The sequence below is a fragment of the Pinus tabuliformis genome, chromosome 2_1 (assembly GCF_031772625.1).
Source record: "Pinus tabuliformis cultivar Carrire ecotype Pingquan chromosome 2_1, CPIR1, whole genome shotgun sequence".
NCBI classification, from domain to species: domain Eukaryota; kingdom Viridiplantae; phylum Streptophyta; class Pinopsida; order Pinales; family Pinaceae; genus Pinus; species Pinus tabuliformis.
In genome coordinates, this window is record NC_142299.1 from 244,769,572 (window position 1) to 244,841,660 (window position 72,089).

The window sequence follows — 72,089 nt, forward strand, 5'->3', positions numbered from 1 at the left end:
TATTTCGATGGTATGGTCTGTTCCCGTTTGTTCATCCGGAATAATATCTAGAATCTCTTATGTTGAGTCTCAGCAAATTGATCCTTCGCAATGCCAATTTGGGCAGTCTGGTCCTCAAAGGAAAATAATTCCCTTAAGCACCAGATTACCACCGTATGGAGGGAAATATGCCCTTTCATTGTCTCCTTCGGGAGGTCAAACATAGGAGAGTTCCCAACAGAATTCAGGTTATTCTGGAATTACACCCAGTGGTTGGATACCAATACTGTCTCAACAACCAAGAGTTGTATACTCAATGCAACAAAGTATGCCTATGTCAAATATTCCCACTACACCAGCTATTGTGATGGTGTCACAAGTACAAGCGTTACCTGTTGTATGCCAACCTCAAGTCTCTCAGGTCGCAATCCAACAGCCCCTTGTCCCTGTGACTCCACCACAATCATCGGTTAGTGGCTCCTTAATTGGAGTGACCCAGGCTCAAACGGGTACCATTACCCCTCATCTCAGTCAAACAGCTAGTATTGGGCAACAGCACATGGTCTCACAACCATGGATGGTGCACTATCAACAACCACAATTCCAACAAGTTTACCAAGGATCTGAGCACCAAGTATTTCCAAGTAATGGGCAGCCGTATATTCAAAACGGACAACATCAACCATTTCATAATGGTTATGCCCATCAACCCTATCAGAGTTATCAGCATCAAATGCACTATGCTGGTATGCAAAGACCCACTGCTCAAGCAATCCCATCTTATCCTGGGCATGCTTCACCAAACTTGATCAACAGTTGCCCTTCGTGGCAACTTTAGAGTTACCAGATCTAAATCGGCTAACAAACGAACCAATCGCTTATGCCCCTTGGTGGCCAGCGATTCCTCATAAAATTCTATTTGATATTCCTAAATTTAATGGAAATCTGGGTGAAGACCCGTCGAATCATGTGATGACCTTTCATCTGTGGTGTTCATCTAACACTCTAAATGATGATTTGACCAGGCTTCACCTTTTTCAGTGATCGTTAATTGGTCTGGCAGAAAAATGGTATATCAAATTTCCTAGAGTTTCGTTTGATAACTTCAGTACCCTAGCCACAACCTTTTTAACCCATTTTCAGTTACCAATAAGGTACGAAACGGGAACAAAGCTTCTTACCAATTTCAAACAAACGACAACCACTCACATATCCGATCATATTCATGAGTGGCAACATCGTCATAGAATGGTAAAAACATATGTTCCTGATCAGCTATTGGCTAAATGGTTTATTAAATTGTTGTTACCTTCTATTACAGAAGATGTGGCCAAGGGAGGAGTCATAATTGAAGAGCAAGTAATTTCTCATGTGCAATATTTAGACTTAATCTATACTCATTCTGGCATGCTCTACGATAAAATCCCTCATGCTCTTAGACTGGAAATTTTCGTTCCTCCATCTCCTAAATCAAACAAAGACTCTCATGTCGGGGACAGTGTGATAGGAATGACTAGCACGAAAACCGTAAAGGCTAAGTCGAAGAAAGTCCATACAGTTTCAGGTCAAAATGAAAATGAAGAACTTCTTGCCTCAGAAGTAAATGCCGTATCGCCTGAAAAAGGCAAAAAAACCAAGAAACCAGGAGGCAAGAAAAAAAAGAAAGGGAAAAAGAAGAAACAGGAAGAGTCATCCTCTGAAAAATCTTCTGCAAACCCTGCTGGAGATAGGAAACCAAATTGTACATGTCTAATATGTGATGAGGATCACTGGACAAGAGACTGTCCATATAAAGATGAGCTTAGAAAATTCTTTAAGAGTTCAAAAACCTTGGCAGTATTGACTGATTTGTTTCCAAATCCAGGAACAAATCTGGTTTCTAGTGACAATGCTTCCCCATCCCAAGTGCTAATTTTGTCGGTTTCAAAGCAGCAAAATGATGCTTTGATATCGACAAAGGATAAAGATTACAGGAATCCATAGCTATCGGACAACAAGGCTAATGATCAACCTAGTAGTTCGACAATGACTTCGACCGAGGTTGTGCCACCCATCATTCCTAAACTAATGATAAAGCCACCAAAGGGAGTAGTACACAAATCAAAATTTAATTCTTGTGCTCGAGCAGCACAACATTATAATATAATGGAGGATCTGGCCCAATCGCCATCCACTATGTCTACACTTGAGGTACTGCAAAATTTCCCCTCTCTAAAGTAGGCTTTATTATCAGCATTAGGTGGGAGTGACCCAACGGATTCCAATCTTGTGTCCTTTAATCACAAAGGATATGACCCTCAGTTACCAGCTCAAGTAGCTTTCCTTATTCAAGTGAAAGCCCTCAACAAAAATGTTCATCGAACAATTATTGATGAGGGGGCATCTACATGTATTATGTCAATGAGTTGGTAGAAAAATTTAGGATCTCCACCCTTGTCGTGATCTTTGATGACATTAAAAGCATTTGATGGATGAACATACACCCCGTACGGGATTTTAAGTAACTTGCAAGTCAAATTGGGGGCATCAAAGTAGAAATTGATGTTGAAGTTATCGATGGAAACCTCGATTATAACATCCTACTGGGAAGGCCCTGGATTTATGCTATGGCCATTGTTGTGTCGACATACTTCAGAAAGATTGCATTTCCTTTTCAGGGAGGAATTACAATCGTCGACCAACAAACCTTTCTCCTCAACATTTCACAAGTTACGGGAAGCATTCCGATGATCCATTGAAGCTCTCAATCGCTTCAAAATGTCGGAGTAGGCCTACTAAAATACCCTACATTGATGGTGTTACAGACATTTTTGGGAACTGCAACCCCAAGCATAAATGTCCATAGACTAAGGGCTCCTAAGTCCCGAAAAGTGTTGTTCCAACCCCTAAAATAACAAGGTCAATTAATTACAGCTTCTCCCATAATTTTTCCATGAAAAACTGCTCAGAACTGGTCAAAACTGGACCATTTCACCTGCTCCATAGGTAAAGTGTATTGCATCTCACCTAAATACACACAGTAGGTGCATTGCATTTCAAAAATCCCTTCTATGGGGTGCGATGGGCGAGAAGGGACAAATGGCAGTGTCAATCCGTGAGGTGGAGAAGCATGGAATCTTCCAGAAACTTCTCCTGTGACACTTGCCTCTCTGAATTCGACCAGGGATGAGTAAGAGATCGTCAATCTCCAAGTGGAAGAAAGAACTATGGGAGGGAAGACACTAATCAAATCTCAAAAGCTGACTCACCTCCCTTGCAGACATCTATATATGGATCCCTCATCCCAGAGATCCAGAGGCTGGAATTTTGCATCTTGTAAGGAATTGTTGTTGGTTTCTTGAGGCAACATCATAGTGTTGGGTGATCTAAGCTTTTCATGAGGTGAAGAAGGGCTCACTTGCTGAGAGGATGATGCTGGGTCAGAATGATTTCTTGTAACTCTCTTGGATCTTTCTTGATTATTAATAAATCTATTCAAGTTTTCCTCCATACTCTTGTGTGATTTATGTTTTATGCATTTGTATGGTCAATTTACATCTGATCCTAGATTGTTTATGATAATAGATCCATGTTCTCGTATAATGTTATGCTGCTTTGATTCTACAGGTACTCTATGAAGCTGGGTATACAAGAAAGCAAGTAGCAAAGGACTATCAGAAGAGAGAGGAATCGAGAAAGGAACCAAGCGCAAGATAGAGGTTGGTCTCCTTTATTATTCTCTCATCTATCTTTCATAAAGGAAAATGAAAGTAGTTTTACTTTGTTTGTTTCTAAGGTAGCTACCAGCCTTAGTGGTCTCCTTTATTATTCTCTCATCTATCTTTCATAAAGGAAAATGAAAGTAGTTTTACTTTGTTTGTTTCTAAGGTAGCTACCAGCCTTAGTGGGATTAGCAGTTGTCAGGCCAGGGTAACTCCAGAATGAGCAGAAGAAAAACTGATATCTAATTTCATTAGAGAACTATTGATTATATACAAGAAGGAGACATAACAGTTCATCTTCTTGATGACTGTTCACGTTCCAGTTCACCCATCCGTTGAGGATTAGGTGTCAACATTCCCCCCTTAATCTGAAGGGATGTTGGTGAGTCCAAGCATCGTTCTGAATCTTTCAAGCTTTTTTCTTCGAAGCGCTTTGGTGAAGATGTCTGCAATTTGCTCGTTTGTGGAACAATGACGGAGATGGATTGTTTTGGCCTCAACATGATGTCGGATCAGATGATATTTAGTATTGATGTGCTTAGTATGATCATGGAACTTTGGGTTCTTGGCCAACTTTATTACAGAGGTGTTATCAATCATGAGTGGAGTTGATTGTATTTGTTTTACCTGTAAATCTTCAAGAATTTTCCTGAGCCACACAATTTCTTTCGTTGCTTCAGCTGCTCCCACGTATTCTGCTTCTGTTGTGGAATCTGCTGGTACTGATTGTTTGCGTGATCTCCAGGAGATAGCTCCTGATCCAAGACTCATAGCATATCCTGAAGTAGATACCCCAGTTTCTTTGTCTCCGTCGAAGTCTGAATCAGAGTATCCAATCAAGTTGAAGTCGTCCACCTGTGTATACTTGATTCCAAGGTCTTGAGTTCCATTCAAGTACCTTAGAACTCTTTTTGCAGTAGACCAATGTCCCTCACAGGGCTTTTGCAACCTGGAGAGGATTCCAACAGCAGATGAAATGTCTGGTCTGGTAGTAGTGAGGTAGATGAGACTTTCTACAAGCTGTCTATACTTTGTTGCATCCTCAAATTCCTTTCCTTCAATAGATGTGAGCTTCAAGTTTTGTTCCATTGGAGTAGAAAGAGGATTGCACTCTGTCATGCCAAATCTATTTAACAAATCTCCAATGTATTTCTTTTGAGAAAGAAATATGGATTTTGGATGTTGGGTTACTTCAATGCCAAGATAGTAATGAACATAGCCCAAATCAGTCATTTCAAAACTTTTTCCTAATTCTTTCTTTATGGATGCAATATAGCTTTCATTGTTCCCTGTCATTAAAAGATCATCTACATATACCGCAAGATATACAACTATTTTTCCAACTTTCTTGACAAATAAAGTTGCATCATCAAGATCAAAATGTTTGAAGTTGAGTTTCAAAAGATGCTCAGTTAGTTTTTCATACCAGGCTCGTGGTGCTTGTTTGAGGCCATACAAGGACTTCACAAGTTTGAATACTTTGTGTTCATGTCCTTTCACAGAAAATCCTTCAGGTTGGGACATAAAAAAATTCTCTTTTAGATCTCCATTCAAGAATGCAGTTTTTACATCCATTTGATGGACTTTCCAACCGTTCTGAGCAGCTAGTGCAAAGAGTGTCCGGATGGTGGCCCATTTTGCTGTGGGGGAAAAAATTTCCTCATAATCGACCCCTTCCTTCTGTGCAAAACCTTTTTCCACAAGCCTAGCTTTGTGCTTGTCAAGTGAGCCATCAGCTTTGTACTTGTTCTTGTAGACCCACTTGCAGCCAATTGGTTTGGTTCCAAATGGAGGATCAAGCAGCTTCCAAGTGCCATTCTTTATGAGGGCATCATACTCCTTCTACATCGATTCTTTCCATTCATCATGAGAAGTAGCTTCTTTGAAGGAAGTTGGTTCAAAATCTATAGACAAGTTCAATTCACAATCATAAGTAACATCCATATCAACAGGTGAATTAGAGTTATCTACATCACCTCCATCTTGTCGGTTTGTATTTCTAGTTCCTCTTTCTCCAATTTCATCAGGATGAACACTTTCAAGTGTCTTTGTCAGCCACTTTGGGGGACCTTTCTGAGATGGTCCATGCTGCTCTGTTGATTGAGTTGGGACTGAATCAAGATTAAGTCTCCCAATTCTATCAATTACATCACTTAAAGCATCATCTGTTGTTGGAGTGTCATGCAGGGGAGATTGTTCTTCAGAAGAAGAAGATTCCACATGTTGATCTAGTATAGGAATCCCCCCTTCAAGATGTGGAATCTGATTATCAAACTCTTGAAATGATTTCAGTTTTGTGAATCTATCCAAGCGATCAAGTTGTCGCTCAACAACACTGTCAGATTTGGATGATTCAAGAAAAGTGACATCTCTAGATATAACAAACTTTTTATTTACTTCATCATAGAGACGGTATGCTTTAGAGGTGTTTGAATACCCTAGGAAGATACACTTACGACTTCTAGCATCAAGTTTGTTTCTATGTACCTTTGGTATTAAAGCATAACAGGTGGAACCAAAAATCCTGAGATGTTTTACCGAAGGAACATGTCCATACCACAATTCATAAGTAGTCTTGTTTCTTATAGCACTAGATGGACATCTATTCTTTATATATGCATCACATAGAACAACATCACCCCAAAACATTGTCTTTACATTTTTGAAGAAAAGCATGGATCGTACCATATTCAAGATTGTTCTATTCATTCTTTCTGCTACACCATTCTGTTGGGGATTATAAGGTACAGTTGTTTGATGTTTGATCCCATGTTGGCGAAGATAGTTTTCAAATTCATTTGATGTATATTCCTTTCCATTATCAGTGTGAATAGACCCAATATGATATTGTGCATCATTTTCAATCCACTTATGAAAATTCTTGAATGTTTGAAAAGCATCATATTTGTTCTTCAATAAATAAACCCAACACATTCTGGTGTAATCATCAATAAATGTCATGATATATTTATTTCCATTTGCAGAAGGAACAGGCATTGGACCACAAAAATCTGAATGAATGAGTTCAAGCTTCCTATGTGCTCTTGAATGTGAATCATGAAAAGACTGTTTCCTATGCTTTCCTAGAATGCAAGCATCACATTGCTTATGTTTTCTAGGAATTGTAGGCAAACCAGCAACACCATTTTTCTTCAATAAGCGGAGACTGTCATAGTTTAAATGTCCAAATCTAGCATGCCATAATAAACTTGATGAAAGTGTACCTTCTTCATGATGAGAAATATATGAGAAATGTTGTGCATGAGCAGAGGTTCCTTGCAGTTTAAGAAGTCTTTCTTCTTCTATTCCCCTCATGACAAGTGAGTGGTCAGATGCCTATCTTACCTCAAGCTTTCCATCAAACATATGAATGGAGTGACCTTGCTGGCGGATGTGGACCAAGGACAACAAGTTTCTCTTGAGCTGTGGGAGATATAGAACATGATCCAGAAGAAAGTCTGGAAGACCAGGCAGTTTAAGCCTGATTGTGCCAAGCCCTCATGGCTTGATTTTTGACTGATCTGCAAAGTATACTGCTCCATCAACATTTTCAGTGAAATATTCAAAAAAATCTTTCCTATGAGTCATATGACAGGCTGCTCCTGAATCAAGCAACCAATCATTTTTCGAAGAAGCAAGTGAAGCATTAAACAAGTCTTCATTTACTCCAATGTTACATTGTGCCTCAATATAGTGAGCGGATTCATGTGCTTTACCTTTGTCTGTGTCATCAGTTTTACCTTTCTGCTGATTTCTTCTCTGCTCAATTTTGTCCCATGGTAGCTTGCATGTAGAAGCATCATGTGATCCATTTCGTTTGTAGTGAATGCAATGGAGATCTGCCTTTTCTACTTGAGAATGTCTGCCCCCCATGCCTCTTAAGTATCTTCCTCTTCCTCTTCGTCCACCTCTTCCTCTTGTAGAATCTTGAGCAGGATTCTTTTCTTTATGAGCAAGGCAAACAGTCTCTTCAGAAGATTCAAGGACTGTTTTCTTTCCAAAGGCTTTCTCTCTTTCAGCAAACTTTTTCACAAGAGACTCAAAGGTTATGTCTTTAAGATTTCCATTTGCTTGTAAAGACTCAAGATAATTGGAGTACGTAGGATAGAGTGCTTTGAGAAAGGTAATAAGAGAGATATCCAGCTCAACCTTAGTGGATTTAATATCATGCATTATAGACTTTATTTCAGATGCAAGAGCAAGGGGATCATTATTTTTCAGTTCAAGAGTGAAGAGTTTAATCATGAGCTGAACAACTTCAAGTGCAGAATGTGAATCATAGAGTTCTTTCAGCTTTTGTAAAGCTTCAAAGGCAGTGGAATAGGATGAAATATGACGACTTACTTCTTCATTTACAGATGCTGCGATCAATGCATAGGCTTTGCTGTTCTTGTTTTCCCAAATGACAAGTTCTTTATCTGATGTAGGTTGCACAGGGTCTTTGTCTTCTTCTCTGACACACACTCCTTTCCACAACTCATTGTAGATGAGGGTGTGTTTTACCATCCGAGACCATTCAGAATAGTTCTCCTTGCCAGTGAGAACTATTCCGACCATAGAGATGATTGAATGCATTCTGTAAAAATTACTTCTGCTGATAAAAAATCCTTACGTTACAGCCTTCAAATCCTTCTAATATTTGCTAAAAGCATCAGCATTTCATCACTGTAATACTACTATGTTTTGAAAAAAATGTGCAAGGGATCACTTCAATATATCAATTTATCATGCAACACTACAAATGCTTTGATATATAAAATACTTTGACTGATATAACTTTGAATGCTTTGAAAACTGCTTATATAAACGCTGTGGATGATATATATAAATTGCGCAATACTATTTGAACTACCAAACACAGTTTTGTTACCATACACAGCAATGTTCACTCTCAAAGACTTCCCACAGACGGTGCGAGATGTTATTTGTCAGTTACCATACCTTATCCTCCTTAAAATATTCAAACAGATTCCAAAACTTATTGAAACAGCGTCCAAAACACATTCAATAACTTATTCAAGCAGTGCATTCAAAAAAACTTATTGAAACAGCGCATTCAAAAACTTATTGAAACAACGTATTCAAAAAACTTATTCAAGCAGCTTCGTGTTCAAGAATGCATGGAAAATGACCCTATGGATCCTTTTCGCTCCAAGTATAAGCATCTATGTGGCATAGATGATCTTGCATATTATAATATTCAATGTCTATACAGCTGACAGCTTGAGAAATCATTAAAACTGCAAATAAACGCTTGAGAAGTCATTAAAACTATAAAATATCCAAACAATAGTATTCTTGGTCCTGTCTTGAAGAAATCTGGGGTTTTAAAGATAACACTCTGAGAAGTTATTAAAACTATAAAATAGTCGCAATATCTAATCACCGAATATTACCCACAACCTTCTTCTCACTACCCAACACAGTCTTCTTAAAATGCACCAAAGCTTACTTGCGCTACTCAAAACAATAAGTAAAATCCTTTATGTTGTAGTTGAAAACAACGCTATGTCTCTCTTGAGCGCTCGGACAAGCCCCGAAACAAGCTAAAAGTTGCTCAAAATCTGGCATGAAATTACCTAAGAGACATGTCGATGCCAGTAGTCGTATCATACCGTTGATATGAATGGCGGTGTTTCCAAACCATTTCGTCCTGAGAACAACGAGCTGCAAGTCGGCGTCGGAGCGTAGAGCCAACGGCAGAGGCGGTCTGAGGTGGAGCCAGACAAACGTTCAGAGGTAATCAATGCGCAGAGAGACAGACGTTTAGGCAGGCAGAGGCGTTATGGCCAGGCAAACGTTTCAGGGAGAGGAGTTACAAGGAATCTGGGACCTGCACTCTGATACCATGTCAGGCCAGGATAACTCCAGAATGAGCGGAAGAAAAACTGATATCTAATTTCATTAGAGAACTATTGATTATATACAAGAAGGAGATGGAAAGTTCATCTTCTTGATGACTGTTCACGTTCCAGTTCACCCATCCGTTGAGGATTAGGTGTCAACAGCAGTTCTGCATAGACACTTTTCCCTATAACAAAATGGTGACTCCGCTGGGGAGCGAATAGATTGATTGTTTATCTACATTTGTTTACTTTATAAACTTACAAATGGAGCTTGAAGTCAAGCCAGCTAGCCTTCGAACTGCATTTGCTATGCAAGTGCAAAGTAGATCAACTCTTCTTTAGTCAATCTATGGGTTTTGTTTATGAATTAAACAATTGATTTACAATCTTTCTAATTGCCCTCGTGGTGGCTCTAGTAACCTCCTTAGATCTACCCCTGTGATTGATTTACTGATTACCACTTGCTCAGCCAAAATCCCTGAACTAAACTGCAAATTGTGACCTGGAACCCAATTAAAGTCTCTTCCCTGGTCCAGCGCACTGTCTGTTATGTGAATATCAAATTCAGTGCACTTCTCGAGTGTAGTAGGTGCGTTGCATTTCAGTTTCACTGTGTTACAGGTGCGCTGATCAGACTAGGCATTGTTCCTAAATTTTGGTTTCTGTGTTCACTCTTTTCAGATCTATTCAAGAGTTTTGCTGCCTGTAGTCAGTACACCTCTGTTTGAAACCCCTTTTCTTGTTGTTATTCTACCTCCGTTGTGCAAAGAACTGTAAATGTTTTTATGTATTTTTTTAGTCATTTTTAGTTCTCCTTTACAAAGAAGTAACGTAATTGTACTGTAGTTTCTTGATTTGAAAGTGTCACAAGTGTCATTTCCAGTCATAGAAGAGAATCTGATTGTTCTTGATAGTCGATTGCCCTGTTACTATTGTATTCGATCTAAATTAGTAGTTTTTCTAGTGTCAAAAGCAAGTTTTCATTTCCAAATCGCAAAGTGTTGTCATTTTCTTCATTTTGATTTTGAAAAGAAACTTGTTAGTAATTGTCGCTTTGAAAAATAATTCAGATTAGCGCATTAGCTTTATTTTTATCATTCACATATTAAGAAGGCTAAAAACAAATACATGCATGTGCATTTGCATTTAGACTGTTTGATTGGTTTGATTTAGGACAGTGCATATAGTGTGTGCTCTATGCTCTTTGTGAAAGAATAATGTCTCTCTTTCCTTAGTAGCTAGGGTTTTCATTGCACAAAGAAGATAAAACGACTGTTTATCATCTTAGATTACATTTTAGGAATTGTACATCTACATCACGCGGTGAACCTGAAAGGAAAATTTCTTAAGAAATATCAACTATAAAATAAATTTAATGAATCTAAAAACGATTTGGAACCTAATGCACAACATCTAGAAGTCTAGGCTAGAGACGTATTCTGGCATCGTAAAGCCTGGTAACTGTTGTTTTCACTGTTGGTTGGATGATTCCTCCACTTTGAGATGATAAGTGCCAATACGAACTTGTGCTCCCATGTACCATCGAGTATATTTTGGGAGACCACAATAGGCTTAATCCTTTATCCATAGGAAGTTGTGTCTGCCGCCCTATCGATCGCAATGCACTGAACACAACATTCGGGAAGATTGATTGTCGTACTGTAAAAAGTATTCTGCAGTTTTGCGATTGGTTTGGTAATCCCTCTGCCTAGATTTCTAGAGCAGTCCCTTTTGTTCCTTTTCAAACTCCTTAACATAAAAGGTCCATCTGAGCACTTGTCACTTCAGGCTCATTAAAAATCAAAGGTGACTAGAGTCATCTTTTGTTTTTTCTCGACTCTTTAAAATTGAAAAAATAAGTTGCGTCAAAGCGTCTAAAATTTATTTTAAACAGAATAATCATTACCTTTCCTACGTTGGTCTTAGTTTGAGGAAAATGGACTCCACCAACCAAGGAGTTCCCCTTGGAGGAAATCCTATTCCCTTCTCCTCTTCGAGAGATGTTGGTGCACCCCATATGGCCCCATTGTCACTTCTAGGATTGACAATCGATTTGCCCGTATGGCTTTTCTCAACCTTAGTCGTTCAGAACACTGCGGTTCCTGAACAATCGAGTCAACAACTAGACAATTCCAGAGTTACCCCCCAACCCTCTACTTCATCCAATTCTTCCCCTCCTCCTTCCTCTTTGATTGATGCGGCTGGTAAAGCCAAAAATCAAGTACCTGAGAAGAAGAAGGAAAAGAAGAAGAAAGAGAAGAAGAAGAAGGAGCCAAAGGTGAAAAGGGGTAACTAAGTGTCATCTAGCGAAAATCCACACACTGCACCGACCAGGCCTAAATCGCCATGTGTCATTTGCAAGGGAGACTACTTTCATAGAGATTTTCCTTGCATCCATCAGATCTTAAGGGACTGGTCTCCTCGTTTTCACAACCCGGTGTCGTCAACCTCTGATGATCATGTTGAAAATACACTGTCGACTAGTGAAAGTGAAGCCCCTGGACAAAAAGGAAAAAGCAAATTTCCTTGTAAACTGTGTGAAGACGATCACGCCGTACACCATTGTCCCTTCTTAGATGAGGCTAAAAGAGTTTTGGACGATCGTCCGGTTTCATCGTTACGACTTCCTCCTGGATATAAGAAACTCTTGCAGAGTCCGTCACTAGTTGACAATCCGGCTGACACGCCTAGGTTCTTGGCCGAAGTATCTATCACTGAATAAAAACCATCTGAATCCATACCAGACGAAATTCAAAAGGTCGAGGCGTCAGTTGACCCGATCTTGCCTTCAGAGGTTCCATCTTCATATGATACAGTCACCAGAGAGAACAAGGATGACACCGTACAAATTATTTTTGTAAGCACAGACTCCTATGAACATGGGGGCAATTTACCCATTCCTTTACCGTAGGAAGGAAGTTCGTCAGAGTCGTACCTAATCGTCTATTCGGTCCCACCTCCAAGCAACCTAGTTGTTTCCTTTGACTGGAATCTACTAAGTAGACCCCGTTTACCGGCTAGTATACCATTCTGAATCATTGCTCAAATACATAGAATGGTTATGGTCGGTACCAACATAGATGAAGGGGCTTCTATGAGTATCCTTTCCTTGACTGCTTGGAAAGCGCTTGGTTCGCCATCGCTTTTGCCTGAGATGAGAAATCCAACAGGCTTTGACAAAGGAACTAGTCGACCGTTAGGGATCCTTCCCAATGTGCCCATAAAATTAAGAGGGAAAACCATTCAAATGAACGTAATGGTAGTCCAAGGACCCCTGGATTATAATCTACTCCTTGGGCAAGACTATATTTATTGCATGGGAGCCATTGTCTCATCACTCTTTAGAGTAATGTGTTTTCCGCACGAAGGAAGAGTGGTCAAGCTCGTAGACCAGCTTTCATTCCCCGTTTCACGCATAGTAAATAGTCACATACCATCCCTGAATGGTCTTTTCATGCAAGGAATGTCTCATCAATCCCCAGTGCATCCACCTGATGAGTGCGAGTAATTCGGGGGACATGACTGAAACCCAGGGGGCATGCACCCCAGTCTGCTTCGGCAGGAAAACTCCAGGTATAAGGTAGGTTTCCATGAGAGATATATGACTAGTCAGACACTCCCGTCCGAAATTGGAAAAGGGGGTTGGACTGGAACAAGATTCCCTCATCAGAGTTATGTGAGTGGAGGCGTCTATGCCATTCACCTTTGTCTATTTCGGTAGACATCGCCAAAGAAGTGTTTTGTTTGTGCTACAAATAGAACAATCTTTGGTAACCTGAAAGAGGTAGACCTTTTTGGCAAAACAAATGTTTTGTCTGCGAAATTGCGGGGTAACCTTGAAACTCTATGTCTCTATACTTGGGGGCATGCAAACCTTTTGTCATGCAAGCGAAGAGCGACCATTTATTTTTTAAATTTGTAGGTCCTCTAACCCTTTAAACTCGTACGATTGTTCGTTTCCTAACTTGCATAAAGAAAGGATGTGGGGCAAAGCTTTGAAATAATGTCTTTTTTATATATGAGACATTCTTATTATACGACTGGATTAATTGAGCAGTTTTAATGCGGACTTCATGCTCGCTAAAAAATAAACATAAGAAATGAGCAAATGTTTCCCCCAACGTTTAAGCTCATTAAAAAATGAACCAATTTCTGGTAAATAACCATCGTGAATGTAGTACATCAGCCTTTGAAGCCTTGGTCATGTTCTCATCATCACCTCCACTTTGTATTGGTCGGTCATTCACCTCCACTTGATTGTTTACCCGTTTTGAGGAACAGCTACGAAGAGTGATTCTATTAGCCATCCTTGTAACACTACCATGATTGGGAAATTCCAAACCTTACCTGGAATCAACTGCTACCCGAATTTATCACTCGTTCCTCAAAAAACGAGTCTCCTTTAAGCTCTTTTCAGCTGACTCGTAAAATATGAAAAGATTGCTGAGCCATTGGCCTCTCCAGCTCGTTAAAGTGACCGGAAGTGCTATCCATCCTTTATATTTTAATCTTTTTGGACCCGAGGGATTATTACACAAAAAGATCGAGCGCTTGTTTTGTTCGGCTCGTTAAAAGTACTGAAAATTCATCCCTTTTGTATTGTTTTATACTTTTTCATAACTAAGGGATTAGATGACGAAAAAGGATTTTTGGAGTTTCCTTTACGTCCCTTTTCAGACTCTCTAAAATTGAAAACTACCGAGTTATCTTTGTCATTAAACTCGTTAAAACCTAATAGCGACAAACTTGTCCATAACAAACAAGAATGAGTTTCACTATCGCTAGGCTCGTTAAAACATAGCGATGGGTTTTCCCGAAGGGAAAATTATAGAACAATAATATGTTATCCTCCTCAAGCTTGAAAAAAATAAAGAGGTACTAGTCAACAATGACTGGGGAAAATTTGGGAAGAAAACTTGAAGAAACTTTGTTGGTAGCAAGTCGCTCTTGAACATGACACTTTCACTCCGCATCCAAGTCGTGTTGGGTTGTTTCATTCACCAGTCACGTCACCATGGTCACATCACACCATCCACATTTGGGGTTAATGCTACCAATCCATCATGTCAGTGTCACTGATATGTTCAAGAGAAGTCACTCAGAGAATTCACCTATGTCTCACCTGTTGCAATACATTTACGCTCCATTCTTTCATGACCGCCACCCTGAACCTTATATCACCAGATCATTTTCACCTCCATTAAAATAATTTGATCTGTTCCGTGTCATTGATGTGGGATTCATTAAGGACCTCCTGTGATGGATCGCTTCTTGTCGACATCAGCTCATTATCTAAGAAGTCGATTTAGGAACACCCATTTCAGTACTTTGAAGCTTGCATGCCTCAATGGCAAGTTTCTCACTTCTAGCAACAGGTTTACATCAATGGCCTTCGACCGGAATATTTTGCGTGGTGTTCAACACCAAGTCCCTTATTCACACCACATGAATTGTACTACAGTACCTTGAGGATCATTATCATTATCGGTGATTCCTCTCGCACCTGTTAACAGCTTACATCATTGGCTGGTAATCAGGCGATGTCTTTCCATGTTCAACTCCAGAACATCTCTCACATAGATCGACTTGTACTTTGAGTGAAGAACAAACGAGATTGAAGACCCCGGATCTAGTTTCATCCATCCGAGCTGCGATATATATTCAGGAAAATAAAGACATCCAATGTACATCATTTATGCACAGATAATCATCCAATCTAAGGGATGATGGCTCTACTAGAATCGTCAGTCTACACTCAGACGATTGTCTGTCCTATGTACATGAAAATGAATTTATAAAGCTGAGCATGGGAATGCCCGCGTCAGCCAGATCATGAAAATATTATGAAGATAATGTATTGTATTGTATCTTATTACAGGTCTCCTTCCAGCTTGAAAGAACTTCGGATCCTCATGATAAAGCATTTCACCCGACATCAAAAAAGATTAACGACCTCATGCTTTAAGGGGCAACTGTTTTAGACATTTTTGGGCACTACAACCACAAGCATAAATGTCCATAAAATAAGGGCTCCTGAGTCCCTAAAAGTGTTGTTCGAACCCCTAAAAGAACAAGGTCAACTGATTATAGCCTCTCCCAGAAGTTCTCCATGAAAAACTGCTCAGAATTGGTCAAAACTGGACCATTTCACCTACTCCATAGGCAAAGTGCATTGCATCTCACCTAAATACACACAGTAGGTGTGTTGCATTTCAAAAAGCACTTTTATGGGGTGCGATGGGTGAGAAGAGAAAAATGGCAGTGTCAATCCACGAGGTGGAGAAGCATGGAATCTTCCAGAAACTTCTCCTGTGACACTTGCCTCTCTGAATTCGACCAGGGATGAGTAAGAGATCATCAATCTCCAAGTGGAAGAAAGAACTATTAGAGGGAAGACACTAATCAAATCTCAAAAGCTGACTCACCTCCCTTGCAGACAGCTATATATGGATCCCTCATCTCAGAGATCCAGAGGCTGGAATTTTGCATCTTGTAAGAAATTGTTGTTGGTTTCTTGAGGCAACATCATAGTGTTGGGTGATCTAAGCTTTTCATGAGGTGAAGAAGGGCTCACTTGCTGAGAGGATGATGCTAGGTCAGAATGATTGGTTGTAACTCTCTTGGCTCTTTCTTCATTATCAATAAAGTTATTCAAGTTTTCCTCCATACTCTTGTGTGATTTATGTTTTATGCATTTCTATGGTCTATTTACATCTGATCCTAGATTGTTTATGATAATAGATCCATGTTCTCATATAGTTTTATGCTTCTATTATTCTACAGGTACTCTGTGAAGCTGGGTATACAAGAAAGCAAGTTGAAAAGGACTATCAGAAGAGAGAGGAATCGAGCAAGGAACCAAGCACAAAACAGAGGTTGGTCTCCTTTATTCTTCTCTCATCTATCTTTCATAAAGGAAAACGAAATTAGTTTTACTTTGTTTGTTTCTAAGTTAGCTACCAACCTTAGTGGGATTAGTCGTTCTGCATAGACACTTTTCCCTGTAACAGTTGGGTACTTTTTCCCTACCACCTCCAAACAATCTAGCAGAAGTGGCCATGGTGGTAACCTGCAATATGATATCTTCTAAATTTATAAGATTCCTGAACATTATGACAGCATGGATCATCGCCATTTTAGAAATTTTGTAGCAATCAATTTTCTTGGCCTGGGGGGCAAACCAAAATCAATGATCATCGAGTGTTTGGATAGATAGGTCTAAGGAATATGGCACCTCTTCAGATCCTTGGTTGCATGTACATTCTACAGACGAAGGAATCATTCAGTAAAAGATGATAGGAGAGGCACCATGGGAAGATTACCACCATTGTTCCCATCTTCCAGATTACCACGAAGATTATTCTGACAACCTTAATCATCCTTCAGTTTTTTATTTTCTATCAAATACTGTAAATATGGTGAATTCTGAGGATAGTTACTATCTTGTGTCAACCTCATTAAAAAATGAAACAACTCCCTTTCCAAATCGAGTCTTTGACTACGATCTCGTAAAATCCAAGTCGAGTCTTTCAAAGATCTCAAAGGTAAACCTTCATTCCAACCACTGTGTTGAATGCAATGATGCTTGGGGGCCATGCACCTCGATTTGCGTGATTATTGTGGGGGCGTGAAAACTTATTATGAGCAGTGTTACCACAGGGTTCAAGCTCATTAAAAGATAAACCTAGCTACGAGCAGTTTTTATGTGGAGTTCAAGCTCGTTAAAAATTAAACCTAAGCAATGAGAAAATGTTTCCCCCAGAGTTTAAGCTCATTAAAAAATGAACCAATTTCCGGTAAATAACCATTGTGAATGCATTATCATCAGCTTTTGAGCCCTAGTCTTGTTCTCATCATCACCTCCACTCTGTTTTAGTCGATCGTTCACCTCCATTTGATTGTTTTCCCCTTTTTGACGAACACATGTGAAGAGTGATCTTGTTAGCCATCCTTGTGACACTGCCATGACTGGAAAATTCCAAACCTTACTTGGAATTAGCTGCTACTCGAAATTATCACTCGTTCCTCAAAATCGAGTCTCCTTTAAGCTCTTTTCACCTGACTCATAAAATATGAAAAGATTGCCAAGAGATTGGCCTCTCCAGCTCGTTAAAGCAACCAGAAGTGCTATCTCTCCTCTAAATTTTAATCTTTTTGGACCTGAGGGATTATTACACAAAAAGATCGAGAGCTTGTCTTGTTCGGCTCATTAAAATTACCAAAAATTCATCCCTTTCGTATTACTTTACACTTTTTCGGACTTAAGGGATTATATGACGAAAAAGGATTATTAGAGTTTCCTTTATGTCCCTTTTTAGACTCTCTAAAATTGAAAAAGTACCGAGTTATCATTGTCGTTAAACTCGTTAAAATCAATAGTGACAAACTTGTCCAAATAGACAAGAACGAGTTTCACTGTCGCTAGGCTCATGAAAACATAGCGACGGGTTTGCCCAAAGGGAAAATTATAGAACAAGCATATGTTATCCTCCTCAAGCTTGATAAAAATATAGAGGTACTGGTTAGCAATGACTGGGGAAAAATTGGGAAGAAAACTTGAAGAAACTTTATTGGTAGCAAGTCGCTCTTGAACATGACACTTTCACTCCGCATCCGAGTCGGGTTGGGTTGTTACGTTCACTGTTCATATCACCACTGGTCCATCACACCATCCATATTTGGGGTTAATGGTACCAATCCATGTCAGTGTTGCTGGTATGTTCAAGAGAAGTCGCTCAGAGAATTCACCTGTGTCTTATCCGCTGCAATACATTCACACTCCATTCTTTCATGACAGCCACCCTGAACCCTGTATCATCAAATCGTTTTCACCTCCAAAATCATTTGCTCCGTTCCATGTCGTAGATGTGGGATTCATTAAGGCCCTCCTACGATGAGTCACTTCTTTTCAACATCAGCTCATTATCCAAGAAGTTGACCTAGGTACAACCCTTTAGTACTTTGAAGCTTCCATGCATCAATGGAAAGTTTCTCACTTCCGGCGACAGGTTTACATCAATGGTCTTCGACTGAAAGATTTTGCATGGTGTTTGACACCAAGTTGTTACACTAAAAAATGTCACCTTGACTACTTACAGTTAGTATGGCTCAAATCAACAGTCATGCTACCCTCTTAGGCAAGTCTTATGCCTCTGTTATCCATCTCAAACTCAAAGAAGAGAGAAAGTCTTGTAAAAAATATGTTTATCTCTGGGGTCGCAGGTTCTCTCTAGCCTTACCTGCGGGGACGCTGACCATGTTCACAAAAGGTGCGTCCTTGGACGCTCTGTATGTTAAGGGACAGGTGCGTCCTTCTGTAAAAGGCAAAATGCGCGAGTTTCATCTTAAAAAAGTTACTTGTGGTTACTTCTAGAACTTTCTAGAGGTCGGTTTGATGAATTGGATGCGCCTCCAGTTGGTTCATGTATCTCTATTAAGGGGGAACTTATCCCATCAATAAGGGAGCTATCCCACCCAAAGAGGGGGATTATCCCATTGATGGTGGACCTGAATAACCTCTTTACAACACTATAAATAAAGACATTGAGCCAGAAGGAGGGGAGGTTGGAGCTATACATTTTCTTTGGGTAAATGCTGCAGGAATTAGGACTCCCATTTAGAACCTTGTGAGGAGAGATTGTCTTTGCTTGATTCTACTTGGAAGTGGGTGAGCTTTGTCAAAGTAGAGGAAAACCCTTGATGGACCCTGGGAGGAACTTGCACAACACCAAGGCCAGGTTGTAAGATTTTCTTTGTTTCGTTATTAATACAAACTGGTTTATTTTTCTCAATAGCTTGTGTTAATGAGTTATTTCATGTGTTCCTTGGTCTGCATGTTAAATATATGTTTTATTATATGAAATGCAAGTGCTTGGTAATTGTTTGATTGTTTGTGGTTGCAGGAATTGATGTGAAGGAGGAGCTCATCCGGATCGGCAAGGACAGACTACAACAACAGCGTTTTGGAATAAGGTAAGCCTAAACACTTGTAGTTTTCATGTTTTAAAAGGTATATTTAGAGAAAGATCACTCCATTTTGTCTTGTTTGTCGCTAGAGAGTTTAGACTCCTAGGGAGGTCAGTTGTGTCCGCACAAACGACTTTTTCCGCCACGACAAATTGGCGACTCCACTGGGGAATCCATTAATGAGAGAGTCTTTTCCTTTGTGTGAACTTTGCTCTGTGAAAATCACTTTTATTTTCTGGTTTTTGACTGTGAGAATTAGTATTTGGGTGGCTTAGCTTTAGATTTAGTTAGATTTGGTTTTTCTCAACTTTTCCAGAAGGACGCACCCTCTGAGTACTGCACAGTGCGTCTTTGGACGCGCTGTTGCCGTTTGCACAGAGCGGGCCCGCACCTGTTGTAACGGGTTGCCTGCGTCTTCCTGTAAAATTTAGGAAAATTCCATTTTTTGCTTTAATTGCTTTTAGATTTTGATTTTTCTTAGTGTTTTCTACCCAGATCCTTTAGTACCCTGTCAAGAATTTTCACCTGAACTTGTTTTGTGAGCTTTGAGTGTTTTAGTGGATTTCAACGAAGTTTAGGCCTAGGGTTTGATTTTTCAATAGGTCCTGTAGTGACTTTGACGGTAGAAAGTTGTCCAGCCTTAGATCTCTCTGGTTAGTCAGCCTTCTTAGAAGTCGGGCCTGTCGTAAAGTCTCCTTGTGTGAGCAGCTTGCCATTTAAGTTGTTTTGGGTCAAATTTCGAATTACTTGTTTATAAAGTGTTGATTTCCATTTTACAAAAGAACAAAAAGATTAGAGTTTTGTTTTGACTAGTTTTTGGTTCTGCAATAAGCTAGTCCTTGATTTGATTGTGATCAAGTAAAACACCTTAGAATAATCATTGTTGGTTTTGGCCTCGTTAAGATTGCTTAGAGTAAATTTACCTTTTAGTTTGCTTATGAGTGCATTTTCATAGATTTTAATAGTTGTTAAGATTGATTTTTGGTTATATTAGATTTATTTGCTTTATTAAAAGAAAAATACAAAAACATCTTCTTTAAAAGTCTTGTTTCAAGTAGCTTTTTGTTTTTGAAAAAGAAAAAGAGTTTTTTCGTGCATGTAAAGAGCGGTCATGTTTTTTATGCTTGGAAAAGACAAACGAATTGTTTCTTTGATTGTCTTCAATTAAGAAGTTGCTTTTATAAAGATTGCATTCTCTCAACTTTTTAGTTAAGCAATTCATCGAAAAAGTAAAGTAGTGGGTAAATCATTCTAGGTGCATTTTGTAGTGGTTTCGAGTCGAGTCAACACACCACTGGTTTCACTTCCATCACCTTTTGACTTAAGAAACAACCTTAAAAGTAACGCTTAAATTAAAATCAATCTAGTAATTTTTATTTTTCTAGGGCTCTGAAACACCAACATAGCTTAGGCTAGGGTCTTGGAGTAGGTGAGTACTTAACTCTCCAAGACTACAAAACCAAACAGATAGTTTATCTTGAGTAGATTAAATCCAATTGTTTCAGTTATACTCTGGGAAAGCTCCTCTTAAAGGAGAAGCACGAGCTCGTGTCCGAACCAGTGAGGGGATCATTCCTCCCTCGTTGGGAACGACGCCAGACAGTACGTATTACAAACGGTAAACCTCGGATTAACCATTGTCGAGGAGCCAGGGGTCACTTATCGGTAAACCTTGGATTGTTGTCAAGGAGCCGGTAAGGGGATTGAGCTTGTTACTCTGCCCTTGCGTGCTGTCGGAGTTTAGACTGTTCCCCCAGGTGTAATTGTTGTGATTGGTAACTTTAGTGACCATAATCTTTAGGGTTCTACCGAGGTGACGGTGGAGGGAAGGTCCCACTGTACCTGGAGCAGACGTCGGTTATACTCACTTGGATTTTCCGGGGGGTTCACTTCACTTCGAGACGGTTAAAGTGGAGGAACTTGTGCCGGTCTATTCATTAAGCAGGTTGCCGGGGTAACTGTTCCACCCGCCATTTCTGTACTGAATCCTGCGAGGTTGGGCCTAATCACCAACTAGCGCTTTTGGTCAGAAGACTACTGTTTGTGTTTGGTTTGACGCTCTAGATTATTTAGGCGTGTGCTTCAAATTTGTTTGCTTCTTTAGAAGACTTTAGGTGGTTTGATTTGAAATTTTTTACTTTGTTTTCGTGTGTTGTAGTTAAAAATCTTTAATTGTGGCGGAATTACCGAGACAGTCCCGTAGACTTCGGGGCCAGTCTCCTGAAGTTGTTTCTGTGGCCGAATTGTTGAGAAGATCCCGTAGACTTAGGGGATCCCCTCCTCGAGACGACCCGGGTAATTTAGAAGGGTTAAAGGTCCTTGTAACTCCTCCTAGTGACAGTAGAGTAGGTTCACCTGAAGAAGGAGAATCTTCCTTGGTAGTCCATCCAGATTACCAAAGTTTAGAAACAGGTTACAATCCCGAAACTGTTACAGTTTCCGAGCTTGCTGGTAGTTTTTCATCTGCCAGTGAAACAGGCGAAGAACCTGAAATTTCCGAACCTGTTACTCCAACTTCTAGTGTCCCTGATTCACCGAGAATAGAAAGAATTATCACCGAAAATCTACCTTCTGGTTTGATTGCTATAGAAGAACTTGCTCCAGAAGAAGATATAGGTGTCTCTCACCTTGAAGGTCAACTTACTATTGATCTAAGGGAGCGTGAATCCATCTTTTACAGTCCTCCTAGAAGTACTTCTTGGTACCTTGCGTTAACCAATTTTTTAGACAACTCAGTCGGTTTTTCCACACCTCGTACTCCTTTTCCACCTGGAGGTATTCATACTCCTGTAAATATGTCTGGTCAGTCGTCCGTGTTTACACAAAGTCCTGAATCTTTTTTACACGGCGGTCCTTCTGTTCCCACTGGGTATCAGTCACTTTCTGGTACCTTTGCGGGGGCATCTCCTCAACCCATTGATCATGGGTTATTTGCTGGAAACAGTGGTAATATACCATTGGGTGTAGGAGACATTTACATGATGTCAGGTTCAGTTCCCGTTTCCCAACCTCAAGGTGGCCAATTACCGCCTGGGGGGCAACCGCAGTTAACGCCTGGGGGGCAACCTCAAGGTACACAAATCGTGTCTGGGGGGCAACCTCAAAGTCAGTATGTACCTATGGTGCAATACTTACCTCAAGGTCAACCTCAGCCTCAATATGTACCCCAAGGTCAACCTCAGTATCAATATCAACCTCAAGGATGGCAACCTCAAGGGTATCAACCCCAAAGTTATCAACCTCAAGGGTACCAACCTCAAGGTCAAGGTCAACCCCAGTATCAGTATTTACCTCAAGGTTATCAACCTCAAGGTCAATACTCAGGTCAAGGTTATCAACCGCCTCAAGGTCAGTCATATGTTCCAAGTATGGGAACTGCACCTTACAATTATCAATCCTACCCTCAATCTGGTTATGGATCTCAGTACCCTCAACCTGTTACGGGTCAGTACCCTGGAATGTTAGTGTGGGATCCCTCACAGGGTCAACAGGTGTTGCAGCCAAGTGTACAGATGCTTCCTCAAGCTGGACAACCCGTAGTTTCTGGTCCAACCCAGCAACCGCAACCTGTCCAGCCAATGTTCAAACTTCTGTAGCTTCGGTAGTTACTCAGCCGGCAATTGCACCTAGTACTCCATCTCAAACGGCTGCTGCAACTACCGCTACATCTACCATACTTACTTCTGGAGTATCGACGGCTCCAGTTTCTACTGTCCCTGTTACCACACCTCAGACATCTTTACCGTTGTCTGGATCTACGATTCAAACCACGGTCCAGATGCCTGTAGGTCAGCCTGGTATAAGTACGGTTGTGACTACTCAACCTCAATTTGTTCAACCTCCGTACCAGGGACAGTACCAACCTGGGCAAGCTGTCCAACAACCGGTTTACCAGTATCAACCGTATCCTGGGTACACTTATCAACAACCTCAACAACCCCAGTACGGTCCGGTTAATCCTGGTTTTCCAGGAGGATATAATATCCCAAATGCGACTCCTGTTCCTAGTTATCCTGGATATCCTCCTCCTGGGGCTGGTATTGTGACCCAGAGTTTTAGAGATCCTAACCGGCAGTTACCGTTTATTGCAACTTTGGATTTACCCGACTTGACGCGCCTAACGAACGATCCAATTCAATATCTTCAGTTCTGGCCGCCAATGCCAAATAAGTTGCCCAGTGATATACCCAAGTTCGAAGGTAAGTCTGGAGAGGATCCGTCCAATCATGTGATGACTTACCACCTCTGGTGTGCTTCGAATTCTATCTCAGATGATTCCATCCGCTTACGTCTTTTCCAGCGTACACTCATTGGTCTCGCGGCCAAGTGGTACATTGAGTTACCACGGGCCTCTTTTTACAACTTTAGCCAGTTAGCTACCTCGTTCTTAACTCACTTTCAGTTGCCGGTCAGATACGATAACGGCACGGAGTTATTAACTTCACTAAAACAATCGACGTCCACGTATATTTCTGATCACATTCATGAGTGGAGACGTCGAAGGAGATTAGTGAAAGTTTTTATCCCGGACCAAATCTTAGCTGAATGGTTTGTCAAATCATTATTACCGAAGATTACTGAAGATGTCGCTAAGGCCGGAGTAGTTACTGAGGAGCAAGTCATTGCTCAGGCACAATACCTTGACTTAGTTTACACTCAGTCGGGTACGTTACACGAGAAGATTCCGGATCTTCCAAAGTCGAATCAAATCGCTGCTGCTCCTTCGGGATCTCATGCCGCTGATGGTATGATTGGTATCGTGACTACGAAGAGTAAGAAGAAGTCTTCCAAGGCCTCCAATACTCCAATTATCACTTTGCCTGATTCTCCGACAGGAGAGTCTTCTCCTCCTGAACTTACCGCCGACATTCACGCTGTAGAGTCATCTACGGCCAAATCAAAAAACGGTGGAAAGAAGAAAGGAAAGAAGAAGGCTAAAGCAGACAAGGCTCCAAAGGAGAAAACTGAAAAGTCGGAAACCAATGACGAAAAACGCAAACCTCGATATCCTTGTCTTATTTGTGAAGAGGATCATTTTACGAGAGATTGCCCTCATCGGGCCGAGGTTGTAAAAATAGTCAAAGGTTCTCCCACTCCTGCTGTGTTAAAAAATCCATTTCCAGAGCAGGAGAATAAGATGATAGGTTCTTCTTCGAATGCCAGTGAAGAACCCATTTTGATGATGTCTCATGTGAGGATTGCGACTCGATCGCAAGATTATGGTAGTAAGGCTCCTGTTGATGGCAAGGAAGCAGAATCTTCTCACTCTAACCCATCAACCTCAGCTCCTGGTTCCGATCCACTACAGATCGAAAAACCTAACCCAGACTTAGTGATTAAGCCGCCCGCCAAGGGTGTACTTCGAAGGTCTGCTTTCAATCCACATGCGAGAGCAGCCCAGAATTACAACATTGTTGAAGACTTAGCTGTTTCACCTTCAGCAATGTCGGCACTCGAAGTGCTGCAATCATGCCCAGCACAACGAAATTGCTTTTGTCGGCTATCGGAGCTGTCGATGTTCAGGACCCGAACCTAATGATCTTTGATCTAGAAAATAGTACACCACGTCTCCCCCATCAAATGGCTTTCCAAATTCCAGTGATAGTCAAAAACAGGCCTATTCATCGGACTGTGATTGATGAGGGAGCTTCTACGTGTATTATGTCGATTCAATGTTGGAGATCGCTTGGTTCTCCTTCGTTGAACCAATCCCCCACCATCCTTAAGGCCTTTGATGGCCGTGGGTTCCGTCCGTTTGGTATTCTACAAGAATTGCCTATAGGGGTTGAAGGTAAAACCGTTAGTCTGGATGTGGAAGTGGTTGATGCCCCTCTAGACTACAACCTTCTTTTGGGTCGAAGTTGGTCATATGCTATGACAGCGGTCGTTTCATCGGTCTTCAGAGTAATTAAGTTTCCACATAACGGTAAGATCGTGACTATTGATCAGCTGACATACTTTTCATCCGACCCAACCTCTTCAGAAAGTATCCAGCATGTTGGTAAAACGACAATCCCTTATAGGGACGTTGGTGTAGGTTTAGTTAAGGATTCCTTGGTTTGCAACCATTCATATGATCACATCAGAAAACATTATTTATGACGATCCTTGGTTCGTCCCATCTGACTCTGAGATAGACTCACTCGGTGATGTTATGCCTTTGAGTCCATATGAAATTGCTTATGAAGCTCTCATGTCTTTTACTGACTTTCATTCAACCGAAGTCGACCAAATGAATGTGGTCAGTGAAGAGTCACTTTTCACCTCACCCTTAGAACGGATAACGTTTCCCGAAGTCGTGTCATCTGACGAACAACTTCGCGAAATCCTAAGTGTAGACGATCTACCATGGGAAGATCTCCATCACAGATCTTCGTTTTTACCTAAGGATGATGCATTTGAAAATGATTTTTCATCTATCTTTACCGCTGAATATGTCAAAGACGCTCAGGATCCAACGAAACATTCTGATTCAGAGTTGAATTTAGGGAATATTTCTCGTACTATTCCCATTGATATTTCAGTGAAGCCCGGAATCGAGGAAAACATTCATATAGGTGCCGCATGTACTGAAGAAGAAATCCAAACTTACAAGGCCCTATTCCAAGAATTCCGCGACGTGTTTGCCTGGTCTTACGAGGAAATGCCGGGAATTGATCCTGCCATTGTTATTCATGAAATAAAGACCTACCCGGATGCTAAACCCGTCCGGCAACGGTTGCGTCAAATTCACCCTCGAAAAGCGGCTGCGATTAAAGCAGAAGTCGAAAAGCTGTTGAAAGCAGGTTTCATTTATCCGATCCCGTTAACGGATTGGGTATCGAATATTGTTCCGGTCAACAAGAAACAAGGAACAATAAGAATCTGTATCGACTATAGGGATATAAATCGAGCTTGTCCAAAAGACAACTATCCTACGCCTTATATCGATCAAATTATTGATGATTGTGCCGGAAGTGAAATGTTTTCCTTCATGGATGGTTTTTCGGGCTATAATCAAATCAATATTCTACCTGCCGACCAACCAAAAACGGCATTCATTTGTCCATGGGGGACATTTGCTTATTGCAAGTTACCTTTTGGGCTTAAGAATGCCGGGGCCACTTTTCAACGGGCGATGTCTTATGCATTTCATGACATCAAGCACATTGTGCAACCCTATCTCGATGATTTGCCTGCTCATTCTTTACATCGAGCTGATCACCTTGTCCACCTACGAGCAATCTTTATGAGGTGTAGGCATTATCGAATTCGGTTGAATCCCCACAAGTGTGTTTTCTGTATAGAAACAGGTCGATTGCTGGGATTTGTTGTTTCAAAAGCCGGCATTCGCGTCGATCCCTCGAAAGTCGAGGCTATCATCAAATTGCCTCCTCCTTCGAGTTTGCGCCAACTCCAAAGTTTGCAAGGGAAAGCGAACTTTTTACGCCGATTCATCCCAAACTACGCCGAGGTCACTAAAGGTTTTACACGGTTGTTGAAACAGAATGCACAATTCTTTTGGGACGAGATTGCCCAACAATCTTTTGATGCACTTAAACACGCGTTGACCCATGCACCGTTATTGCATCCTCCCAACTACAACCAAGACTACTTCTTATACCTCGCAGCTTCGCATTCCACCATTGGAATGGTGTTAGTTCAAGAAGATGAATTCGGAGCGGAGCATGTGATATATTATCTTAGTAGGACCTTGAATCCAACTGAGCTAAAATATTCGCATGTGGAGAAATTGGCCCTGGCAGCCGTTCAAGCTGTCCAGCGTTTCCGTCACTACATTCTTCTCCGCAAAACTACAGTTATTTCGGATTGCAACCCTATGATTTATATTTTGACAAAACAACTGCTAGGGGGCAAGTACTCTAAATGGATTGTTATCCTGCAAGAGTTCGACTTGGAGTTCGAGAAGTCCAAGTCTAAGAAATCCTTAGTTTTTGCGGAATTGATGTGTGATTTCCCGAGTGCTGACACAGAGACTGTGGCAGAGGAGTCCATTGCGGACGAATCTTTGTTTCTTATCAGTACTGTAGATCCGTGGTACGGGGATATAATCATTTATCTCCAAACCCAAACCTTTCGGCCTGAAGCTTCCAAAGCGGAACGTCGAAAAATTCGGTTTCAATCCCAGCCATACAAAATTATTGGAGATACACTTTATCGCCGGGGGCAGACTTAGTTTTTCGACGTTGTTTAACTCACGAAGAGGCTGAGAGGGTTTTGAATGATTGTCACTCTGGAGCATGTGGCGGTCATATGTCTGGGTATGCCACAGCTCAGAAGGTGTTGCGCGCTGGTTATTTCTGGCCGTCTATGTTTAAAGATTGTATCATTGCAGTCAGAAAGTGCCACAACTGTCAAGTGTTTGATCGCAAGATGCGCGCTCCACCTGCTCCTCTCCACCCTATAATTGCCGTTGGTCCATTCGCCAAATGGGGTATCGACTTTATTACTTGTAACCCTCACTCGGCCGGGGGCATGCGTATATCATCCTTGCGGTTGATTATTTTACTAAGTGGGCCGAGGCGATGCCTACATTCGACGCAAGCGGCAAAACAGCTGCAGTTTTCGTATTCAATCATATCATAACTAGGTTTGGTGTCCCACAAGCAATCATTACTGACCATGGGAGCCATTTTCGAAATGTCATGATGACTGAGCTTACAAGCCAGCTTGGTTTGCGCCACGATAGCTCTACTCCTTATTATCCGCAAGCCAACGGTTTGGTTGAGTCTATCAACAAAGTTCTAGTTACCATGATCCGACGAACCATTGGTGTTCATCGGTCGAATTGGCACAACATGTTATTTTCAGCGCTATGGGCATACCGAACCTCAGTGAAAAATTCAACAGGGTTCACTCCTTTCCAGCTAGTTTATGGCTTAGAAGCTGTGTTACCCATTGAATGCGAAATCCCATCACTTCAAATGGCTGTCGAATTACTTCCAGCTACTTCCGAAGAGGAAACACGTTTATTGTACTTGGCTAAATTAGATGAGACTCGACGTGACGCTACATTGGCAATCGAGACTCACGCGAAACGAATGAAAGCTCAGTATGATAGAAATGTAACCCCTCGAAGTTTTTCGGAAGGAGACCTAGTACTATTATATGATCAAGCTAACGATAAGCTAGGTGCCGGAAAATTCGTTCCCATGTGGCATGGGCCCTACATTGTAAAGCGAAAGCTAGCAAAAGGGGCTTATGAGCTAGTTGACTTTGATGGGGACTCTTTGGGTAAACCCAGAAATGGACTTTACCTAAAGAGGTATTATGCTTAAATGATGGGAATGGAGAAATTTTTAGATAGGTTAGATTTTCTTTCTAGCTAGCAAGTGTGTTAGTTTAGTCAGTGTGCTTAGCTTAGAGAGTGTGGTTTTTCGTCGTTATTCTGGCTTATCTTGGTTTTACTCTTGATATTGCAGATGTCGACGCCTCTCCAAACATATATTGGATTTGCTGATGGTGCTTGTCGTAGTACACGGAACATCTCTTCCGCAGCTTGGGTTATCTATTCGCCCTCTGACGAGTTAGTTTCTATGCATGGGGTAAGCCTCGGTCAAACAACGAACAACATTGCAGAATACAGTGCAGTGATTGAATTATTATCCGAATCTATTTCATTTGGAATTCGACGTTTGATAGTGAGGTTAGATTCTGAACTTGTTGTATTACAGCTTAATAGAGTTTATGCCATTAGGAATCCTGTGTTATTAAGGTTGTTTTTGAGAGTGCGTCTCTTGGAACGTGAATTTGATTACATTGAATATCAACATATTCCAAGGTCTTTGAATACATTAGCAGATGCAATTGCTTCTCGAATGTTGGACAGACATTTACGATAATCATGCAAGTAAATTTAAAAACATTTCATCACATATGTTAAACAAGATAAGCCGGTAATAGTGATATATATAGATAGAAGTGTGTCAAAAAATATATACATCGTCTTCGATCATAGGTTGAAAACACCTTATGATCGGCAAAATGATAGTACAAAAAGTCAAAATGTCACATGTGACTACAAAAGTGACTAGTCAATCACTGGTGGTGCTCTCTGTATGACACCACTGCGCGGGCTACCTTACGCAAAAATCTCCTAAACGGTCCAGGGACCGCGACTACGAAGCGCTGAAGCCTGATAGGAATGTCGTCCATAGTAGTCTCAGGTATATCTGCCGTGAGACGCTCTAGATCATGCTCCAACTCAGCTAGTACTTCTGCTGCCGCGTCCTGTGGGGCCGGTACCGGTGCAGCTGGATGTAGTCTATCAAAAGGCCGGAGGTTGGCTGGACGCTGTGGACCAACATCTGCATTTTGAAAATTTTACTGTTAGTTTTGAGACGATATATATGAAAAATAAAAAAATACATAATTAGAAAACTTGTGAAAATAAAAGTACCTCTGTCGTCCCATTGTTCTCCCTGTGGAAGAACCATGTCCGGATCACCTCTGAAATCCATTCCGGCATATGAAAAGTCCTGTATCGAAAAAACCTGGTCCTCTAACCAGTGAAAGTAACTATCTGAGAATCGAACCACTGTCGCACCCTCGTCAGGATGCCGGGCCATCACCGCAACCCATCGTATCAGCTTTGGCTCCCGAGGACCCAAGATATCAACAGTGAGTTGCTGAGGGATCAACATTGGAACTCTCTCCAAGGCAAAGCTCACGACTATAGGCCCATATCCAAAAGTCTTTAGTCGTCCGTTCTTTGCCTTGGTCAGTTGGCTCTTCATATGAGCCGACACAGCTTCACACCAGTTGAAAATGGTGCCTTGGTAACAGTCAATTGCCATCCGCATTTGGGATCCGGAAGCAATGTGTAAGGCGGCCGCGCCGCAAATTCTGGTAACCGTGAACGCTATGACTTTGAGTTCCGGTAAAGTGATGTGTTTTATCTCTATGCCTTTTGAATGGTGAGCCCCAGGTGTGCACCACTCGTCGCGGAGACTATCAAGGGATTGGCCACCCGGCCTAGTCCCCGCAAGATTGAGTTGCTCGCCTCTGTTTGGCAAGCCAGTGAGAAAGTATACATCCGAGGGCTCTATCTCGAGCTGGTGCCCTCCTATGTAAAAGCATTGTTCTTGAACGTTCCATCGCTCAACCAGCCATTCCAAGAATCTTACCTGGCCCCTCATGCCCGGTATGGTCCAATATTTGTATAATCCGCATGCTCTTAGGGCATCCAGAGAAGGTTGGTGATTTATTGCAGCTTCATCTTCCTCTACATGCTCTCTTTCTCTCCAGTCTAACATGATTAATGCCCTGCATATCAAAAATAGCAATTAGAAATTGATTTGGGAATTTTTGGTGGTTTTTTGAGGGAGTTGGGGTTTTGAAATGCGCACTTCTCGAAAGACGCACCCCGGCTTTGTAGCACAGGGCGCCCGGACGCAGCTGGCCTAAAGGCGGGCTGCATCTTCCGACCTTTTTCCCGTATGAGAAAAAGTCGGGGGACGCAGGTCACCCGAAGGGCACCTGCGTCCGCCGAGAGGCGCATTCCAAAACCAAAACCCCCCCAAAAAATGAAACTAAGACCTAAAAATTAATTCTAAACGGATAGAAATGCAGAGTAGGATGTGTAAAATACCTGGATGAAACGGCGTTCGATTCCGACGGTCAGATTTTCCGCAGCAACCACGGGAAGTTTCTTGTCAAAAGCTCCTTTTTCAACCTCCAAAGTCAAACGGTAAAAATGACATGATAAAAGGTCTTTTTATAGGTTTTTTGGATGAATTAGTTCATTTTTTACCATGAAAAGATGTTTTTCGATGTATTTTTGCCTATTTTAAACATGTATGAGTAATGTGTCGCTTTTGTGCAGGACAAAGGGATTTCGAGGGAAATTGTAATTTTTCACAAATAAAAATATCAGAGTCATCTTTTAAGCCCTTTTCTGACTCCTAAAACATGAAAAGATCGCCGAGCGTTTCTTTTACACTCGTTAAAACGGAATTAAAAGACGGTCCCCTTTTAGCTCTTTTCTGACCGTAAAATCAGGAAAAGATTGTCGGGTTTTTGTCGTTTCGAACTCGATAAGGAAATAAAACGACGTGTCCTTGATCGCTTTTTACTTTTCAGGTCGACGACACTATTATGAAAGTACTCCTTGGTCGCAAGATCAAGCGGTTCCCCCAGGTATTATTTTATACTTTTTCGGGCTTGAGGGACACAAATATACGAAAAAGTTCAACGTGGAGTCTCCTTTTGTTTTTTCAGACTCTCTAAAAATGAAAAACGCCGAGTTTCTCCTATACTGGACTCGTTAAACTTTTACAGTAAAGGACCTGTTCAATTACAAACAGGAACGAACCACTCCTTCCTAGGGTTCGAATTTAAACTAGGTTGGACTCGTCTGAAGGATGAGCTTATAATCAAGCATATGTTATCCTCCTCAAGCTTGTTAAAAATAAAGAGGTACTTGCCAGAAATGGTGGGGGAAAAGAGAGAAGAATGAGCCTATTTGTTACCTTTTATCTCAAAAGAAACTTTATTACCACTCTTGAACACGACACTTTTCATTCACCTGGGTTGGGAAATCTTTTACCTCACAGTTGACCAAACCACTTTGAAAGTCTTTAACCGGGTTCCGGGGATTAACTTTGAGTTATTCGTCACCAAGCCATCTGTCGTGTCGTTATGTGTTCAAGAGGTCTGCAAGCAAAAACTTTCATATGCAAAATACTTGTCATCCATTTGACCATCCCTGAGTCAGTCCTTACAGCAATTTCTTCAACTTGAACAATGATTTCGTGTTGTGGGCTTGCCTGCAACGGGTCGCTTTCTATCGACATCGACACATTATCTAGAAAGATGACTTAGGAATCGAAAGCACCTTGAAGTCTGCATGCATCAATGGCAGGTTTCTCGCCTTTGACGTCAGTTTACATCATTGACTTTCGATCAAAGGATTCCGTGAAGTGTTCGACATCAAAACATCTATTCACATTTCATGGGTTGTGCTTGGTACTTTGAGAACCATTGACATTACTGGTGGTTTCTCTCACGCTTGTTAACAGTTTACATCATCGACTGGTAATCAAGTGGTTTCTAACATGTTCGACATCGAATCATTTAATCACATGGCTAGAATCGTACCAATTCGGGAAGTAGAAGTGAAGACCCTGGATCTAGTTTCTACCATCCAGGCTGCGAGGAGTTTTGTATTCATTATCTATGTAGACTAATCATAAACAGATGGCTGCGTCCATACTGTGTCTACAAAAGTCTATAAAAATGATGTACTGCAAGATCATTCCTGTATCAGAATAGTTAGTCCATTAGTTAAAGTTTTGAATCTGAGTATGGGAATGCCTACCTCAGTGATGATATAATCTTATACATGTATTTTGTGTTGAAAATTGCAGGTTCCAACCAGGCCATCCACAAGACAATCCTTGAAATGATAAAGCGCTTCACCCTTCCTAGAATTACAAAACCCTAAATCTATTCCAGGCAATCTGTTACACTAAAAAATGTCACCTTGACTACTTACAGTTAGTATGGCTCAAATCAACAGTCATGCTACCCTCTTAGGCAAGTCTTATGCCTCTGTTATCCATCTCAAACTCAAAGAAGAGAGAAAGTCTTGTAAAAAATATGTTTATCTCTGGGGTCGCAGGTTCTCTCTAGCCTTACCTGCGGGGACGCTGACCATGTTCACAAAAGGTGCGTCCTTGGACGCTCTGTATGTTAAGGGACAGGTGCGTCCTTCTGTAAAAGGAAAAATGCGCGAGTTTCATCTTAAAAAAGTTACTTGTGGTTACTTCTAGAACTTTCTAGAGGTCGGTTTGATGAATTGGATGCGCCTCCAGTTGGTTCATGTATCTCTATTAAGGGGAACTTATCCCATCAATAAGGGAGCTATCCCACCCAAAGAGGGGGATTATCCCATTGATGGTGGACCTGAATAACCTCTTTACAGCACTATAAATAAAGACATTGAGCCAGAAGGAGGGGAGGTTGGAGCTATACATTTTCTTTGGGTAAATGCTGCAGGAATTAGGACTCCCATTTAGAACCTTGTGAGGAGAGATTGTCTTTGCTTGATTCTACTTGGAAGTGGGTGAGCTTTGTCAAAGTAGAGGAAAACCCTTGATGGACCCTGGGAGGAACTTGCACAACACCAAGGCTAGGTTGTAAGAGTTTCTTTGTTTCGTTATTAATACAAACTGGTTTATTTTTCTCAATAGCTTGTGTTAATGAGTTATTTCATGTGTTCCTTGGTCTGCATGTTAAATATATGTTTTATTATATGAAATGAAAGTGCTTGGTAATTGTTTGATTTTTTGTGGTTGCAGGAATTGATGTGAAGGAGGAGCTCATCCGGATCGGCAAGGACGGACTACAACAACAGCGTTTTGGAATAAGGTAAGCCTAAACACTTGTAGTTTTCATGTTTTAAAAGGTATATTTAGAGAAAGATCACTCCATTTTGTCTTGTTTGTCGCTAGAGAGTTTAGACTCCTAGGGAGGTCAGTTGTGTCCGCACAAACGACTTTTTCCGCCACGACAAAAGTCCATTTTTCACACCATGCGAATTGTATTGTAGTACCTTGAGGGTCATCATCATTATCGGTGATTCCTCTCATACCTTTTAACAACTTACATCATTGGCTGGTAATCAGGCAATGTCTTTCCATGTTCGACTCCAAAACATCCTTCACGTGGATCGATTTGTACTCCAAGTGAAGATTGAACGAGTTTGAATACCCCAGATCTAGTTTCATCCATCTAGGCTGCGATATATTTAGGAATATAAAGACATCAAATGTACACCATTGCCAAATAGATGATCATCCGAATCAAAGGATGATGACTTCGTTCAAATCATCAGTTTGCTACACAGACGGTTGTCTGTCCTATGTACATGAAAATGAATTTATAAATCTGAGCATGGGAATGCCCGCCTCAGCTAGATCATGAATATATTATGAAGATAATGTATTGTATTGTATCTTATTATATGTCGCCTTCCAACTCGAAAAACTTCAGATCCTCATGATAAAGCATTTCACCCGACATCAAAAGATTAATGACCTCATGCTTTAGGGGGCAAATGTTATAGACATTTTTGGGCACTGCAACCCCAATCATATATGTCCATAAACCAAGGGCTTCTAAGTCCCTAAAAGTATTGTTTGACACCCTAAAGGAACAAGGTCAGCTGATTACATCATCTCCCAGAAGTTCTCCATGAAAAGCTACTCAGAACTGGTCAAAACTGGATCATATCACTTGCTCCATGACCAGGGTGCGATGCAGCTCACCTTGTACACACGGGAGGTGCAATGCATACTGAAAATTCCTTCTATATGGTGCGATGGATGAGAATATACAAGTGGTGGAGACAGTTTGCTAAGTGGATGATGAAGGAATCTTCTAGAAACTTCTCATATGACACTTGCCTCTCAAAATGCGCCCAAGGATGAGTAAGAGATAAATGAAATATCCAAGTGGAGCCAAGAACTATCACTGGAATGACACTAATTAAAAACCCAAAGCTGACTCACACCTATGAAAATATCTATATATAGATCTCTCATCCAAGAGATCCAGAGGTTAGGAGGCTGGAATTTTGTATCTTGTAAGGAAGTGTTGTTGGTTTCTTGTTGGAATATCATAGTGTTGGGTGATCTAAGATTTTCATGAGGTGAAATAAGGGCTTTCATGCTGGAGGATGACGCTGGGTCAGAACAATTGGTTTTAATCCTCTATGATTATTCTTGATATTAATAAATCTATTCAAGTTTTCCTCCACATTCTTGTATGTTTGATGATATATGCATTGTGTGGTCAATATACATCTAGTCCTATATTGTTTATGATTGTATATCTCTATTCTTCGATAATATTATGCTGCTTTGATTCTATAAGTGTTCTTTGAAGCTGGGTAGACGAAGGTGAAGTGGCAGGGACCTATCTGAAGGGAGAGGAATCGAGCAAGGAACCAATTGCAAGACTGAGGTTGGTGTCCTTTGTTCCACTCTTATCTACTTCTCATAAAGGGAAACAAAAATAGTTTTAGTTTATTTGTTTCTAAGATAGCTACCAGTCTTAGTGGGACTAGCAGCTCCAAGTGGACACTAGATTTCCCGATAATAGGGAGACCTATGCTACAATGGTCTTTGATTCAGCTAAGGATGGCAAATCAGCAGAAGATCATCCCCATGGGGCGGTTGCAGGGGGACCATGGATATTGAGGGAGTGAGCGCACCAGTTGACTATGAAGTAATAGAGATAGTCGATGACAAGAATTTCTATCATGCACTCCTGTGAATTGACTGGGCTACTGATATGAATGAGGTAAACAATCTGAAGAAGCGAAAGATGATCTTTGAGAAGAAATCACTATGCGTAATAGTACCTGTTGTGGGGAAAAATTCCTATGCAGGATGATCCTATCCACCTATGGTGTGACAGTGCCTTAGCAACAAACAGATACAACTATTCTGGTTTCTTCCTTTATGAAATGTGAAAGAGGGGAGATCAATGGACTTACCGGTGTCTTCTGTTTGTCCCTCGATCTAGATCCTCTTCTCTTTGAGTGTTCACAACTAATTGCCTCCTCGCTCGCCCAAGAGAACAACTACCTGCGACAAGAGAACAACTACTTGCGACAAGAGAAGAACACAACAAAAAGGCAGATATTCATATTCATAAATGATTCAGGATTAGAAGTAAATCAAATACACTAATGCAATCATACAAATACACCATTATATAGGAGAAAACCAAGATATCTTTATTGATAAATGACAAGGTTCAGGAAGAGATACAACCCAGAGGGCTCCAATCCAGCATCTCCTTCCCAGCAGAATGGAATTCCTACCTTCACCTCCCTTCAAAGCATTAAACACCCAATGGCTCCAGTCTCAAACCAACAACAATTCTTTGCAACAACAAAATTCCAGCCTCTAGATCTCATGGAGGAGAGATCTATATATAGTTATTTTGGAGAGAGGATGAGTCAGCTTGAGATCTGACTAGTGTCCTCTCCCTCTCTCAGTTCTTGAATCCACTTGGAGGTTCTTGCTTCCACTTGGAGATTTGGAACCTTTTACTCATCACCAGTCAAATTCCCTGAGGCAAGTGTCATTTTGGAAGCTTCCTGGGTTCTGACACCTTGAGGAATGAGTCTGCCACATGTCCAATCTCGCTCAGCACAGGTAGCCAGTGTTAGAGTTGACATTCAGCGCAGGTAGCCAGTGGAGCCATTGACATTCAGCGCAGATGGTCAGTGGAGCAGTTGACATGATCCTGAATTGACTTGTTTTTTAGCAGTTTCAGGTGGAGAACTTCTGTGAATTGTTGTGGTTTGTTAGCCTTGTTCCTCTAGGGGTAGGAACAACATGTTTAGGGACTTTGGATCCCTTAGATTATGGACATTTCATGCTCCATGTTGTAAGGCACAAAAATGTCTATAACAGTTGCCCCCTAAAGTATGAGGCCATTTATCGGGTGAAATGCTTTATCCAGGAGGGTCCGAAGTTCATCCATTTGTTGGGAGGAGACCTGTAATAAGATACAATACAATACATTATGATTCATACTGCTTTCATGATCTAGCTGAGGCGGGCATTCCCATGCTCAGCTTTATAAATTCATTTTTGTACATAGAACAGACGATCGTCTGATGGTAGACTGATAATTTTGGTGAAATTATCATCCTTTGGGTAGGATGATCATTTGCTGCAATGATGTACATGTCAAATTTCTTTATCTTTCCTGAATATATATCGCAGCCCGGATGGATGAAACTAGATCCGGGGTCTTCAAAATCATTCGATCTTCACTCTAAGTACAAGTCGATCCATGTGAGAATTGTGCTGAAGTCGAACATGGAAAGACATCTCTTGATTACCAGTCAATGAGGTAAACCGTTAACAAGCGATAGAGGAATCACCGATAATGATAATGACCCTCAAGGTACTGCAGTACAATTCACGTGGTGTGAATAAAGGACTTGGCGTCGAACACCACGCGAAATCTTCTGGTCGAAGGTCATTGATGTATACCTGTCGCCGGAAGTGAGAAACTTGCCATTGAGGCATGCAAGCTTCAAAGTACTCAAGGGGTTGTTCCTAGATCAACTTCTTGGATAATGAGCTGATGTCGACAAGAAGCGATCCGTCAAAGGAGGGCCTTAATGAATCCCACATCAGTGACATGGAATGGAGCTAATGATTTTAATGGAGGTGAAAACAATCGGTGACATATGATTCAGGGTGGCGGTCATGAATGGATGAAGGATAATGTATGGAAGTGGATGGGACCTGGTTGACTCTTTCTGAATGACTTCTCTTGAACATATGGCGACACTGATGCGATGGATCGGTAGCATTACCCCAAATATGGATGGTATGGCGAGACCATGGTGATGTGACCGGTGAATGAAACAACCCAACCCGATTGTGGTACGGAGGAAAAGTGTCATGTTCAAGAGCGACCTGCTACCATCAAAGTTTTCTTGATTTTCTCCCAATTTTTCCCCAGTCATTGCTAACCAGTACCTCTTTATTTTTTTCGAGCTTGAGGAGGATAACATATGATTTTTCTATAACCTGCCCTTCGGGCAAGCCCATCGCTATGTTTTAACAAGCCTAGCGATAGTGAAACTCGTTCTCGTCTAAAGACAAGTTTGTCGCTATTTAGTGATTTTAACGAGTCTAACGACAAGGATAACTCGGTCCTTTTCATTTTTAGAGAGTCTGAAAAGGTACATAAATTTAACTCCAAAAGTCCTTTTTCGTCATCTAATCCCTTAAGTCCGAAAAAGTATAAAAAAATACAGAAGGGATGAGTTTTCGATAGTTTTAACGAGTCGAAAAAAACAAGCGCTCGATGTTTTTGTGCAATAATCCCTCAGGTCCAAAAAGATTAAAATCTAGAGGAGGGATAGCACTTTCGGTCGCTTTAACGAGCTAGAAGGCCAAAACTCGACAATCTTTTCATATTTTACGAGTCAGTTGAAAAGAGCTTAAAGAAGACTCGTCTTTCGAGGAACGAGTGATAAACAGGGTTAGTAGCTGATTCCAAGTATAGGTTGGAATTTTCCAATCACGGCAGTGTCACAAGGATGGCTAGGTGAAATCACTCTTCGCAGCTGTTCCTCAAAATGGGTAAACAATCATATGGAGGTGAACGATCGGCCAAATGAAAAGTGGAGGTGACGGTGCAAACACGACCAAGGCTTTAATGGCTGATAAAGTTATGTACACAATGGTTATTTACTGAAATAGGTTCATTTTTTAAAGAGCTTGAATGCGCAAAAACACTGCTCAAACTTATGTTTATTTTTTAACGAGCATGAACTATGTGCTAAAACTGCTCGGATCTTGCGTTTATTTTTTAACGAGCATGAACTGTGTGCTAAAACTACTCGTTATACCAGTCATATGATAAGAGTGTCTCATTAGAGATGCTATTTTTTATGGAGCTTCATCTCACGTAAACTTTGCCCCGGATCCTTTCGTTATGCAAGTTCGGAAACGACTAATCCTACGAGTTTAAAGGGTTAGACCTACAGGTTTAAAGGGAGGACCTAAAAATTTAAAAAATAAATAGCCTCCCCTTGCTAGCACTCCAAAAGGTTTGCATGCCCCCAGGCATAAAGTACGATCTCAAGGTTACCTCTACTTCACCTCCGCCAAAACATTTGTTTTAACGAGAGAGGCTTACCTCTTTCAAGTTACCCAAAGATTGTCTCATTCACGGAGCAAACAAAACATTTCTTCAGCGATGTCTACCGAAATAGACAAAGGTGAGCGACATAGCCCGCCAACTCACATAACTTTGACAAAAGAATCTTATTCTAGAACAACCCTCTTCCTAGATGGACGGGGTACGGACTAGTCATATTCTCCCGCGGAAACCTACCCTATACCCAAAGTTTCCCTGCCGAAGTAGGCCAGGACGCATGCCCCCTGGGTTCAGTCATATCCTCCCAGATTACTCGTGCTCATCAAGAGGATGGACCGTGGGTTGAGACACTTCTTGCGTGAATAGACCATTTAGGGATGGTATATGACTATTTGCGACGTGCGATCCGGGAAATGAAAGTTGGTCCACGAGCTTGACCATTCTTCCTTCATGCGGAAAACACATTACTCTAAAGAGTGAGGAGACGACGACTCCCATGCAATATATATAGTCCCATCCAAGGAGTAGGTTATAATCCAAGGGTCCTTGAACGACCATCACGTTCATTTGAATGGTCTTCCCTTTCAATGTTACGGGCACATTGGGGAGGATCCCTAAAGGGCGACTGGTTCCTTTATCAAAGCCTGATAGATTTCTCATTTCAGGAAAAAGCGCTGGCGAACCAAGCGCTTTCCAAGCAATAGAGGAAAGGATACTCACAGATGCCCCTTCATCAATAACTGTGCCAGCCATTACCATTCTGTATATTTGGACAATAATTCTGAATGGTATGCTAGCTGGCAAGCGGGGTCTGCCTAGTTGGTTCTAGTCGAACGAGACAACTAGGTTGCTTGGTGGTGGGATCGAATAGACGGCCGGGTATCTCTCTGACGAACTTCCTTCCTGCGATAAAGGAATGGTGGCATTGCCCCCTTGTTCATCAAAGTCAGTGTTGATGAAGAGAATTTGGACGGTGTCGTCTTTATTCTCCTCTGTGACGGTATCATTCGAAGATAGAGCCTCTGAAGGCAAAATCGGGTCGACTGCCGTTTCAACCTTTAGACTTTCGTCAGGTATGGATTCAGACGGTTCATCTTCAATGATAGGTGCTTCGGCTGACCACCTAGGCGGGTCAGCCGGGTTCTCAACTAGCGAGGGACTTGGCAAGAGTTTTTGATATCCAGGAGGAAGTTGCGCTCGTAAAATCGGGCGATCTTATGGAACTATTTTTGCCTCGTCTAAGAAGGGACAACGGTGGATGGCATGATCGCCTTCACACAGTCTGCAGCGAAATTTAGCTTTCCCGCTCTGTCCTGGGGCTTTACTCCCACTAGTTGACGGTGAGCAGTCGACATGGCTATCAGAGGTCGATGCTACCGAATTGTGCAAACGGGGGGACCAGTCCCTTAGTATCCGGGGGATACAAGGACAATCTCTATGGAAGTGGTCTCCCTTGCATATGACGCATGGTGATTTAGGCCTTGCGAGTGCTGTGTGTGGATTTTTGTCAGATGACACTTGTTTGCCCCCAGTCGCCTTAGGCTCCTTCTTCTTCTTCTCTTTCTTCTTCTTCTCCTTCTTCTCCTTAGGAACTCGGTTTTTTGTTCTACCAGTTCCATCAAGCGAAGAGGAAGGAGGAGAGGAAGATGAAGTGGAAGGCTGGTGGGAAACTCTTGTCTGACCTAACTGTTGACTCGACTATTCAGGAATTCCGGTGTTCTGAACGGCATTGGTCGAAAAGAGCCAAACTGGTAGGCCAATTTTCAGTCCTGGAAGCGACAATGTGGCCATGTGGGGCGCACCAACATCTCCCCAAGAGGAGAAGGGACTAGGATTTCCACCAAGGGGAATTCCTTGGTTGGTGTGCTCCATCTTTTCAACCTAAAGATCAACGCGCGAATAAAGGGTGATTGTTCCGTTTAAAATAAATTGTTAACGACTCTAGTCGAGAAAAAGCTAAAGATGACTCTAGTCTCCTTCGATGTTTTAACGAGCTCGAAGTGACAAATGCTCGGATGGACTTTTTCTGTTATAGAGTCTGAAAAAAAGGCCAAAAGAAACTGCTCTGGAGTTCTAGGCAGAGGGTGTGCCAAACTTTTCGCAAAACCGCAGAATATTTTTTAAGGTACGGGCGGTCGATCTTCCTGAATGCTGTGTTCAGTGCATTGTGATCAGTAGGGCGACCGACACGGTTTCCTAAGGATAAAAGATATATGCCTATAGGGGTCTCCCAATATATACACGACGGTACGTGGGAGCACAATCCGTACTAGCGCTGTCGTCCCTCAGGAGGAATCACCCACCTTCCACGAGATTGACAGTCACTAGGCTTAACGACGCCGGAACACGTCTCTAGCCTAGACCTCTATGTTGTGCGTTATGTTGCAAAGCGTTGTTAGGTTCATTCAGTTTATTTTAAGTTGATCTTTTTAGAAGTTTTCCTTTCAGGATCACCACGAGATGTATGGTACAATTCCTAAATGCAGTCTAAGATGATAAGCAAGCTTTATTATCTTTTCAACTTTGAAAATCCTAGCTACTAAGGGAAAAGAAAGACACCATCTTTTCTCAAAGAGCAATCAGCACACTCTAATGCACTCTTCCTAAATCAAGCATGCAAATTTATCAAAATGCAAAATGCACAATGCAGGTGTTTGTTTTCCGCTTTCTTAGTATTGATGCCTACAAAGAAAGCTTTTTGTACAACTTTGAATTTGCTTTTAAATGACAGATACAAACAAGTTTTACTTTTTTCGAAATCAACAAGGGTAGAAGAGATTACAACACTTTGCGACTTTCGAAATGAATACTTGTTTCGACACTTAAAAGAGACAAACTCAAACCAATAAGCAAAAGAAAATGTATAATCAACTGTAAACAGCCAATGAACTCTCTCCTAAGATCACAATCAACAGATCTGAATCAAGGGCTACAGGATGATTATTTCACTCATGCAAAGGAAAACTGTAAATGACGCCACAAACACATAAAAACACTTACAGTATTTTTGTACAAAAGGAGGCGGAATTCAAGCAAAGAAAAGGAGTTATCAGACTGGTACCTATGCTGGTTAAAGGCTGCAAAAACAGAGATCAAAACAGGGCAACAGACAGCAGAGAACCCCAGCTGCACAAGGCCAAATTGGTTCAGCGTAACCTCAACACTGAGGATTTGACATTCAGCGCAGGTAGCCTTCACGGGACCTGCGTTGAAATGTAGACTGCCTTCACAGCAGTTGCGCTAAAGGAGAAACTCTCATTTCTCCTGGGTTCTGGGTCACAAAATGCTTAAAAATCAATAGTTTCGGGCCAAATCAGAAACACAAGCAAGGTACAATCAAAGGGATGCTTTGAGAGGGTACTAAGATCTATCACAAAGGATTATCAAATCATTTGTGAGTCCATTGTTCAGATCATAGACAAAATCCAGTGAAGGATCAAGGCAGCAATTGTCTACTTTGCAGAAGCAGTTCGATTGTTGCTGTTGAGTCTATGAAGCAAACAATGATAGAAACACAAATAAAATGACTAAACAAATGTCCCCAGCTGAGTCGCCAATTTTTTGTGGGGAAAAATTCCTATGCAGGACGATCCTGTCCACCTAAGGTGTGACAGTGCCTTAGCAACAAACAGATACAGCTATTCTGGTTTCTTCCTTTATGAAATGTGAAAGAGGGGAGATCAATGGACTTACCAGTGTCTTTCGTTTGTCCCTCGATCTAGATCCTCTTCTCTTTGAGTGTTCACAACTACTTGCCTCCTCGCTCGCCCAAGAGAACAGCTACTTGATTCCTGTGAGATCACAAGAGGACAGCTACCTGCAACAAGAGAACAGCTACTTGCGACAAGAGAAGAACACAACACAAAGGCAGATATTCATATTCATAAATGATTCACGATTAGAAGTAAATCAAATACACTAATGCAATCATACAGATACACCAATATATAGGAGAAAACCAAGATAGCTTTATTGATAAATAACAAGGTTCAGGAAGAGATACAACCCAGAGGGCTCCAATCTAGCATCTCCTTCCAGCAAAATGGAATTCCTTTCTTCACCTCCCTTCAAAGCATTAAACACCCAATGATTCCAGTCTTAAACCAACATCAATTCTTTGCAATAACAAAATTCCAGCCTCTAGATCTCATGGAGGAGAGATCTATATATAGTTATTTTGGAGAGAGGATGAGTCAGCTTGAGATCTGACTAGTGTCCTCTCCCTCTCTCAGTTCTTGAATCCACTTGGAGGTTCTTGCTTCCACTTGGAGATTTGGAACCTCTTACTCATCACCAGTCGAATTCCCTGAGGCAAGTGTCATTTTGGAAGCTTCCTGGGTTCTGACACCTTGAGGAATGAGTCTGCCACATGTCCAATCTCGCTCAGCGCGGGTAGCCAGTGTTAGAGTTGACATTCAGCGCAGGTAGCCAGTGGAGCCATTGACATTCAGCGCAGATGGTCAGTGGAGCAGTTGACATGATCCTGAATTGACTTGTTTTTTAGCAGTTTCAGGTGGAGAACTTTTGTGAATTGTTGTGGTTTGTTAGCCTTGTTCCTCTAGGGGTAGGAATAACATGTTTAGGGACTTTGGATCCCTTAGATTATGGACATTTCATGCTCCATGCTGTAAGGCACAAAAATGTCTATAACAGTACCCCTCGATCTTGCCATAGGATCACACTATACCGAACCTATTTGTGATTATTGGTGGGCCCCAGTATTGTAGCAATAATGCTGCAACTCCTGGGGCTCCCTTCTTTAATTTTATCAACCCAGTAGTTCGTAACAAACTTGGAAGCGATGGTGCCATATGCACAAGTACTAACTCTTGCCGCAGCTGTCACTTGATCGGCCGACACAAGTTCGCTAGGAGCTCAATCCAGCTTCTATGAGTTCTCAGAAGAAGATTTTAATCATGATGGAAGAAAGCTAATCTCAAAGGAGGCTAATCTACTTGCAGAAAGAAACTAAAAAGCTGAATGGAAATGCAAACCCTAGCAAACCCTAATTTTACCAGCTAGCCCTACTGATGCAAGAAAGAGGATGCAAGCTACTGGAAGAGATTCCATTGACTTCTAAGAAGGTAAAATGCATGTGTCTAAGCTACTTCTACAGTAACATCTGAAAAAAAACATCTTTTTGTATTTTTGAATAAGTTGACGGAATTATCATGCATGCGATTTAACTGTTTTTGACTGTGCAGAGGTGGATTGGCGAGAGGAAATGCTTGGATGAGGTCGGGAAGGTTCAAATAGGGCCTAAGGGGTCCCTAACACCCTTCCAGGGAGTTTCACAGAGTTTGGCTATCAAGAAACCTCATTCGTGAGCTTCTACAGGAAGTCTGCATGGGTTCTACAAGATGTTATGTCTTTTCTACAATATGTTCAGAAATGGAATTTTGGAGGGTGGATGGAGAGAGAAAGGTGAAGGATTGAGTATGGAGGTAGGATAAGGGTGTGAGGAGGTCTAGGACTTGGTGGATGGAGCTGGGGAGAGATGAATATGGTTGGATTTGTTCAAGGAGGAGTGGAGTAATGTTGAACAAAAAGGAGGGTTATGTGAGCAAATGGCAAATGTGAAGCAAGAATCTGCATTAGGGCATGGAGTAGATGGGATTGATGGAGTATGGGTAGATAGAGAAGTGGTACGGGTGCTCTGCAAGTTGTTTCTTCAACTGAACCAATGAAGACTTGGAAAATAAAAGACCTTGTTACGTTAACCTAATCTGATCTAGCTAACAGCAAAGAGAATGAACAAAAGTTTAATTGAAATGAAACCATGTATACTAACTATGCAATGAAGCAATCAAGAATCTGAACATGTAACCAACTTCTGCAAATAAAAATTGAACACTAATGATTGCATGGCAAAGCAAAGACAGTGTTTTTTTGGCAGCAATGTCTCCCTTGTCCCAGCTCTTGATCCCACTGAGGGAGAGGTGAGATCAGAGGTCCTTGATGTCCTTTCTATAGATATCTTCCCTGTTAATAACCTATCAACTCAATATGAACATAAAAATCCTTTTTAATCATCAAAAGCAACCTAAATAATCAAAACAAGATTTAAATCTAAATAGCAGATTTTATTCTAAGAATGCAGCAAAAAAACATAAAAGTAAACAAAGGAAGTACTGGGCACTTGGGTTGGGCCCAACCCCAAGAGCTACAGCCTCCTAAGAGAGATTAGAGCTGGTGCAAAGATGGCTTCATCTTCATTGAGCAAGAAATAATAGTTACATCAAAAGCTGTCCACAAGGGAAATCTTGAAAGTGTGCTGAAATGCAGAGCTAATCTACTGCCTAAAAAATGACTAAAATCGAACTAAAAACTAGCTAAATTCTACCTACAAAAGGAATATTGAAATGAGGCCCTAAGCCTTCTTATTTATACAAATTGAGGACCCCAACAACCCTCCTAAACTTTAGGAACTTGGCTGCCAAAACTTGTAGTTAACAACACTTTTACTAGCACTTACTCGACTACCCTTATGATAATCAATTTGGTGGCCCTTGAACTCCAAGATAATGGTGGAGAATTCAAGGTAAGGGCCCATAAATGAAGGGGACATCTTCCTAAAAATTCTCTCCACGAATTTGGCTGCCAAGTTCTCATTTAAACCTTTGATTTTGTCTCCAAATTGACCAAAAAGACTGCATAAAGCACACATTAGACTTGTTGGCATAATGACTAACCCAATTCACTCTATTAGCATAAATATAATAAAGAACATGCAATAAACTAATGAGAATGGTGGATTACGTCGAATTAGGAGGTTGAATGAGCCCATATAGTTATCCATTTTTGGTGTTCATCAATTATGAGAGTGATGACGACCTGGACTATATCTATAAGATAACATCGCGAGACCAAGATTTGGTGAATCCCACCACGGATGCACAGATTACATGGGATCGCAAGATTTCTGGCACTTCGGACTCTGAAGAAGAAATAGAACACTAGCAAAATCGGTTACATGAAGTAACTACAGTGAATTGCTACATGATGACCCGGTCGTTGCACTATGTGTCGTCAGAGGTAAGAAATCTACCTATTTATGATGGTCTAAAAGAGGTGGATATCTTTTTGGATGCATTTGAAAGGGAGGTACTAGAAAATCAATGCTTCTAGGCCTTGTACTGGGCACTGTGTGCTACGCCTGCAAGATGGTGGGGTACACATAAGGGAAGCTTTGATGATTGGCACGAGTGTAGGAGGATGATGAGAACATGATTTGCGAAACCTAAGATGCAACTGATAGACAAGTATAATGGGAAAAATGGTTTGCATGTGCATTTGGCCAAATGGACGTAGGCTTATAGAGAAAAGCCCTAAACTGAGTGGTTGCACTTGTTCTGTCATACCCTGGATGTTATCCCAATGAATTGGTATATAGAAACAGAGCTAAGCCATGGGCCAGGTGAATGGGTGTTATAGACATATTTGGGCACTGCAACCCCAAAATCATATGTCCATAAACTAAGGGATCCTTAAGTCCCTAAAAGTGTTGTTTCATACCCTAAAGGATCAATGTCAACTGATTACATCATTTCCCAGAAGTTTGACCTGAGAAACTACTCAGAACTGGCCAAAACTAGACCATACAGACTGCTCCATGGGCAAGGTGCGATGCATACTAACTGCCAAACTGGAAAGTGTGATGCATACTAAAATGGCCTTCTAGGGTGCGATGAGTGAGAATAGACAAATGGACGAGATAGTTTGCAAGGTGGATGATCATGGAATCTTCCAGAAACTTCTCCTGTGACACTTTCCTCTCTAAATATTCCTAGGGATGAGTAAGAGATCATTGAAATCTCCAAGTGGAACCAGGAACTATCAGTGAAATGACACTAATCAAAAACCCAGAGCTGACTCACACCCTTGCAAGACATCTATAAATGGACCCCTCATCTGAGAGATCTGGAGGTTGGAATTATGTATTTTGTAAGGAAGTGTTTTTGGTTTAGTGAGAAGAGACATTGCATTGTTGGGTGATTTTCTTGTTCATGAGGTGAAGAGTGATTCTACAACTTGGAGGGTGATCCTGGATCAAATAGCTGGGTTGTAATCCTCTCTTACCTTACTATTAATAAAGTTCTTTGAGTTTTCCTCCATATAATCGTGCATTTGTGAAGCTTATTGTTTATGAATGCAATTGTATGGTCAATGTGTTTCTGGTTCTGCATTGTTTATGATGTTTTATATAGAGATGCTTTGATAGTTTGTTGTTACTTTGACTCTACAGGTACTCTTTGAAGTGGAACAAGTAGGAGACGAGAGGCAAATTCTATCAAGGAAAGGAGAAATCAAGCTAGGATCAAAGTAGAAGATCCAGGATGGTCCTCTTTTCTTCTCTTCCATCTATCACACTTAAAGGAACTCTTGAAAAGCTTTCATTGTTTGTTTCTAAGATAGCTACCTATCATAATGGGACTAGTAGTTCGAATTGACACTAGTTTTCCCTAAAACAAAATGGCGCCTCCACTGGGGAACAAATACTTTGTTTTGTTTGTTTATTGTTTGCTTTATAAACTACAAATGAAGCTTGAAGTTAGCCAGCTAGCCTTCGAAATTCCTTTGCTATGCAATTGTGAAGTAGATGAATGTTGTTTCAGTCAATCTTCGGGTTGGTTTATGAACTAAACATCTAACTTACAAAGCATTCTAAGTGCCCTTGTGGTAGCTCAAAACCTCATCAGATCTTACCCTTATAGTTTGTTTTTATTTTCCATCATTACTTAGCCTAAATCACTAAACTTAGCTGCAAATTTTGACCAAAAACCAAGCTCAGTTTCACTCCCTGGCCCATCACACTATCTGTAACTGTGCAACCTAGATGCATCGCACCTCTCATGTGTTGCAGGTGAGATGCATCCCTGTTTCCCTGTGTTGCAAGTGCGATGATTGAGTGATACTTCTTTCTTCTCTGAAAGTTGGTTTTTTCCTCCTTGTTTTCATCTTTATTCAGTAGTTTTGTTGTACATGATCAGTACCTTCTTGCTGTAACCATCTTCCTTCACATTATTTCAGCCTCCATCAGTTAGGAATTGTAAATGTTTTTTTTGTATTTGTCAATCATTTATAGTCTTTCTTTGTCGAAAGTAGCCTAATCGAACTGTCATTTTTGATGCAAGTGTCGTAATTGTCATTCTGAATCAAAAGAAGAGTGTCTTAAAGTCTTCCTCTTCTAGATAGTTGATTCTATTTTTGTCATTGTTCTTGATTTGAAATTATTAGTATTTGAAGTGTCGAAAACATTTTTCAATTTGAAATCAAAAAGTGTCATCTTCGTCTTCCTCTCATTTTGAAAAGAAAATTGTTAGTATTGTCGCTTTGAAAGAAAATAGTTTAGATCTGTACTTAGCTTTCTTTTTTGGCATTCACACATTAAGGAAGTGGAAAACAAATATATGCATTTACATCTGCATTTTGACTGCATGCAAAATTTGATTTAGAAAGTGCATATAATGTGTGCTCTATGCTCTCTGCTGAAAGAAAATCATAATCTTCTTTCCTTTGTAGCTAGGATTTTCATTACTAAAAGAACATAAACGAATTTTTATCATTTTAGATTGCATATTTAGGAATTTCACATCTACATCACGTGGTGAACCTTGAAAGACAAACTTCTAAGCAAGATCAACTCTAAAATAAACCTAAATGAACATAAAAACGCTTTGGAACCTAACGCAACACATCTAGAAGTCTAGGCTAGAGACGTGTTCCGACGTTGTAAAACCTGGTAACTATCATTTTCATCGAAGGTTGGGTGATTCCTCCTCTTTGATATGAAAAGTGCTAGTATGGACTTGTGCTCCCCATACCATCAGTTATATATTGGGAGACCATAATAGGTTGATATCCTTTATCCTTAGGAAGTCGTGTCTACCACCCTATCGACCGTAATGCACTAAACACAACATTCAGGAAGATTGACTGTCATACATAAGTCCTATGTAATTTCTCTATCATTTAGCACCAAGGTGTATTTTGCAGTTTTATGATCAGTTTGGTAAACCCTCTGTCTGGACTTCCACAGTAGCCACTTTCTTTCCTTTTCGGCTCCTTAAAAGAAAAGGTCCATCTGAGCACTTGTCACTTCAGGCTTATTAAAAATCGAAGGCGACTAGAGTCACCTTTATCTTTTTCTTAACTCTTAAAATTTGAAAAGGAAAGTTGCGTCAATGTGTCTTAAAATTTATTTTAATCGAAATAACATCCTTGTTCCTTTGTTGATCTAAGGTTGAGATAATGGAGTCTACCAATCAAGGAATCCCTCTTGGAGGGAATCCTAGTCCTTTCTCCTCTTGGGGAGATATTGGTTCTCCATATATGGCTACATTGTCCCTTCCAGGAATCACAATCGGCTTGCCAGTATGGCTTTTCTCGACCTCTATCATTCAAAACAGTGTAATTCCTCAATAATCTAATCAGCAACTAGATGATACTGAAGTTACCCCTTCGTCTTCTACTTCGTTTGTTTCTCCTTCCCCTTCTTCCTCTTTGCTTGGTGAAACTAGTGACACTAAAAACCAAGTAGCTGAGAAGAAAAAGAAATGGAAGGAGAAGAAGAAGAAGCCAGCTAAACAAGGGAAAAACAATACATCATCTGGCGAAAATCCACACACTAAAGTTTCCAAACCAAAAACTCCATGCGTAATTTTCAAGGAGAGACATTACCATAGAGATTTCCCTTGCATCCCGTGGATTTTGAGGGAATGGTCTCCTCGTTTGCACCATTAGGTGTTGTCAACCTTTCACAATCAGTTTGATAACACACCATCAACTAGTGAAAATGAAGTCAATAGACAGAAAGGAAAAGTCAGAGTTCCATGTAGGTTATGTGAAGGTGATCATACTCTTCACCGTTGTCCTTTTCTAGACGAAGCCAAAAGCATTTTGGATAACTGGCCTGCTTCACCGTAGCAGCTTCCACCTGGATACAAGAAACCCTTGCCAAGTCCTTCACTAGTTGAAAACCCAATTGACATAATTCAATTGTCGATCGAATCACCTATCATTAAAAGTGAACCTTCTAAGTCCATACCGGATCAAAGTCAACTGGTTGAGATGGCAGTCCACCCAGTCTTGCCTTCAGAAAATCCACATTCAGATGATATAGTTTCCAAGGAGAATGAGAACAACACCGTTCAAATTCTTTTTGTCGATACAGAGTCTAATGAACTTGGGGGCAATCCACCCATTCCTTCGCAACAGGAAGAGACCCCCCAGTTCATGAAAATTATCTGGACATTTATCTGGTACCTCCTCTGAGTAGTCTAGTCATTTTCTTTGATTGGAATCAACTAGAAAAACCTCACCTTCCATCTAATGTACCATTCTAGATCATAGTACAAGTTTACAAAATGATCATGTTTGGCACTGTCATAGATGAAGGGGATTCGATGAGTATCCTTTCCTCAACTACTTGGAAAGCACTTGGGTCACCATCACTTTTTCCTAAGAAACAAAATTTGTCGAGCTTCAACAAAGGAACTAGTCGACCATTAGGGATCCTTATAAAGTTGCTGATAACTTTGAGAAAGAAAACCGTTCATTTCAATGTGATGGTAGTCCAAGGTCCACTAGATTACAATCTAATCCTTGGACGTGACTATATATATAGCATGGAAGCTATTGTTTCCACATTCTTTTGAGTGATGTGTTTTCCACATGAAGGTAGACTAGTGCAACTTGTCGACCGGCTTTCATTTCCTGGCCCAAACATAGCTATGAATCAACCATCATCCCTAAATGGTCTCTTCGCATCAAAAATTTCTCTTCAACCTTCATCCCATACATATAATTACCACGATTAGTTTAGTGAGTGTGATGAATATTAGGGGGCATGCACCCTAGTCTGTTTCGGTAGGTGAACCTAGAGGAAAAGAGAGATTTTCTTGAAAGGTCATAATACTTGGACTGAATAAAATTCCCATATAGGTTATGTAATCAGTCTGACACATTTATTTCCTTTGTACGATTGTGAATGGAAGCTCACAACATTCACCTTCGTATGTTATGTGATTGGAAGCTCACAACAATCACCTTCGTCTATTTCAATGGACAAAGCAAAGGAAGAGTTTTTTTCTGTTGACAGAAACAATCCTGCCTAACCATAGGAACTTCCATTTGGTAACTTAGAAACTCTACTTTTACTGAAAGACCTGGGGGCACGCAAACCTTTGCATGCAAGTGAAAAGCAACCTTTTATTTTCTTAGTCTGTAGGTTCTCAACCCTTTAACCTCGTAGCTCGGTCATTTCTAGCTTGCATAAAAAGGAAATGAGCACATGTTATAGTAGTGTTCAAGCTCATTAAAAAATAAATCTACCAAGAGACATTATCAAAAAACTAGTAAGAGCAATGTTCCCACAAGGTTCAATCTCATTAAAAAATGAACCCGCACTGAGCACAAGTTGGCACAACGTTCAAGCTCATTAAAAAATAAACCTGCCTTTCATAAATAACCTTTGTGATCGCTTTGCTATCAGCCTTTTTGAACCTTGGTTGTGTTCCTTCCATCACCTCCATTTCATTCGGCCGACCATACACTTCCACTTGATTTTTTACCCTTTTGAGGAACATCTGTGATGAGTGATTCTAATTGCCACCCTCTTCACACTACCATGTTTTGAGAAGTTCCAAACTTACCTCGAACCAACTGCTACCTAGAAATACCACTCATTCCTAAAAAACGAGTCTCTTTTAAACTATTTTTAGACTCATTAAATATAAAAATATTGTTGAGCTATTGACCTTTCCAACTCATTAAAGTAAAGGGAATGCCATACCTCTCATATATTTTAATCTTTTTGGACTTGAGGGATTATTATCAAACAAAAAGATCGAGCGCTTGTCTTTGTTAGCTTGTTAAAACTATCGAAAAGTCATCCCTTTCATATTATTTTATACTTTTTTGGACCTAATGGATTATGCCATGAAAAATGACTATTGGAGTCTCCTTTTCATTCCTTTCAAACTCTCTAAACATGAAAAGGACCGAGCTATCTTTGTCATTATACTCATTAAAACAAATAGCAACAAACTTGTCCACCCAGACAAGAATGAGTCTCACTGACTCTAGGCTTGCTAAACACAAAGCGACAAGTTTGCCCGAAGGGAAAATTATAGACCAAGCATATGTTATCCTCCTGAAGCTTGTCAAAAATAAATAGGTACTGGTCAACAATGACTAGGGAAAAATGGGAAGAAAACTTGAAGAATTTTATTGGTAGCAAGTCACTCTTGAACACGACACTTTCACTCCATCACCGTGATTGAGTTGGGTTGGGTTTTTCTGTTCACCGTCACCATTGGTTCGTCGTGCCATCCATGGGGTTAATGCTACCAGTCCATATCACTGTCACTAATATGTTCAAGAGAAGTCATTCAAAGAATTCACCATCTAGAAAACGCCTCATCCACTGAATTACATCTACCCTTCATTTTTTATGACCGCCATTCCTGAACCTTATATCATCAGATCATTTTCACCTCCACAAAAATCATTTGCTCCATTTCACATCGTAGATGTGGGATACACCAAGGCCCTCCTATGATAGGTCACTTCTTGTTGACATCAGCTCATTATCCAAGAAGTTGACTTAGAAACAACCCTTTTAGTACTTTGAAGCTTGCATGCCTGAATGGCAAGTTTCTCACTTCTAGCGATAGGTTTACATCAATGACCTTCGACCGAAAGAGTTTGTGTGGTGTTCAACATCGGATCATATATTCACACCACGTGAATTGTACTGTAGTGCCTTGAGGGTCATCATCATTATCGATGACTCCTCTTACACCTGTTAACATCTTACATCATTCGCTGGTAATCAGGTGATGTCTTTCCATGTTCGACTTTAGAACATATTTTCACATGGGTTGACTTGTACATCGAGTGAAGATTGGACGAGTTTTGAAGACCCTAGATCTAGTTTCATCCATCCGGGCTACGATATATTCAAGAAAAAAAAGACATCAATTGTACGCAGAAGCTGCACAGATAGTCATCTAAGCCAAGGAAGATGACTCTTCATGCGAAGAATCACTAGTCTGCAACAACAGATGATTATCTATTCTATGTACATGAAAATGAATTTATAAAGCTAAGCATGGGAATGCCCGCCTTAGCTAGATCATGAAAATAATATGATGATGATGTATTGTATTGTATCTTATATAGGTCACCTTATAGTATGAATACCTCGGATCCTCATGATAAAACATTTCACCTGACATCAAAAGATTTATGACCTCATGCTTTAGGGGGCAGCTGTTATAGACATATTTGGGCACTGCAACCCCAAACTCATATGTCCATAAAATAAGGGCTCCTTAAGTCCCTAAAAGTGTTGTTTCATACCATAAACGATCATGGTCAACTGATTACATCATTTCCCAGAAATTCCACCTAAAAAACTACTCATAATTGGCCAAAATCAGACCATAGAGACTACTCCATGGGTAAGGTGCGATGCATACTGCCTTCCAAACTGGCCAGGTGTGATGCATACTAAAATGGCCTCCTGTGGGGTGCGATGAGTGAGAACAGAAAAATGGCAGAGACAGTTTGAAAGGTGGATGATCATGGAATCTTCTAGAAACTTCTCCTGAGACACTTGCCACTCTGAATTCACCGAGGGATGAGTAAGAGATCATTGAAATCTCCAAGTGGAACCAAGAACTATCAGTGAAATGACACTAATCAAAAACCTAGAGCTGACTCACACCCTTGCAAGACATTTATAAATGGATCCCTCATATGAGAGATCTGGAGGTTGGAATTTTGTATTTTGTAAGGAAGTGTTGTTGGTTTGGTGAGAAGAGACATTGCATTGTTGGGTGATTTTCTTGTTCATGAGGTGAAGGGAGCTTCGAAAACTAGGAGGATGATGCCAGATTATACAACTGGGTTGTAATCCTCTCTTACATTACTATTAATAAAGTTCTTTGAGTTTTCCTCCATATAATCGTATATTTGTGAAGCTTATTGTTTATGAATGCAATTGTATGGTTAGTGTGTTTCTGATTCCACATTGTTTATGATGTTTTAGATAGAGATGCTTTGATAGTTTGCTATTACTTTGACTCTACAGGTACTCTTTGAAACGGGACAAGTAGGAGAGGAGTGGAAAATTCTATCAAGGAAAGGAGAAATCAAGCTAGGATCAAAGTGGAAGATCTAGGTTGGTCCTCTTTTCTTCTCTTCCATCTATCACACTTAAAGGAACACTTGAAAAGCTTTCATTGTTTGTTTCTAAGATAGCTACTCATCTTAGTGGGACTAGTAGTTCGAATCGACACTAGCTTTCCCTGAAACAATGGGATATCCTGTGCGAAGGATTCATGATGACATTCAGTTTTGAGGACGGGTCTAACAGTATTGATGAAGCACTACAAGAAGTGAAAACAACTATCTTTAGGATACCACAGGATCTTTTAGATCTGATTCAACCTGAATGGGCTACTTAGCTGAGTCGCACACTCGAATGTTATAATGTAACTTCTAAAGAAGAGGATTAGGATCCATGGAAGATTAACACTCCAGAAACAAAAAGCCACCACAAGGTTCAAGGACTGAAAATTGAGAACCCTTGATATAACCGCACTATTGAGAATGAAACAAGTGAACATTAGTATGGAGGCAGAACCCAAATTCGTGAAGATTGGAGACTACTAGGATGACGCGATAGTGGATAAGGTCACTGAATTTCTCCATGAATACCAGGACTTATTCCCTACCAAGTTTACATATCTAAAAGGAATAACCGAGGACCTAGTAATGATGAAGATCACATTAAAGCCCGACGTGAAGCTAGTTAAGCAAAGGCCTTACCATCTCAATCTGAAATATAAGGAGAAGGTTCGCTTAGAGCTAGACAAAATTCTCATGGCAGGCATCATTGATCCTGTGGAAGAATCTGATTGGGTAAGCCAAATGGTGGTACTAGAGAAGAAGCAGAAGGATGAGATAAGGATATGCGTGGATCTTAGAAAAATGAATTACGTTTGTGTGCATGATCCTTTCCTGACTCCGTTCATAGATGAAGTGTTGGACAATGTAGGTGACTAGGAAGTATCTTCCTTCACTGAATGGGTTCTCTAGTTACTACCAAATCAAAATATCACCGAAGGATAGGAGCAAGACCACCTTCACAACTGAGTGGGGTTGTTTTCAATACACTGTAATGTCGTTTGGATTGAAAAATGCACCTACAATCTTTTCGTGTGTGCTGGTTGTGGCATTCAAGGAATTTATTCATAAGTTCCTAGAGGTATATTTTGATGATTGGACTGTATTTGGGTTGGTTAAGCACCATGTGGCAAGCTTGTGCCTGATGCTAGATACCTATCAAAGATACCGGATCATGCTCAATCTCAAGAAGTGTTGTTTTGCATTCCTTTTGGGAACCTATTGGGGCATGTGGTTTGCAGACAAGGACTGATGGTAAACCCCACAAAGATTGTGGTGATACTGAACTTGGAAGCATCGAGGACTGTAAAATAGTTGTGCGCTACTCTAGGACATACAAGATATTACAAAATTTTTATCAAGAGCTATGCCCAGATCACCGCACCTATGGAAAAACTGTTGAAGAAGGATATCACATTCAGCTGGAATGATGACTGTAAGAAGAGCTTGGATATATTGAAAGAAAATATGGTTACTGCACTAATTCTACTCTTCCTAGACTAAAAGAAAGAGTTTCATTTACATGTCAACGCGTCATGTATAGTGCTGGGGGTAGTACTAACACTGGTTGGCATAGAAGGCTTGGACCATCCTATTGCATTTGCAAAATGCAGATTATCCAAAGCAAAGAAGAAATATTCTACCACTGAGCACGAGGGGCTAGCTATGGTGTATAGGCTGTAGAAGTATAAGCACTACTTGCTAGGAGGCAATTTTAAGATGTATACGGATCACTCTACACTAAAGTACCTAGTCAATAAGCATATGTTGGGGGGGGGAATTTGCAGATGGCTCTTATTATTCTAGGAGTATGATTTTGAGGTTGTTTTGAAGCCTAGACGATTGAATTCGGGACCAGACCATCTATCGCGCATCGAAACAGAGGAGGAACCTAATAACTTGGAAGGAGGATTACGTGACATGCAACTATTTTTAATTTGTGTCACGGAGGGTCATTTTGAGGATATAATACACTTCCTAAAAATAAGAATTGCACTGACGATATAGTATCCAACAAAAGAAGGAATTAGTGGTGCACATGGAAGATTTCTCTATCATTGTTAGGCATCTGCACAAAATGGGGACTGATGCGATATTGCAATCATATGTACCTGAGTTCGAAAGAAGAATCATCCGCATGGATTCTCATGGGGGCACCACAAGAGGACATTATTCAGGGAGAGAAATCACATAGATGATTCTACGCACAGGGTTGTGGTGGCCAACCCTTCATCAGGATTCAAAATCATATTGCAAGGTGTGTGATGTATGTCAAATAATGGGCAGGCCATTGCAAAGGGATGAAATTCCTTTGAATCCACAAATGATGTTGCAACCCTTTGAGAAGTGGGTGATCAATTTTGTAGGACCCATTCAGCGACAAGGAGAGACAAGAGAAACATACATTATCACTACGACAAAGTATTTGACTCATTGGGAAGAATCTTTGCTGGTGAAGGATTTCACAGGCACGACTACCGCAAAGTTCCTATTTGAGCATGTACTGATGTGATTTGGATGCCCGAAGATCTTAATGAGTGATCATGGTATGCACTTCCTGAATGAGACGATCAATGTGCTAATGGAGGAATTTTAGGTATATCAAAAGCAGAGCACAACTTATGACCCACAAGCTAATGAAATAGTGAAGGCATTAAAAAAAGTGCTTCAAAACATGTTGACCAAGGTTTGTAATGCTCAACGAAGTGATTGGGACCTACGCATACCTGCAGTATTGTGGGCTTATTGAATGACATGCATGAAACTGAAGAGAAAAACCCCTTTTAGGCTTGTCTATGATGTGGAAGCCATAATGCCTATGGAATACATCATGCCTAGTTTGTGCATAGCAGCGCTCACACATATGATGGATTTTGAAGCCCTGGAAGTGAGGCTCGCACAACTAGATGAGCTCAAAGAAGAAATATTTTTGGGTTGATTTCACCAGCAGGTCCAAAAGAAGCACGAAAGGCATGGCATGATCAACACATCACGCTGTGCACATTTAAGGTAAATGACCTAGTTTTGTTATATGATAGTAAGTTTGATCAATTTCTAGGGAAATTCTAGATGCACTAGTTAGGGCCTTATGTTATTAAGGATATTACCAACGTAGGATCAATACATGTGGTCCAGTTAAATGGAGAACCCTTCCCAGGAAAGGTGAATGGAAGTCACTTAAAGCCATACACTGACACTCTGACCATGTGACTAAATGAAAGTAGCATAGTCTTAGCACTCCAGGTAACTGAAAGGAGGCATGGGACTATAAACTACACTGCCCAGGTTGGAGAGCTGCACAATTGGAAGATGGTGCGGAGTGAGGACGTGTCACTGAGTCTGCGATAGCCCAGAGGCAGTTGCGCTACCTAAGGAGAAATCATGCAGGTCAGCTAGAAAGTGACCATTAAAGTCATTGTTCATGAAAAGATGACAGAAGTGAGGCCAAATGGAGTGGGCGACTGATGTTTAAGACGAAATTTATGATTTAGATCCTTGAAAATATACTGCCAATCTGGCATTAATCAACTAATTTTGGGGGGAACGGTTGAATTTGAATTCAAATTTCCCTATAAATTACAAGTGGCTACCCAACAAAAAACACTTGGCATTTTGAGTATTTAGGGGTTGAGCTCTCAAGCACCTACGAATCATGAGCAATACAATCTTCTGATAGTTTTTGGGGTATTTGTGACTTTTTTAGTACACACAAGAATTCTTGCGGAAGATCATGTCCGTGCCCCTGAAGTTATCAATACACAACAAGTAGTATAGGAGCTGGCACAAGGAATGGAGAGAGAGGCCAAAGTAGCTACCTCGAAAGTAGCCAAATTATTGGCAGAGGTCCCTAAATCCCTGAGAACGCATGAAAGACAAGAAGTTAAAGCAACCTTCCATACCATTGCGCACGTCACCAAGACAAAACCCACCAAAGCCCACTGCCCAGAATAAAGGCAAGGCTATAAACCTAGAAGTAGAAGAGGAGGATATTGAAGACATCCACATGGACGATGAGGATGTGGGAGTGAAAATCGATGAGGTTGAAGCTCAAGGTGCGGACCCTATTACATTGTTGCTATATTATGTCCCTCCACACAAGCCTAAGTCCAAGGTCCCAATGGACATTAATGAAAGTAAGACTCTCATGCAAACCCCTTTGCTACTAGATGAAATCACTTTGGATGGTCCGCATTTGGCATGGGTGCCGATTTTGAAGCTCAAAGACTGGGACATGGTGGACTATGAGATGCTTTCACACTTAGCGATCAAACAATTGATGTACTGCATCATAGACATAAATACGAGGATGACTGCACTAGAGCCATGGAAGTGGCTCAAAGGAGTAGAGAAGGCAGGATTACTCAACATGCTCTAGGTGTCGCACTATAACCACACCCCTGTGATAGTTTTAGTCATCGAGCAGCTGCTGTACTTGGTGTATGATGGGTGTCTATGGTTGGAGGAGCTGATACCCATCACCAATATGTTGATTCACCACATAAAGCGCCTGTCGTATATAGGAGAAAATATAGCTATGATATTTGGCAGTAAGGGTGGCGAGTTGGAACTCGCAGAATTAATGATATAAAAGTTCAAGCTAATGAAGAAGTTGCGCGAGTACACTATCTCCAACATCTGTGACCCCACTGTGAAGGTGGCAACACATATCCTTACAGGGAAGGTGATGTGGAAGTGTCATGCCAATGAGGTACCGACACCTGTCGTCACACTCGCATAGAAGTGCGCGGAAGGAGTCTAGTTTAACTGGTCAAACTACCTTCACGGAGAGTTCCTGGTGAACTGCTGTGAAGTGCAAGAGTAGAGCAAGACCTTCTACTATGCGTGTCTCTTGCTATTAATCGTGCTCATAGTGTGGGAGATACTAGATGAGAGCCAATTCCCCTTAGTCATGCCAGACCTTTTTGAAGCAGTGAAGTACACTTCACTATGGGTGACTAAGGATGTGGAGCGCGTTTGAGACATCAAGATCTTCTAGATCTTGGTGGAAATGAATATTATGATGGTTATCAATTTGAAGCCGCAATTTTCTCCCATGGTATATGCTAACCTGCATAGCTATGCCGAGTTTAAGGCTGATTTCCATCGGATTTTGATCAGGGCACAAAATGACCCTGTGCAGAAGTGGTGTGATTTACCATACCTAGCCACAGAGGATGCCATTGATGTGGTGTTGGATAAATGGTTGGTGGAGTGGCACACCTCGACAAACTTGGTGGTGGGTGGAAGCAAGTCCGCTACACAAAAGAAGAAGGAAGAGGCCAAGCTATATATGGCACAGGTGGTCGAAAAGAGGAAAAAGGATGTTGCTGAGAAGGTCCAAGTGGAACAAGCAGGAAAGTAGGTAGGAAAATAGATAGGTGGCATAGAGCGGGACTCTAACAAACATGCATGATCACCTACACCTAAGACTAAAAAAGAGGACACAGAGCAGGATCATGTAGACCCTCAAGAGATGTCTAGTTGCATTAAGCACCTTAGAGACCTAGAAAAGGGAGTGTCCAGAAAGAAATCCAAGGTGACTAAGACCTCGCTGGACCCTATCACACTAATGGAGGGTGACTTATATGACATCAGTGACATAGTCTAAGATGTCACAGTGGAGGCCCTAAAACAATTCAAAAAGAAGCAGCAGATCAACATGGGGTACCATCTCGATAGGACTGCAATAGTTGCAAACATGCACATCGCATGTTGGAAAGTGTCCACCATCTTTGCTATCGGCACATCAGAGGCTACTGATTTGCTGTGCACGAAGGCTTCGAGTGTGATAGTCCTGCCAAGTGGAGAATTGGCTATGGAAAATGAGGTTGACAAGCCCACTATTAGTTCCTTCAAGGGATTGGGATTGAACCTGGAAGTGCTCTCACGTGAAGCACTCGACCTCTTGCAGGATGGAGTAATTGTAGAGTTGAGGGCCCATGAGCATCGCATGCTCTAGGTGATTAGTGAACAAAAGATAAATAACAAGTAGATGGCCCTGCAGAGGAATGCTACCATCACCTCTAAGGCCAAGGTGACCAACTAGAGCAAGAGGATCATACAGGTTGTGGAGGAGGCATGCAGAATGGTCCGAGAGTTAGCCATTCCGGAGGAGGAGCCAATTGAGGTTCGCATCTGTAAATTGGCCACATGATGCATGACACTTGAGTAGAGATGGTGCAAGTTCAGTTGGAGTTGAACCTATAGATTACAGAGCTCTAGTTGAGGGCTCATCCTTCATCACCACTAGAGGTAAAGGAACAACGGGCCGTTGCTATAATAGAAGCAGTTGCAGTGGTGTAGAGTGTAGTAGTGGACTACACACAGTTTTTCAAACAATCATTTGAGGTCCTGACCGACTTGCAGGAGGAATCAAACATCCAAAGGTTAGAGACAGAAGCGTGCGAACTCCAATAGTGTTATGATGAAGTTAAGGTCACAGTGAGAGCCGTCGCACTGACACAAAGGTTAGCCAAGTTGTAGGAAGCCAAGCAGCTGAAGGAACAGGTGGACACAATGTTGCACAAGGAAGTAGTGCTGAAGTGTGACTAAAGCCCTAGTCAGAGGAGCTTATGCAGTCTCAGGAAACATTGAAGCCAAGCTTGCGACTCTTCAAGTGACACAACAACAACTTCAAGTTAACAGCTCAGGGATAGTAACCGAGAAGGCAGTTAAATATGCGAAGGAGGTAGTAGCTCAACGCATAGCTGAAGTTGTGGTCATCAGGGCCGAATTGGAGAGGCTTCATGCAAAGATCTCCGCGACTACCGAGTGACTCGAGGGCAAGTCACGATGTTTGTGTTGGGGGCCTGTTGGGAGCGAGATCCCCCGAGGATAATTTTGAGGATAAAAGCCCAAGTTTAAGTCAAGTTTTGTAATATTATTATAAAGACTTCACATTTTGTGGTCGCAAAGTGCAAAGTCATTATGTGTAATAAAGGGTAGTCTGCCCTTACTTTTGTAAATTAAATTCGACTATAAGAGATCTACCCATGGTCCGCGGACCATGGGATTGTATAAAAAGAGATAAGCTCTAAGTAGTCTAAAAAGACAATGATGGATGATGTAAGAGAGTCATACCTTTAGTGCAAGAAGTCTAAGTCTTGGGTTGTAGTGTATATAGAGGCTTTGCAGCTGAGTGTGCAGAGGCCTAGGGTAGAAGTCCACAGCTGAGTGTGCAGACCCCTGCAGCTTTATGCGCAGGGCGGACAAAGTTTGTAACCACTTGGAAGATATTAATAATGAGAGATATTCTGCAATTTATGTTTCTTTGTTTTGTTGATGCATCTTGATATGTTATGTATGAATTTTCTTTATTATTCTTATATGGTGCACGAATGAATGCAATTATATTGAATAACTGAACACGTATACGAATATCTGTTTACGTGGGGATAACTATAATTATTTGATAAGATAAGCAAGGAACTTAGATTAATTGGGGAATTTGTATAGCATGCTACAATAGCAACGCAAAAGTACCTGTGTAGCAGGCTCGAGCTGTGTGAAGGATGATTGTATCCTTTCACGGAGGTATTGAAGAAAGGAATGCAGGGTTAGTCTTGCAAGCCCTAGAGTGAAGCAACCTATGGGAAGGCAGGTATAGAGGGACTTAAATGACATCACGACCATCTAAGGGTGCGGAGACTTGGTTCTAGAATTCCCCCATACTGCTTCAGGTGAGACTTTAGTCCACACTCAACGGGCTGATGCCAAAAGGGCCAATAGTGTAGGGATTTGTTTGGCTAATTAACGCTAAACCTGGGTTAGGCCCCCTCAAGCCAGCACTTACCAAGTTTTTCATCAGTCCATTTGATGAAACATTTTCTTCCAAAACCTCTAAAGTGTTTTACAATAGGAGGCTTACCATACCAAATTTCATATAGAGTTTGATCGCTATTTACTCGAACATTCGCTTTGTTGAGAATAGTCATGGTGGAAAATGCAGCTTCACCCCAGAAGGTTTCAGCAATTCCAGATTCATCAAGCATATCTCGAGCAATTTTTTTAACTGTTCTATTCATTCTTTCATCTATGCCATTTTGTTGAGGTTTTTTGGCAACTGAGAACTACCTTTTTATTCCACGTTGTTCACAAAAATCAAATAATTCATCTGATATCAATTCTCCCCCTCCATCAGATCTGAGACATTTGATTTTTTGATCTCATTCATTTTCAACTAAATCTTTGAAGGCTTTAAACTTTTCAAATGATTCATCTTTATGCTTTAGTATACCTATCCAACACATTCTATAAAAATCATCAATGAATAAAATAAAGTATTCTTCTCCATGAGGTGACTTTTTCCTTGTTGGTCCACATAAATCAGTATGGATGAGTTCAAGAGGCTTACTTGCTGATCCTTCTTTTTCAATGAAATGAACTCTAGTTTTCTTGTTAACTTGACATGGTTTGCATATGCTATTTTCTAGAATGCTAATATCTGGAAGATCACAAACTGCCTTGAGCCTGCATGATTTTCTTATTTGAGAAAAGATTAGATGCCCCAATCTTCTGTGCCATAACCAATTTTCATATGTTTTTCTTGGATAGAATTGTTGTTTTCCTCCTTTGAGTATGTATAAATTGTTTGGAATTCTTGTACCTTCGATTATGGTCTTTCCTGTATGAAGTTCACGAACCACAAATCTGTTTGATTGAAACACAACTTCATTTCCTTGATCACACATTTGACTGACACTCAACAAGTTATGCTTTAAACCATCTACATACATGATATTTCCAACTTTAACCTTTTCTTTCAAGATAACAAAAACTTTACCTTTAATGATAGCTAGTGTGGAATCTCCAAATGAGACATTCTTTTCCTTTTCTAAAGCATTATATGAATGAAGTTTCTCTTTATCACCTGTCATGTGTTTGGAGCATCCATTGTCGATGTACCACTGATTCTCTTGTCCTTCTGCATACATAGCTATGCCGTATATTTTTTATTGAGATTTCTTCTTTCTCCATATCTTGGAATTTTATTATGTTTGTTCCTTTTGAAGTTTTGGCTGAAATTTTCTCCTGCATTCATATTCTTCATGACCAAAGTTGTTACAAAACAAACATTATATTTCATCTTCAAGAGGAGAAATTTATTATAGGAACTTTTCTTGATTCCTATTACACTCCTTTGATTTCATGCTTCTATAGTCATGATTATTTTGTAAGAAACACATTGAGCATTCTTATGTCCAAAGTAATGGCATGAAAAACATTGTCCATTAAAGAAGTTTTTGTGATCATAGAATCTTTTGACATTGTTTACCTGTTGTTTTACGCTTCTATTGATGTTCATCCTTGGAGTAAATTGAGCACAATTTACCTGATGAGTACTTTTAGGCTTTTGCTAATGATTTACATACTGTTCACTGGTCTTTGCTACATCAAGATAGCTTCTGGTGGAGGCTGACAACTTTTGAGATTGGGATGATTCTTCAGTATATACAAGACCTATATTTATAATGGGAGAACGTTGAAGTTTCATGATTTCATTTAAAGTTTCTGATCCTTTAGCAAATCTAAGGTTAAGATATTTTGTCTTCTCAAGTTCTTTTCTTAGACCCACAACTTCACATTCTAGTTTTTCATTGTGCTTTTCTCTTTCAGTGAGTTGATGTGTCAACGTATCTATGATCATATTCTTTTCTTATAAACAGATTTTGAGTTTTGTTATTTCTTTAAGAAAGTCTTCCTCTTCTAAGGAATCCAAAAAATCATCATTATCATAAACCAAGAGTAGTTTATAATCTTATTTAGTTTCTTCTTCATTACTATTAGATAAATCAACACTATCTTCATGAGTATAGTAACTCCTTCTATTAACAACTTGCTTTCTATTTCCTTTTGCATATTCCTTTCCATTTTCATATTTATATTTATGATGACATTTGGCAGCATAATGGCTGACTCTACCATATTAAAATCATTTGAATGGTATCTTACCTCTGAATCTTTCAAAACCTCGTTGAACCTTCTTCACAAAATTTACCTCGTCTTCTTCTTCTTAAATGTATCCTGTTTCATTGCGCTCTTCCTTCTCTTTTCCCTTTGTTGAAGCTTTAAAAATGGCTTCTCTCATATCTGATGGACTTCCTTCCCTCATTTCAAAGGCAGTTAGAATTCCACAGAGTTGAACCACAGTAATAGTTTGAAGATCCTATTTTTCTTCTAGGGTAGATGCTTTTGACTCAAATTTAGAAGACAAAGATCTCAAAATTTTCTCCACTATAGTAGCTTCCTCTATTTCTTCACCCAAATTCTTCATACAATTAACAATCTCATCTAAACGTAAAAAATAACTCAAAATACTCTCATCACTATGCATCTTAAGAGTTTCATACTGAATTATCAGAGCTTGAAGCTTAGCACATCTTACCTTGGAGTCTCCTTCATAGCTCTTGTTGTGGGGAAAAATGCCTATGCAGGACGATCCTATCCACCTAAGGTGTGACAATGCCTTAGCAACAAACAGAGACAGCTATTCTAGTATTCTTCCTTTATGAATTAAGAATGAAGAGAGATGGATGGACTAACCGGTGTCTTCCGTTTGTCCCTCGATCCGGTTTCTCTTCTCTTTGAGGGTTCCCAGCTACTTGCCTTCTCGCTCGCCCAGCTTCAACAGGTCTCTGCAAGATCACAAGAAGAGAACACTACACAAGACATAGATTCACATTCATAACTAGTTCAGGATTAGGAATAAACTAAATATACTAATGCAATCATACATCAAAGATACATCAGTATATAGGAGAAACCAAGATAGCTTTATTGATGAATAACAAGGTTCAGGAAGAGATACAACCCAGAGGGCTCCAATCCAGCATCTCCTTCCCAGCAAATGGAATTCCTATCTTCACCTCCCTTCAAAGCATTAAGCACCCAATGATTCCAATCTCAAACCAACAACAATTCTTTGCAATAAAAAAATTCCAACCTCTAGATCTCATGGAGGAGAGATCCATATATAGATGTTTGGAGAGAGGATGAGTCAGCTTGAGATTTGACTAGTGTCCTCTCCCTCTATCAGTTCTTGATTCCACTTGGAGGTTCTTGCTTCCACTTGGAGATTTGGAACCTCTTACTCATCATAGTCGAATTCACTGAGACAAGTGTCATTGAGGAAGATTTTGGAAGCTTCCTGGGTTTTGACACCTTGTGGAATGAACTTACCACATGTCAACTCTCGCTCAGCGCACCCTAGTAGTGCTTCTACCTGCGTTGCAGTGCAGGTAGCCAGTGTTGACTTTGACATTCAACGGAGACAGCTAGTGGAGCCACTGAATTGATCCTGAATTGACTTGTTTTTGAGCAGTTTCTGGTGGAGAACTTTTGTGAATTGCTGTGGTTTGTTAGCCTTGTTACTCTAGGGGTAGGAACAACATGTTTAGGGACTTTGGATCCCTTAGATTATGGACATTTCATGCTCAATGCTGCAAGGAACAAAAATGTCTATAACAGTTGCCCCCTAAAGTATGAGGTCGTTTATCGGGTGAAATGCTTTATTCAGGGGGTCCGAAGATCATCCAATGTTGGGAGGAGACCTGTAATAAGATACAATACAATACATTATTTTTCATACTGCTTTCATGATCTAGCTGAGGCGGGCATTCCCATGCTCAGCTTAGTAAATTCATTTTTCTGTACATAGAACAGACAATCGTCTGATGGTAGACTGATAATTTTGATGAAATTATCATCCTTTGAGTAGGATGATTATCTGCTGCAATGATGTACATGTCAATGCCTTTATCTTTCCTGAATATATATCACAGCCCGGATGGATGAAACTAGATCCGAGGTCTTCAAACTCGTTCGATCTTCACTCTAAGTACAAGTCGATCCATGTGAGAAATGTTCTGAAGCCGAACATGGAAAGACATCGCTTGATTACCGGTCAATGAGGTAAACCGTTAACAAGCGCGAGAGGAATCACCGATAATGATAATGACCCTCAAGGTACTGCAGTACAATTCACGTGGTGTCAATAAAGGACTTGGCGTAAAACACCACGCAAAATCTTTCGGTCGAAGGTCATTGATGTATACCTGTCGCCGGAAGTGAGAAACTTGCCATTGAGGCATGCAAGCTTCAAAGTACTGAAGGGGTTGTTCCTAGATCCGTCAAAGGAGGGCCTTAATGAATCCCACATCAATGACACGGAACGGAGCTAATTATTTTGATGGAGGTGAAAACGATCTGTGACATATGATTCAGGGTGGCGGTCATGAAAGGATGAAGGATAATGTATGGCAATGGATGGGGCATGGTTGACTTTTCTGAACGACTTCGCTTGAACATATGGCGACACTGATGCGATGGATCGGTAGCATTACCCCAAATATGGATGGTATGGCGAGACCATGGTGATGTGACCGGTGAATGAAACAACCCAACCCGATTGTGGTACGGAGGAAAAGTGTCATGTTCAAGAGCGACTTGCTACCATCAAAGTTTTCTCGAGTTTCTCCCAATTTTTCCCCAGTCATTGCTGACCAGTACCTCTTTATTTTTGTCAAGCTTGAGGAGGATAACATATGCTTGTTCTATAACCTGCCGTTCGGGAAAGCCCATCGCTATGTTTTAACGAGCCTAGCGATAGTGAAACTCGTTCTCGTCTAAAGACAAGTTTGTCGCTATTTAATGATTTTAACGAGTCTAACGACAAGGATAACTCGATCCTTTTCATTTTTAGAGAGTCTGAAAAAGTACATAAAGTTAACTCCAAAAGTCCTTTTTCGTCATCTAATCCCTTAAGTCCGAAAAAGTATAAAACAATACAGAAGGGATGAGTTTTCGATAGTTTTAACGAGCCGAACAAAACAAGCGCTCGATCTTTTTGTGCAATAATCCCTCAGGTCCAAAAAGATTAAAATCTAGAGGAGGGATAGCACTTCCTGTCCCTTTAACGAGATGGAAGGCCAAGGACTCGGCAATCTTTTCATATTTTACGAGTCAGTTGAAAAGAGCTTAAAGAAGACTCGTCTCTTGAGGAACGAGTGATAAAACATGTTAGCAGATGATTCCAGGTACAGGTTGGAATTTTCCAATCACGACAGTGTCACAAGGATGGCTAGGTGAAATCACTCTTCGCAGTTGTTCCTCAAAATGGGTAAACAATCATATGGAGGTGAACGATCGGGCAATGAAAAGTGGAGGTGACGGTGCAAACACGACCAAGGCTTTAATGGCGGATAAATTACATTCATAGTGGTTATTTACCGGAAATTGGTTCATTTTTTATTTTAAAATGAGCTTAAACGCTGGTGGAAACACCTTCTCATTGCTTATGTTTATTTTTTAACGAGCATGAAGTCCGCGTTAAAACTGCTCGGATCTTGTGTTTATTTTTTAACGAGCATGAACTGTGTGCTAAAACTGCTCGATTAACCCAGTCATATGATAAGAGTGTCTCATTGAGATTCTATTTTTTATGGAGCTTCATCTCACAAAGCTTTTCCCCGCATCCTTCCGTTATGCAAGTTCGGAAATGACTAATCCTACGAGTTTAAAGGGTTAGAGGTCCTACAAATTTAAAAAATAAATAGCCGCCCCTTGCTTGCACTCCAAAAGGTTTGCATGCCCCCAAGTATAAAACAGAGTTTCAAGGTTACCTCTACTTCTTTTCCGTCAAAACAATTGTTTTAACGAGAGAGTCTTATCTCTTTCAGGTTACCCAAAGTTTGTCTCATTAATCTTTCAAACAAAACACTTCCTCGGCAATGTCTACTGAAATAGACAAAAGGTGAGCGACGATGCCCTCCAACTCACATAACTTTGACAAAAGAATCTTATTCTAGAACAACCCCTCTTCCGTGCCGGACGGGGTACGGACTAGTCATATTCTCCCGCGGAAACCTACCCTATACCCAAAGTTTTCCTGTCGAAGTAGACCAGGATGCATGCCCCCTGGGTTCCAGTCATATCCTCCCGGATTACTCGCGCTCATTAAGAGGACGGACCGTGGGTTGAGACACTTATTGCGTGAAGAGACCATTTAGGGAAGGTACATGACTATTTGCGATGCGTGATCCGGGAAATGAAAGTTGGTCCACGAGCTTGACCACTCTTCCTTCATGCGGAAAACACATTACTCTAAAGAGTGAGGAGACGATGGCTCCCATGCAATATATATAGTCTCATCCAAGGAGTAGGTTATAATCCAAGGGTCCTTGAACGACCATCACGTTCATTTGAACGGTCTTCCCTTTCAATGTTATGGGCACATTGGGGAGGATCCCTAAAGGTCGACTGGTTCCTTTATCAAAGCCTGATAGATTTCTCATTTCAGGAAAAAGCGTTGGCGAACCAAGCGCTTTCCAAGCAATAGAGGAAAGGATACTCACAGATGCCCCCTCATCAATGATAGTGCCAGCCATTACCATTCTATATATTTGGATGATAATTCTGAATGGTATACTAGCTGGTAACCGGGGCCTGCCTAGTTGGTTCCAGTCGAATGAGACAACTAGGTTGCTTGGTGGTGGGACCGAATAGACAGCCGGGTATGACTCTGAAGAAGTTCATTCCTGCAATAAAGGAATGGGAAAATTTCCCCCTTGTTCGTCGGAGTCAGTGTTGATGACGAGAATTTGGACGGTGTCGTCTTTATTCTCCTCTATGATGGTATCATTCAAAGATAGAGCCTCTGAAGGCAAAACCGGGTCAACTGTCACCTCAACCTTTTGACTTTCATCAGGTATGTATTCAGATGGTTCATCTTCAATGATAGGTGCTTCGGCTGACCACCTGAGCGAGCCAGCCGGGTTCTCAACTAGTGAAGGACTTGGTCGGAGTTTTTGATATCCAGGAGGAAGTTGCGCTCGTAAAATCGAGCGATCTTCCAAAACTCTTTTAGCCTCGTCTAAGAAGGGACAATGATGGATGGCATGGTCGCCTTCACACAGTTTGCAGGGAAATCTAGCTTTCCCTCTCTCTCCTATGGCTTCACTTCCACTAGTTGACGATGTGCTATCAACATGGCTATCAGAGGTTGACGCCACCGAATTGTGCAAACGGGGAGACCAGTCCCTTAGTATCCAAGGGATACAGGGACAATCTCTGTGGAAGTGGTCTCCCTCGCATATGACACATGGCGATTTATGCCTGGTCAGTGCTGTGTGTGGATTTTTGTCAGACGACACTTGTTTTCCCCCAGTCGCTTTTGGCTCCTTCTTCTTCTTCTCTTTCTTCTTCTTTTCCTTCTTCTCCTTAGGAACTCGGTTTTTTGTTTTATCAGTTCCGTCAAGCGAAGAGGAAGGAGTAGAGGAAGAATTATATGAAGTAGAAGGCTGGTGGGTAACTATGGTCTAGTCTAACTGTTGACTCAACTGTTCAGGAATAGTGGTGTTCTGAACGACATTGGTTGAAAAGAGCCAGACCGGCAGGCCAATTGTAAGTCCTGGAAGCGACAATGTGGCCATATGGGGCGCACCAACATCTCCCTAAGAGGAGAAGGGACTAGGATTTCCACCAAGGGGAATTCCTTGGTTGGTGGGCTCCATCTTTTCAACCTAAAGATCAACGCGGGAATAAAGGGTGATTGTTCCGTTTAAAATAAATTGTTAACGACGCTTTAGACACAACTTGCTTTTTCAATTTTAAAGAGTCGAGAAAAAGCTAAAGATGACTCTAGTCCCCTTCGATGTTTTAACGAGCCCGAAGTGACAAATGCTCAGATGGACTTTTTCAGTTATAGAGTCTGAAAAAGGCCAAAAGGAACTGCTCTGGAGTTCTAGGCAGAGGGTGTGCCAAACTTTTCGCAAAACCGCAGAATGCTTTTTAAGGTACGGGTGGTCGATCTTCCTGAATGTTGTGTTCATTGCATTGCGATCAGTAGGGCGGCTGACACGGCTTCCTAAGGATAAAGGTTATATTCCTATAGGGGTCTCCCAATATATACGCGACGGTACGTGGGAGCATAATCTGTACTGGTACTAATCGTCCCTCAGGAGGAATCACCCAACCATCAGTGAGACGATCAGTAACCAAGTTTTACGATGCCGGAACATGTCTCTAGCCAAGACCTCTATTTTGTGCGTTATGTTGCAAAGCGTTGTTAAGTTCATTCAATTTATTTTAAGTTGATCTTTTTAGAAGTTTGCCTTTCTGGATCACCACAAGATGTATGATACAATTCCTAAATGCAGTCTAAATATGATAAGCAAGTTTTATATCTTTTCAACTTTGAAAATCCTAGCTACTAAGGGAAAAGAAAAACACCATCTATTCTCAAAGAGAAATCAACACACTCTAATGCACTTTTCCTAAATCAAACATGCAAACTATCAAGATGCAAATGCACAATGCAGGTGTTTGTTTTCCGCTTTCTTAGTATTGATGCCTACAAAGAAAACTTTTTGTACAACTTTGAATTTGCTTTTAAATGACAAATACAAACACGTTTACGTTTTCGAAATCAAAAAGGGTAGAAGAGAATACAACACTTTACGACTTTCGAAATGAACACTTGTTTCGACACTTAAAAGAGACAAACTCAAACCAAAAACAAAAGTAAATGTATAATCAACTGTAAACAGCCAATGAACTCTCTCCTAAGATCACAATCAACAGATCTGAATCAAGGGCTACAGGATGATTATTTCACTCATGCAAAGGAAAACTGTAAATGATGCCACAAACACACAAAAACACTCACAGTCTTTTTGTACAAAAGGAGGCGGAATTTAAGCAGAGAAAAGGAGTTATCAGACTGGTACCTATGCTGGTTATAGGCTGCAAAAATCAGAGATCAAAACAAGGCAAAACAGAGCAGAGAACCCCAGCTGCACAAGGCCTAACTGGATCAGCGCAACCTCAACACAGGGGTTTTGAAATTCAGCGTAGGTAGCCTTCACGGGACCTGCATTGAAATGCAGAACCTCTTCATAGGGGTCGCGCTGAAGGAGAAACGAGAGTTTCTCACTCGGTTCTGGGTCACAGATTGCTGATTAATCAACGGTTTCAGGACAAATAAAAGAAACAAGCAAGGTACAATCAAAGGGATGCTTTGAGGGGGTACTAAGATCTATCACAAAGGATCATCAAATCATTTTTGAATCCATTATTCAGATCATAGACAAATCCAGTGATTGGATCAAAGCAGCAACTGTCTACTTTGCATCTCAGAATAGCAGAAGCAGTTCGATTGTTGTTGTTGAGTCTATGAAACAAACAATGATAGAGACACAAATAAAATGAATAAACAAATCTCCCCAGCGGAGTCGCTAATTTTTTGTGGGGAAAAATGCCTGTGCAGGACGATCCTATCCACCTAAGGTGTGACAGTGCCTTAGCAACAAACAGAGACAACTATTCTAGTATTCTTCCTTTATGAATTAAGAATGAAGAGAGATGGATGGACTAACCGGTGTCTTCCGTTTGTCCCTCGATCCGGTTTCTCTTCTCTTTGAGGGTTCCCAGCTACTTGCCTTCTCGCTCGCCCAGCTTCAACAGGTCTCTGCAAGATCACAAGAAGAGAACACTACACAAGACATAGATTCACATTCATAACTAGTTCAGGATTAGGAATAAACTAAATATACTAATGCAATCATACATCAAAGATACATCAGTATATAGGAGAAACCAAGATAGCTTTATTGATGAATAACAAGGTTCAGGAAGAGATACAACCCAGAGGGCTCCAATCCAGCATCTCCTTCCCAGCAAATGGAATTCCTATCTTCACCTCCCTTCAAAGCATTAAGCACCCAATGATTTTAATCTCAAACCAACAACAATTCTTTGCAATAAC